The sequence below is a fragment of the Pinus tabuliformis genome, chromosome 7, assembly GCF_031772625.1.
Source record: "Pinus tabuliformis cultivar Carrire ecotype Pingquan chromosome 7, CPIR1, whole genome shotgun sequence".
Classification (NCBI taxonomy): Eukaryota; Viridiplantae; Streptophyta; class Pinopsida; order Pinales; family Pinaceae; genus Pinus; species Pinus tabuliformis.
In genome coordinates, this window is record NC_142293.1 from 1,149,270,419 (window position 1) to 1,149,342,507 (window position 72,089).

A 72,089-nucleotide genomic window follows, 5' to 3' on the forward strand; every position below is an offset into this window, starting at 1 on the left:
GAAAAGGAAAAGGAAGAAACTAAAATAGAAGAGGAAAAGGATGAAGAGACAGAACAGGAAAAGCACAAGAATTCAAACAAGCAGACTAGGAGGAACAATGGAAGTACATGGACAAGAAGGCAAGATTTTATGGCACACATGAGTAGACCACATCAGAAGCTTGGGATGATAAGGAGGCCACTAGGGCCATCAAATATAAAGAGATAGATTAGTTTCTCAGAGGATGAGCAACACTTTCAGTAGGGGGGTGATGATGAGCCCCAGAAATGGGTAATTATATGGGCTCATTCAGCCTCGTAATTCAACTTAATCCACCATTCTCATTAGTTTATTGCATGTTTTTTATTATATTTATGCTAATCGAGTGAATTGGGTTAGTAATTATGCCAACAAGTCTAACGTGTGCTTTATGCAGTCTTTTTGGTCAATTTGGAGACAAAATCAAAGGTTTAAATGAGCACTTGGCAGCCAAATTCGTAGAGAGGATTTGTAGGAAGGTGTCCCCTTCATTTATGAGCCCTTACCTCAAATTCTCCACTAGCAGCTCGGAGTTCAAGGGCCACCACATCGATTATCACAAGGGCAGTCGAGCAAGGGCTAGTAAAGTTGTTGTTAACTGCAAGTTTTGGTAGCCGAGTCCCTAAAGTTTAGGAGGATAGTTGGGGTCCTCAATTTGTATAAATAATAGGGCTTAGGGCCTCATTTGGGTTGGTCAGAAGTTAGCTAGTTTTTAGTTCGATTTTAGGAGGAGTTAGTCAGATGTTAGTTAGATTTTAGTCAGTAGGTTAGCTCTGCATTTCAGCACATTTTCAAGCTTTTTCTTGTGGACAGTTTTTGGGATGTAACTATTATTTCTTGCTCAATAAAGATGAGTCTAGATTTTCACCAGCTCTAATCTCTCTTAGGAGGCTGTAGCTCTTGGGGTTGGGCCCAACCCAAGTGCCCAGTACCTGCTTTGTGTACTTTTATGTGTCTTTGCTGCATTCTTAGAATAAAATTTGTTATTTAGAATAAGATCTTGCTTTGTTACTTAGGTTGTTTTTGATGATTGAAATAGCTTTTCATGCTCCAGGTTGATTTGATAGATTGGTAAAGGAAAATATCTACAAAAAGGCCATCAAGAAATCCTTGATCTCATCTCTCCCTCCTTGGGACCATGAGCTCAGACCAAGGTGTCCTTGTTGCCACAAAAACACTGTTCTTGCTTCTTCATGCAATTGCTAGTGTTAGATTCTTAGTTGAAAAAGTTGATACCAGTTATGATTACATGCTTAGATCTATTCTTGATTGGTTTTCATTGTTGTTTTACATGATTTTCTGCCAATAAACTTCTGTCCATCATGGTTTCTAGTTTCTAGGTCAAAGTTGGTTAAAATAGCTAGATCTTTGGTTTTTCTAGTCTTTTTCGATCAGTCTTGAGAAATAGTGTGCAGAGAATCTATAATATCTCTTTGCCTACCCTTACCCCGTCAATGCAACCTGCTCCATCCCTGAAATTAGATTCTTTCCCTTCATTTGCCTCATTTTCCCACTTTGCCCTAATTTCTACATTCTTGTGCATCATTGCTCCCTCCATCCTCGAGCAAATCCAATCGCTCCTTAGCCTCATTCACCAGGTCCTAGACCCCTTAACATCCTTATCCAACCTCCATTTCCACATTCCCACTGTTTTTCCTCCATCAACCCTCCAAAATCCTCTTTTCGGAACATCCTGTAGAAGCTACAGTACATCCTGTAGAACCCCTGCAGACTTCCTGTAGAAGCTCACGAAAGGGGTTTCTTGAGATCCGATATTGTGAAACTCTCTAGAAGGGTGCTAGGGACCCCTTAGGCCCTCTTCTCACCTTCCCAACCTCCTGCAAGAATTTCTTTTCGCCAATCAACCTCTGCATAGAAAAAATAGTTAAAGCACATGCATAATAATTCTGACAACTTACTCAAAAATACAAAAAGATGTTTTTTCCAGATTTTACTGTAGAAGTAGCTTAGTCACATGCATTTTACCTTTCTATAATCAATGGCATCCACTTCTGTAGCTTTCATCCTTTTTATTGCATCAGTAGGGTTAGTTGGTAAAACTAGGGTTTGCTAGGGTTTGCATTTCCTTTCAGCTTTTAGTTTCTTTCTGCAAGTAGATTAGCCTCCTTTGAGTTAGCTTTCATCCATCATTTAAAAGCTTCTTCTAAGAGCTCATAGAAGTTGGCTTAAGCTCCTAGCGAATTTGTGCTAGCTGATCAAGTGACAGTTGCGGAAAGAGCTAGTACTTGTGCATGTAGCACCGTCGCTTCCAAGTTTGTTATGAACTATCGGGTTGATAAAAGTAAAGAAGGGAGTCCTAGGAGTTGCAACATTATTGTTGCAATACTGGGGCCCACCAGGTGTACCACTTAACCTTACATGGAAGTTATCCTTTCAACCCAATATTCCAAAGGCCATGTTACCCCTGTCTCGTAGTTTCAGACTTATTATATAAAAATATATCTTATATCAAGTCTTCCTAAGAATTTGGTGCCAAATCCTTTATATAATGTGTAACCTATTCCTCTTCCTGATCTAGCATGGAGGACTCATAAAGTTTCTGATTCTCTACATTCACAAGGAAGTAAATGTGTATGCATGGTAGTAGATTGAGTTGATAGGAATTATTACCCACATTTTCTAGTATCTTGAAGGGACCATACCACATATCCTTCATTTCCTTAACATGACCTTGTAGCATCTTCTTATTCAACCGTAGTCATACTTTATCTCTTGCCTTGAATGATTTTTTAGTTTTGTGCTAATCATGCCTAGTATTATAATTTTCTTATGACTTTTGTAGTGTCTCTTGTGCTTGTATATGGATTTACCTGATCTTCTCTACAATTTTCTTAGCCCTCAAGGTGTCCCCTATAAGATTCAACCTCACTCCTCCTTACTAACCATATGCAATATCCAAAGGTGAAGGAGAAAAATATTAAAAACAATTTTCAAATGCGTACTTACTAGTAGAAGTGTGGACGTATCTATTATAAGGGTTATGTATATATACCATATTTTCATTCTGTCTTTGGATGCATTTGATTATAACCCCTTGAAAGAAGCACCAAATCCCTGTTGACTACTTTTTTCCCATCTGTTTGTGAATGGAATGTCGTACATGTATTTAACTTCATGTTCATCTTCTCCGACAATGTAGTCAAGAATGCACCAAGAAATATCATGCCCCTATCTAAAATGATGCTCCTTGGTATCCCAAAGTGAAACCAAACCTATCCAAAGAACAAGTTTGCTGCTTCGTGCCCACTGATGGTCTTTTTACAGGGCATCAAAACATATATCTTGTTGAACCTGTCAACTACCACAAACATGTATTCATGTCCCTTCTTGGTTGTTAGTAAATCTCCCATAAAGTCCATGGATATGCTTTCCCAAGGATGTGTGGTTATAGGTAAGGTATGCATAGAGCCTGTCTCCTAGTTATAGGCCTACGAGTACAACAAAATAATCATGATCTTATGAACCTAACTACATGTTCTTGCATCTTAGGCCAAAAAACATACCTCTACAAGTTGGCCATTGTCTTCGATAAACTAAATTTCCCTACAACCTTGGAGGTGTGAGGTTCTCTAATCATCTGTAATCTATTAAATTTAGGAACACATAGCTTCTCCACACTGTAGAGTAACCCATTCTAGATATGGTGGTTATCAATGATGTCGCCATTGTGGACATGACTCTGACTCTACAACTGCTAAAACACCTCCTTGAAGTCCTCATCCTCTAAATGTACTTTTATGTATGCATCATGGGTGAATGGATCCATGTGTACTGGAGTTCCCAAAGATGTGATCATTGATGTGGGTGACCTTGAAATCATGTCAATCAATTTGTTTGTGCTATCCTTCTTGTACTTAATCACTAAATGAATTTGTTGTAGAAACCCCATTGAATTGTAATTCCTGGTTGGTTGTAGCTCACTCAAGGTTTGCAAGTACTGTAGTGGCTAATATATGTGGATCCCTATCTCCTTTCCCACCAGATAGTGCTTCCACTTATTCACATCTTGCACTAGGGCATAAAGCTCCTTGTTGTAGGTAGGGTAGTTAAGAATTTCCCCATGAAATACTTCAGAATGGTAACATATATGCCTTCTTTGCTACATCAATAGCACTCCCATAACATACATGATCACTTCTATCTCCACTTTGAAGGTTTGCTACAAGTTTTCTAATGTTTTATGCAACCATCTCACAAAAAGATAGATCAACGACTTAAAAAGTATGCTCTTCGAGGGGGAAACCTCATTTACATTACATAAATGAACAATTATTGGATGATACAAATGGAAGGACCTCCTTTATATATATAGGAGTCTAAGGGGCCACACTATAATAAGAGCCTACATAACAATAATAATGTAAGGGCACAATAATAACAATAGTGAGATTATATGAGGCACAACAATAACACTATGGGGGCTACATGGGCACAATAATAACAATAAGGGGGCTACACTAACAATATCAATAAGGGGGCTGCACTAGTATTATAGGGACCTAACATGCACCTCTCCTTCAAAAAAGTGTTGTACTCAATGCTTGAGTAGTCATAGATGCTTCTATATAAAATTCTCATCCTCCCATGTGGAATATTTAGCGGGTAAGTTCTTCCACTTAATGAGATACTCTGAAATTGATTGATTTTGTAGCTATCAAGTTCTTGTTTCCATGACTGCTTAAGACTCAAATATTATTTATCGTTCTTCGTCAAGTTCTGGTAACATTGTTTGAACTGGAAGCTTGTCACTGATAACCTTCTTTAAGCATGAAGCATGGAAAACTGGGTGTATTCGGGAAGATGCAGGGAGCTCCAATTTGTATGCCATAATACCAATCTTTTGCAACACCTTGTAAGGACCGTAGCACTTGGGTGATAATTTATTATCCTTCTTAGCTTGCTTGAGATGCATTTTCTGTATGGTTGTAGCTGTAAAATTACCCCGTCACCTACATCAAAACTTCTTTCACTGCGATGTTGATCTGCATGTTGTTTCATTCGATTTTTTTCCATAGTGAGGTTATCCTTTAAGAGTTAGAGAAATTGTTGTTGATACGCAATGTGATATTCCACTTCTTGAACCTTAGAATTTTATCTTAAAGATGATGTGATGGATGGTGGATGATATCCATTAAGTGCCATACATGGGGTGATTTTTTCTGTAGTATTGAAGGAATTTTTATACCACCATTCAGCTAGAGGTAACCTCTTTACCCATTTTGTTTATTTATAAGATACAAAGAAAAGAATATATCCTTCCAAACATTTGTTCACTATCGAAGTTTTCCCATTAGATTGAGGATGATAAGATGACTTATGAGCTAATTGAGTACCAAGACATGAAAATAGTTCCCTTCAAAAATTTCCAGTTAAAGTGGGATATCTATCACTTACTATAATCTTTGGGTTTCCATGAAGCTTTTGAATTGTTTCCATAAATGCAGTAGAAAATGTAATGGAATTAAAAGGATGAGATAATGAAAAAAAGTGTGCATACTTGGTAAGAATATCAACAACCATCATGATGACACCCTTTCCTTTAGACTTGGGTAAAAATCTGATAGAATACTTTGAGACCTCCTCCCAACAATGAGTTGGAATGGGTAAAGGTTGTAACATACCCTGGGTCTTAATTGTCTCAACTTTATTTTGTTGGTGAACCAAACATTATGCCATAAACATCTGAATATCATCTTTAAGGCCATCCCAAAAAAAATTCTTCTTGACCCTATGGTAATTTTTGAAAACACCTGAGTGCCCTCCTAAGGGAGAGGTGCACAATTTGAAAATAATATTCTATTTTAGCTAGGAATTACTACAAAGATATAAGCGATCTTTGTACCATAATGAATCATTTTTCCAGCTAAATGTATCATATGTACTTGGATCTTTCTTTGAATTTTGAATGAGTGACCACACCTCTTCATCATTCTTCCATTCATCCTTTGGTTATCCACTCAGGTTGGATAATATAAATGGCACAAAGAAATGCTTCCACATCCTCATCGTTTCTTGAGAGTGCATCTGCAACAACATTTTTCTTCCCTTTTTTGTAGATGATTTCAAAGTCATAACCCAACATCTTTGTCACCCATTTTCGCTTCTCTTCTGAAGATAATATTTGTTCCAAAATGTATTTAAGACTATAATGATTTGTTTTTACCTTGAAGTGTCTTCCCATTAAGTAAGGTCGCAATTTCTTTAGTGCATGTAGTATTTCCAACATTTCCTTTTCATAAATAGGTTTATGTAAATACTTTTTTTTGATTAGATGAATTTCGAAAGCAATGGGTCTTCCTTCTTGCATTAAAACAACACCAATTCAATTTCGTGATGCATCACATGCCACAACATTTTTTTGTGTGAAGTATAGCATAGCTAAGACCAGTGCTTGGCACATTGCCTCTTTAACATGTTCAAATAACTTAGCTACTTCTAGAGTCCAAGAATATGCATCTTTCTTTAGTAATTGTGCAATTATGCCCCGTTGTTCTTTCTTCGGAATCTTTGTCATGCCATTAGAGTTGATTATCTTTCATGTTTTCCCTACGATATCCCTTAATTCAACTTCCTTTCCTTCCCAAAAAACTTTCAAGAAAATTTCTTGAAAATTGAACGCTATTGTCCTCAAAGATTGTAACCATTGGAATCCTAGTAAAACATCAAAACCACCCATAGGAATGGAAATCATAAGAATATTAAATACATATTTCCCCATGGTTAGCTTGATATTATGGCACTTTCAAGAGCAATTTATAGTTCCTCCATTTGCAACCATCACTTGAAACTCTCGTATTGGATATAGGAAGCAATTCAATTCTTTGAATATCTTACTGTGAATAAAATTATGGGTACTACCCAAATCAATCAACACTATTACCTTCTTCTTCTTGATATATCCTTGTATATTTTGAGTTTGATGAGTGGTAATTCCTGCATATGCATTACAAGATATGGTCAGATTCATTTCTTCTTTCTCTGGGTTTGGTCCTGGTGTATATCCTCCTCTTTTGATGTTTCTTGTTCCTTTTTTTCCTCTTCTCCACAATCTATGTAGAATAATTTCTTCTCAGCAACCTTATGACCTTTAGTGTATTTTCTATCACCACTGTAAAAAAACCCTTTTTCTATTTTTTTCTGAAATTGTTGTGATGTCAACCTTGTAGGTTTTGGAATACTAGGAGCAACAACACTTCCATCTTTATAGTTATGAGTGGTAGGCTTCCTTGTTGCGATAATTTTTCTTTCAAATTTTCTTGCAACCTTGAATTCCCTCTCCAATGAATCAGGATCCCAAAGGTGAACCTCATGTTGGATGTTATCTTTTAATGTCCTTATGAATAAATCAATCCTATGCTCATATGGAATATCGATTACCCTAATATTCAATTTTTGGAAGTATTCACTGTGCTCTGCCATTGAACCCTTTGTTTGAGATTTGTTAATTGTCTAAAGAAGGTGTTCCTCTTTTTATCTTCATAATGTGCTGTCATTTCATGCATTAAAATTGACCAAGTGAGAAGAGGTTTATGATATAAATTCCATCTATACCATACAAACTATTTGGGTTCTAAATATAAATATGCTAAACATACCTTTTGTGAGAGTTGCACATCTTGTAGATCAAAATATTGCTCCATCTGTAGTATCCATGTTACCGGATCCTTGCCATCAAAATTCCTCATATCTATATTTGGAATGTGGTGGTTCTTAAACCCCATATTGGAGTCTCTAAATCATAATTCATATTACTTTTGTCTACATCATGATTTTCATGGATTACCTTGTCTTCACCAGGAAGCCTTTCTTCCAACAACTTTGTCAACCCTTCCAACTTGACATTCATCGCATCCATGTCTACTTTAAAAACATACATGTTTCCTTTTATATCATCCATGTCCCATTTTAATCAATCCATGTTACATTTTATAACATCCATGTCCCCTTTTAAGCCATCCATTTCATATTTGGTTTCTCTTTGTGAGAGCGAAATTTGATGCACTTTGTCTCATAACTTTCATACATTAGGTTGCATTTCTTCTTCTTCATGTGTCATAGTAGAGATTTATGAGGGATTAATGGGTGTAGAATTATTTTGTTTAGGAGGAATTTTAGAACCAAATACTTATATATATGCTTTAATATGCCCATTAAATCACTTCAAATTGTTTTTTCAAACAAAAGTTATGCAAAATTAAAAAAAACAGACCTTTTTCTTTCTTTTTAGGAGCTCGATCTTGAAACAGTTGTAACTCCATAATTTTGGATCTCCAAGGTTTGAAATTTGGTCATGTGGTAACCCTATGAATTGTATTTCCAATGCTACAAGTCAGAATAATATTGGATTCTTCAATATAGGATTATGCCAAATCTCCCATGATGACCTGATTATGGAATAGTTTTGTAGATCTAAGTTGTATGGGATTCCACATGTCACTGTTTCAGCCTTTGGCCCTGAAATTGCCACGTGAAAAAATGCATTCGGTTTTATTTCAACCACTTTTTACATAATTCAAATCTGATGCCTGAAAGGAATGTTATGACAATTTTCCCTAGGTCACTTGTTTGAGATTGAATTCTGGAGCATGAAAAAACCATAATGTCTTCGGACCATATCTCAAAAAATATAACAAAGAAAGATCTAAAATTTTGGCATGAGTTTCACCAATATTTCGGCTCCACGTGGCCGAAATTTCAACTTTTGAAGCTTCGTAGAAAAAATTTATAGAAAAAATTCCACAATGACATGTTTGAAGCAACGAAACCCTAGAATCCAAAGATCTGATACCAAATGTTATGAAACTAGCTCAGAAAAAGATAGATAAAGGATTGAAAAAGTATCTTCTTTGAGTGGGAAACGTCCTTTAAATTACATAAATGAATAATTATTAGATGATACAAATCAAAAGACCTTATTTGTATATATAGGAGTCTAAGGGGTCACAATATAATCAGAGCCTACATAACAATAATAATGTAAGGATATAATAATAACAATAGTGGGCTTCTATGGGGCGCAACAATAACAATATGGGGGCTAGATGGGCACAACAATAAAATTAAGGGGGCTACACCAACAATAACAATAAGGGGGATACACTAGTATTATAGGGACCTAACATAATTTTAGAACTGGTGCTTGACTAATCTTCTTATTTAACTCCTTAAAGGCCCTCTATTGACCTTTTCCCCTCTAGAAAATATTTCCACTTGTTGTTGTGGCATAGAGTGGTGCTACTACCATTGAAAACGAGGCTACAAACTTCCTTAGGTATTGTGCCTACCCAACGAAACTCCTAACCCCAAAAACATTAGTAGTCACCAGTCATTTCATGATGGCCTCCATCTTGGGAGGATCTATATTTAGCTCTCCTCCACTTATCACATAGCCTAGATACACCAAAAAATATTGTGTAACCCCACACTTCTTGAGATTTGCTGGAAGCTAGTGCGTATTTAATGTCTCCAACACCCACGTCAAATGAAGTGCTCCTCCTAGGTAGCACTATATATATCATCCAAATAGATAATAACAAATGAATCTATAAAAGGGCATAGTATATCATTCATTAAACTCATAAATGTAGATGGTGCATTACATAGGATGAATGGAGTGACCTACCACTCATACAAACCTTCCCTAGTTTTGAAGGCAGATTTTAAGGTATATTCTTCTTTGAATCAAACTTTGTGATATCAAAACTCAAGTCTAGCTTGGTGAAGTACTTCGATAGCTATAACTTATCCAACAAATCATCTCTCCTAGGCAAGGGGTACATGTTCTTAAGAATGATTTCATTTAATGCCTTATAATCAATACACATTCGCTAAGTCCCTTCCTTCTTTGGAAAAATTATGATGGGTGACTCACATGGTGATGTACTTGGTCTAATTACACCCTATTCCAGTAGTTGCTACAACTATTTCTTCAGCTCACTTGCTTTTATAATAGACTACCTGTACAACCCAATATTTAGCAATGAGTATTATGGCAATAGTTGGATCTCACTGATCCAGGTGGATATTGGTGGTCACCTGCCAAGTCCACCTGGACCCCCACCATTGTCTTTCTCAGCATTTTCAGTTTCCTTAATTGTAGCACAACTTACTATTTTTAGCAGTTTTTCGGGTCCTGAACTTCTGGAGCCATTTTGAGGCCCTAAGCGACGTTTTTTGGGGAATCCAAGGGCAACATGGGTCCATGGAATGGACCGATGTTGCCCGTTCCAAAAATGATAGTGCTCGGATAGATCTTTCTAATGAGCTATTGTACGCGTCAAACGGAGATCATATGCCAAAGTTACGACCTCGGGAAGTTGATGTACCAATTTACCCCAAACGGGGCCGACAGTTTGGCGTTTCATCTCCTAGGGTTAGGTTTTGGAATGTTAAGGGTTTTCCACTGTTTCTCAACAATAAACAGGCCTTCGAGCCTCATTGTAACATAGTTCAGAGGCATGTAGCCATCACATCTCTTCTCAGAGATAAGCTACCATCGCCCTAGCTGGTTTATTTCCATTTCTGATTGTAAGCATATTTCAGTATTTTCCATTAATGAAATGAAGTATTATTTCCGCTGCATCTTTGTGTATATGGTTATCTCTGTAATTTGTTGCGTTCCTGTTTAAATCCAGATCAGTGGTATTAGAGCGGTCTGCTTTTTCTCTGTTTTTCTTTGCATGTCCCAAACAAGGTCGGGATATAAGGAGTTAGGGCTTGAATTGGTTGAACCTTTGCAAGACCAGCCTTGCAAATACCGACAGCCTCCCATGGCGGACGAGAAGAAAGACGAGGGGGCAGGAGATCCCATCAAAATCTTGCTCGAAGAAGCCCTCGAGCGACAACGGAACGCGATGATGGACAACTTTGCCCAGATCCTTCAGCGGCTACCCAGAAGCGGCGCACCGGCTTCCAACAGCTACTCTGGAAACGCCACACCCTTTAAGGTACAAGTTAATTTTGAAATCCCCATATTCGAGGGTCAGATAGACGCAGATGCCATAGATAAATGGTTAAATCTGCTAGAGGGTTATTTTTCTGTTCATGAATTTTCGAGTTGGGAAAAGATTGTTTTTGCTCTTCTCAAAGCAGCCCCCCACGTCAAGGACTGGTGGGAAACCTACTGCGAGCAGAAGGATGAAAGTACTCGCTCACTGTTTTCAGCCGCACCCACCTGGGACTTGTTCCGGGATGCCATCAAGGAGCAGTACTATCCTGTCGGAAGCTATGAGGATGAATACATAAAGTGGACCACGCTGCGGCAGGGAAGGGACCAAGACGTGCCGGAGTTCACCAATCTTTTCCATACCCTTCGCACAAAGTTGGGTATCAAGGATTCGGAGCAACATTTGATACTCAAATACCGTCGCTGCCTGCACAAGTACATCCAGGAAGAAATACAATTCCTAAACATCCCCTCGCTCGGCGCAGCATACCGATATGCCGTCAAGGTCGAGCAGAAGTTTAAACAAAAGAAGCGAGACTTTGGATCTGCGAATCCAAAGCAGGGGAAAGGTGCCCCTAAACCACAGAACAAAGGACAAAGCCAAAGCGGGACAACCCAAGACAACCAGCCGAAGCTGCAAGCAAAGAACAGCGCCGTGAAGCCGAGAAAGGACACTGGAAAATGGTGCGAGTTCCATAAGAGCTCCACTCACAACACAAGTGAGTGTCGAGCCAAGCAGCCACTGGTGGCTGAGCTAAAGGTTTCAGAATCAGATGCATGTTCCGACTCTGAGTCAGAACCCGATAAGGGTATGAAAAAGGGAAGCAGATCATTGATGCGGATCCCAGCGCCACTGTTGCTACCGCAAAGATCGAGAAAAATTAACCCGAAGATCCAGAGGAGGAGGAGCGTCTCTTCCACTCCCAGATGTGGGTAAAGGGCTCCCCGATACAGTTCATTGTTGATAGCGGGAGTCAAAAGAACCTCATTTCGGCAGAGGTCGTGAAGCGGTTGGGCTTACCGACCACAACACATCCACAACCATACACCATTGGGTGGCTTCACCAAGGACGAGATCTTCGCGTGAGCCAGCAGTGTCGCCTTCCATACAACATCAAGCCCTTCACGGATGAGGTATTGTGTGACATTGCTCCCCTTAAAGTTTGTGATGTATTACTATGACAACCATACTTGTGGAAGCAACATGTTGTGTATGAATCAAGGCCCCGTGCTGTTATTATTACATTGGGAAATAAGTTGTTCAGGATACCAGAGGTAGCACCACCTGTCGCCATCTCTTTGATTACTACGAAACAATGCAGTAAGATCATTTCCAAAACCAGGAAATTTGTTTTCCTGATGATACGCCCTCAAGGAAAGAAGAAGACAGTGGCCGCGGCCTCCAAACGGGGTCCCTCTGCACGACAACTACAGATGGACAAGGTTGTGGAGGAGTACGAGGACATCATCAAGTCAAGCACTCCATCGATCTGACCCCAGGTGCACCGCTACCCAATGGACCAATTTATCGGCGCTCCGTTCTGGAGAACAATGAAATCAAGAGGCAGATTCAGGAGCTCCTGCAGAAAGGTCACATCCATCCGAGTTCATCACCCTGTGGGAGCCTGATCGTGTTGGTACAGAAGAAGGATGGGACGTGGAGACTCTGTATTGACTATCGGGTGCTGAACAAGATCACTGTCCGTAATAGGTACCCGATCCTACGGATTGATGACCTCCTAGACCAACTAAAGGGGGAAAAATATTTCAGCAAGATCGATCTGAAGTCAGGATATCACCAGGTACCAATCGAACCCTCCGATGTGTGGAAGACTGCCTTCAAATCCAAGGAGGGCCTCTTCGAATGGTTGGTCATGCCTTTCGGATTGACGAATGCTCCTGCAACCTTTATGAGGCTAATGGATGACATCTTGCGGCCATTCACCAACTCCTTTGTAGTAGTATACTTGGATGACATTATGATCTTCAGCCAGAGTTGGGAAGAGCACCTCCACCACATCCGACAGGTTCTCCAAACACTGCAGCAACACAAGCTATGTGCCAATTTGGAGAAATGCACTTTTGGCATGACCCAGGTTCAGTATCTGGGATACATCATTGATGAACAGGGGGTGCATGTCGATCCAGCCAAGATCCAAGTCATTCGGGATTGGCCCTCTCCAACCACTCTAACAGAGCTCCGCAGCTTTCTAGGTCTTGCCAACTTCTACCGTAGGTTTGTGTTGGGGTTTTCTCATATTTCTTGGCCCTTGAGTCAAGTCACCAAGGGCGGGGCGAAAGCAAAATTCTTTTGGTCTGAATATCAACAGAAGGCATTCAGGGAGTTGAAGGATCGCCTCTGCACAGCACCAGTGCTCGCGTTACCAGATTTACAGCAACCATTTGAGGTCGAGACAGATGCCTCTGACTATGCTATTGGGGCAGTCCTTACTCAACATGGACATCCAGTGGCATATCACAGTGAAACACTTTCAGACACAGTCCGGAAGTACCCCACTTATGATAAAGAGATGTATTCCATTGTACAAGCCTGCCGACAATGGAAGCATTACATTTTTGGGAAGGAAACGGTCATCCACACATACCATCGACCTTTGCAGTTCATACAGACCCAAGGGAAATTGCAGAATGATCGCCATCAGAAGTGGTCTACATAACTGCAACAGTTTCACTTGAATATCAAGTATAAAAAGGGCAGCACCAATAATGCTGCAGATTGCCTCAGTCAACCACCGATCATGGCGCTAACCACCGTGCTCAACTCTTGTGGGCACGAGACTTCTGATTGGCCACTTCTCTACAAAAGCGACCCAGAATTCAGCCACACATACCAAACACTCTTGGAGGGTCGGCATGTTGCAGATTTTCACCTCCACGATGCCTTATTATGCCACCTCGGTCACCTGTGTGTTCCTTCAAGCGAGCGTGCCAAGATGATTTGGGAAGCACACTACAGTCGGGCTGCTGGGCATTTCGGGGTCGAGAAAACAATGGCAGTACTGCAAAAATATTTCTATTGGCCGAATCTTCGACAGATGTTGGGAAGTACATCCGATCATGTACTGCCTGTGCCATTGCCAAATCGACCATTAAGAAGCACGGCCTCTATACCCCGTTGCCTACCCCTAGTCGACAGTGGGAATCCATCTCCATGGATTACATGTCAGGCCTTCCTTCCACTAAGCATGGAAATGACTGTGTTTTTGTGGTCGTCGACAGGTTCTCGAAGATGGCCATTATGGTGGCCTGCAAGAAGAATATCACAGCAGAAGCCACTGCTAAACTCTTCTTTGAACGAGTGTGGGTGCACTTTGGGATCCCACAGTCTATCATCTCAGATCGGGATAGTCGGTTTCTCAGCACATTTTGGTCCAGTCTTTGGTCAATGCTGGACACCAAACTCACGAAGTCCACAGCCTTCCATCCTCAAACTGATGGCCAGACAGAGGTTGTCAATAGGATGATTGTGCACATTCTGCGCATGTATAACTCAAAGCATCCACGCACATGGGACGAGAGCCTCCCCTATGTTCAGCACAGCTACAACCGAGCTCTTCACAGCTCCACTGGCCATAGCCCTTTTCAGGTGGGTTTGGGATTCCAGCCACTATGCCCCATTGATGTGGCCATGCCACTTGCAGCTACTCACATGAATTCAGCTCATGTCTAGTCCGAAACAGATAAGGCCACCAGCTTCATTGAGCGCATCCAACATATTCGCCAGCAGGTCCATGACATTCTTGAGAAATCAAATGCCAAGTACAAGCAGCGACATGATCAACATCGGGTGCCACACAAGTTTCAGGTGGCCGACAAAGTCTGGTTGCATTTGCAAAAGGAACACCTTACTGGAGCCCATCGGAAATTGAGACCACTCCGATATGGTCCTTACACCATTACTAAGGCTATGGGAGACAATGCATTTGAGCTCAGCATTCCCCCATTCCTTGGCCTGCACCCAGTGTTCAATGTGGACCACCTTCGGCCATACTTTCCACCATTGCTAGACACATCCGACATTGCAGAACAGCTCAAACCCACAGAATTAAATCCAGATTGCATGGAACAAGCTGCAACTGATCGGATCATGGACACACAGATCAAGAACACTCACCAACAGAATATCCAACTGTATCGAGTTGTCAAAGCAAGCCAACTCCTTCAGTAGGGCAAGTGGCTCACCAGGGAACAAGTTCAGCAGAAGTTTCCTCATCTCATGGAGGAGCTCAACGCAATGGGGACCATTGCTTCCTAAGGGGGGAGGAATGATCCAGGTGGATATTGGTGGCCACCTGCCAAGTCCACCTGGACCCCCACCATTGTCTTTCTCTGCATTTTCAGTTTCCTTAATTGTAGCACAACTTACTATTTTTAGCAGTTTTTCGGGTCCTGAACATCTGGAGCTGTTTTGAGGCCCTAAACGACGTTTTTTGGGGAATTCGAGGGCAACATGGGTCCATGGAATGGACCGATGTTGCCCGTTCCAACAATGATAGTGCTCGGATAGATCTTTCTAATGAGCTATTGTACGTGTCAAACGGAGATCATATGCCAAAGTTACGACCCCGGGAAGTTGATGTACCAATTTACCCCAAACGGGGCCCACAGTTTGGCGTTTCATCTCCTAGGGTTAGGTTTTGTAATGTTAAGGGTTTTCCACTGTTTCTCAACAATAAATAGGCCTTCGAGCCTCATTGTAACACAGTTCAGAGGCATGTAGCCATCACATCTCTTCTCAGAGATAAGCTACCATCGCCCTAGCTGGTTTATTTCCATTTCTGATTGTAAGCATATTTCAGTATTTTCCATTAATGAAATGAAGTATTATTTCCGCTGCATCTTTGTGTATATGGTTATCTCTGTAATTTGTTGCGTTCCTGTTTAAATCCAAATCACTCACACTCCACTTCCCTCTTGGGTGATAACCCTTTAGGCTCCCAGAACAGATCCCTCTACGCTTGTAGCAACACTTCTAATTGTTGTTTATGTTTCTTAGTACACCCATCTAACGATTCCTTTCTTGTTACAGACTCTTCTATAGATTGGTTTTCTCTTAAAAATAGCAAACCATACTTCTTACTAAAACTGATCAATTTCTTGGATTGCATTAGAGGAATTTTGATGTCTAAAAGGGGCCTCCTAAGAAAAATATACAACCAAAACAAGCTTTATAATAAAAAATAGGATTTAAGATGATCATGTCAACCATGGGGGATGGTTCACCATTTTTGGAGTAAAAAAGTAAAAAAGATTAAAAAACAATAAAATAATAAAACTTTTTTTTCAACTCATATTTTCAACTGATCACCCTAATGTTTTACTTAAATTTCAAGCAGTAGTACTCATTGGATGCAAAATTTAATTCCTCATCCAAATAGTACCCATGCTGCATACTTTCGATGGACTTTGCTACATGAAAAGTACATGAAAAAACGTGATTGCAATCATGTTTTTCATGTATTTCTCATTTTTTGTGTAGCAGGGTCCACTGAAAGCATGAAACATGGGTACTCCTTAGATGAGGAATCAAATTCTGCATGCAATGAGTTTTGTTGCTCAAAATTTGAGTAAACCCATATGAAGATAGGTTGAAAATACAAGTTGAAAAAATAGTTTTTTTCTTTTTTCCCTTTAAAATTTGATGATGTAATCTAATCTTATTTTATTATTTCCACTACTATTTTATAATTGCCTTAGGAGGCCTGTTATCACCAAAAAATTGACCATCTAGCCTAATTTACTAGATGGATTGAAGTACACCATGAAAAGCCAATTTTACCATAGTAAAATTGCTTTCATTGTGAGAAATTACTTAATAAACCACCTTTGTTAAATAATTTATCATTAAATCCATGAAGAATAATTAAAAAAATCACTATTTATTTGATTTTCTTCTAGGAATAATTAATTAAACCATTGTTCAATTATTATTCCTTGTCAAATTTGACTAAATCCCTTAGGAATAATTAAATAAACCATTATTTGTTTATTATTCTTTAACCAATTCCTTGAGATGATAAATAAATCATTTGTTTATTTATTATTTCTAAATAAAATTTTAAATAATTTTTCCCTTCTAAGAAAATATAATAAAATATTCCAAGTACTTATTCCAAGAATGGGGTTAATAATATTTTTTTATTGCTCATTATTTGAGGATAACTCAATATTTTGTTTTAAATAAAAGGGTTTTCCATTCATATTATTCACTTTTGATTATTTTTATTGTTGCACTCACTGCCGTAACTTCGATTATTTTCATTGTCCACCACCATTTTTCTGCCATTTAAGTTCCCATTGACCTCAAACATTTCATTTGTTGGGTTTACACATTATAGAGTAGAGAGACTCTATCAAAAAGCTGAAGATGTTTGAGGATAACCAAGAACCCATCCCATAGAGGGGTACTAGTAACATTTATTTGTTCCCTTCACAGGTGTTATAATAAAATCTATTCTTTGTATATTTGGTTTCCATTGGATGATTGCAGTTATTATTGTTTCCTTTTGCTGTTTAACTATGATGGTAGCATAGATTAGGGCTTTGGCAAGTTTTGTGTCTATCAGTTGTTGCAGATATACAATGTTTAGAAGGCATTTATATTATTGAGACTGTTTGTCATCCATGATTTTTAGTGGGTTCTTTTCATACATTTTTGAGAAGAAAACACTACAACAAGGCCCATTTTAGACCTCAAAATTCCCCCAATTCCCTTTTTGCACGTTGATGGTAAAATTTTTTCCATCCTTGACAATCTAGTACTGGTTGGCTCTCCACATGAATATTTAATCTCACATTTATATGTAGGGACTTCCAAACACCACTCCACATACATCAAGGGGAACCACATATAGATACACTTCATCAATAAAATCAACACTAATAGAAAATCTATTTTTCTCGTTGTTCTGTTACCTTTAACTTTGCATCCTTATTTCCCCATCCCAATATATATGGGCTTGGATGATCACAAACTTCGAATCCCAATTTTTTGACCTACTTTGTTGTAATGAGATTTTCCTGTGATCACCACTCAAATAGAGCATCAATACTTGTCTTATTGACCTATACCTTTATGTAGAAGAGTTTGGTCATTTCTTTCTCTTCATCTTGCTAAAGGATACTCAAATTCACCTCCTACAATAATGCATAGAAAATATTCTCATTCATGTCCGTGGTGCTTTCAACTGGGTTGCTTGAATCTATGGCCATGAGGTTCTTCTTCTTATTTTCTTTCCTTTTGTTCTTTGAGTTAAGATCTGGATGAAAATTCCATCACTTATCCTCTATATGGCAATCAATATTGTAGTGGTTGTTGGGATCTTTACACTGGTGAGTTGTGGCTACAATAATTTTTCCCTCCTTTCCACTTCTTCTTCCCCTCCTTAGAAGTGTCTTATTTCTTCTTCTGCTTAGATCCACTTGATTACTGTTTCTTCGTTCCTATGTTCTCCAGGTATTATGCCTATACACAAGCCTTATTCATTGATTTAGGCTTAAAGAACACCGCTTTCTTTCATATATAGCTGTGTATACCCCCCTTGATACTTGAGGAGTACATATGGGTTCTTTGGGGAGATGCCCAAAATTATGACCATCTTTCTGAACTTTGTGGTGTACTCTTGTATGCTCTTCCCTTGTTTTCCCCTAAAGTAATGCCACTAGATCCAATGGTCCTATACATACCCAATAGGGTAATATTGTGACTTTAGGAGGGTTTTTAAGTCCTCCCACTTAGTCATTGGAGGTTATCCATCGAACCTTAGGGTCTCCATATGGCTTTCCCTCTAAGTGAGGGAACGAACCTGTTATGAAACCAGCTCACAAAAAATAGAAAAGAAAGATAAACGCCTTAGAATTCAGCCTCTTCGAGGGGGAAACCTCCTTTACATTACACAAATGAACAATTCTTGGATGATACAAATGACAATACCTCCTTCTATATATAGGAGTCTAAGGGGTCATAATATAATCAGAGACGACATAACAATAATAATGTAAGGGCGCAATACTAACAATAGTGGGCTTTTATGGGGCACAATAATAACAATATGGGGACTACATGGGCACAACAATATAATAAGGGGGCTGTACTAATAACAATAAGGGGTTACCCTAGTAGTATAGGGGCCTAACATGCCCCTCTCCTTCAAAAAGTTCCGTCCTCAACACTTGACTAGTTCTTGATACTTGTTTATAAAATTCTTGTCCTCCCATGTTGAATATTTAGCGAGTAAGTTCTTCCACTTGATGAGATACTCTGAAATTGATCAATTTTGTAGCTGTGGGTTCTTTTTTCTATGATTTCTCTAGGTTCTAATATGATTTTTCCTTCCTCGTTAAGTTCTGGTAATATTGTTTGAACTAGGATATTTTGCAAATTTTGAATGAGTGACCACACTTCTTCATCTTTTTTCCATTCATCCCTTGCTTCATTTATCCAATTTGGTTGGATAATAGAAATAGAACAAAATAATGGTTCCACATCCTCATCCTTTCTTGATAGTGCATTTGCAACAACATTTTTCTTCCCTTTTTTGTAGATTTTTTCAAAGTCATAACCCACATATTTGTGACACATTTTTTCTGTTCTTCTAAAGATAATCTTTGTTCTAAAAAGTATTTAAGATTATCATGATCCATTTTTACCTTGAAGTTCTTCCCATTAGGCAGGGTCACCATTTCTTAAGTGCATGTAGTATTTCCAACATTTCCTTCTCATAAATAGCTTTGTGTAAATATTTTCGTTTGATTGGACGACTTTCGAAAGCAATTTGTCTTTTATCTTGCATTAAAACAACACCAATTCCATTTCCTGAAGCATCACCTTCCACAATAAAGGTTTTTGTGAAGTCTGGCATAACTAAGACTGGTTCTTGGCACATTGCTTCTTTAATATGTTCGAAGGCCAAAAAAACTAGAGATTTAAAAAAAATCTGAAAGTTAGCTTTAGCCGAAAAACTAAATATTTTTCTCAATGTTTCTGATTTTCCGAGATCACACTAAGGTGCAGGGAAAAGAGCATATGCATGAGGGGGGGGGGGGGGGCTTGGTTTGCGTGCTTGCCTTGAGAAAGCTCTTTTTCCCTACAAAACACAAAACACAAAACCCAACACGAATATGCAAAGAAAAACGAACCTTACGGCTCGAAGTTAGCTTTAGCCAAAAAACTAGAGATTTAAAAAAAATCTCAAAGTTAGCTTTAGCCGAAAAACTAAATATTTTTCTCATTGTTTCTGATTTTCCAAGATCACACTAAGGTGCAGGGAAAAGAGCATACGCATGAGAAAAATCCTTCCTTTCTGTTTCTGATTTGCCCAGATCGCACAGAGTCGCAGGGCAAATAGCATACGCAGAAATGAAAGGTATAGATCCGGTTAAAAAAAAGGCTAAATAAACTGAGACCGAAATAAGCAGAGAGAAAATAACAGTAAACTGCAAAAAAAACACTGTATACCTCCCGATCTGAAAAATGACGCAGCTAGGGCTACCGGAAACCTTTTCGCGTGAAACGAAAGGGGTTCCTCACTGGAACAGATGCTCCGAATGCAACAGAGCAGTCCTCTCGGCCCGAAAGCAGTCAGAAACAACAGATCTAGGAAACGACAGCCGCATGCAGTTCTACCGGCCTCAGATTTGGATCACCAACGGACGCGGCCCTCAAATAGTTCTGATACCATGTAGGAATTTACAGGGTAAGTTCCATAGAAAGAATACCAAAAGGACACCGCTCACAACCAGATCTCAAATCAATACACCAGTATTTTTTGACATGGTTAAAACCCTCAGAGTGCAAGGAGGGAAACAGTCCACGGCCTGTCCCAACGTGGGTACTACAGGCAATTTATTAATCAAAGAATGAAAATTTACATAAGCTTCTCTCATGCACGGATTACCCGAACAATGACCCTCCATGCGCTTTAAATAGAACTCATGGACCAATCGGGTGTCAAGCCACGGATCAAGTGTCGGTAATACCGAGGTGAGAGTGAACCGTCGGATCACTACATATCGTGACCGTCGGATTGTAAGTTACAAAATGTACAACGGTAAAGAAACACACTTTACCTAACTCTAACCTAACTCTATACTAGACCAAGTTGAACTTAACTATATCCTATGTGTCGGAATATCCTAACATTTGTTTCTTCTGGAGTCCATGAAAATGCATCTTTCTTCAATAATGTTGTTATAGCTACTGCTATTCTCCCATAATTCTTAACAAACTTGCCATAATACCCTGTCAACCCAAGAAATCCTCGCAAATGCTTTATGGATGTGGGGATTTTCCATTCCTTAATGGCTTTAATTTTGCTAGGGTCTCCATTAACACCTTCATGAGATACAATATGACCCAGATATTCCACCTCTTTTACTCCAAAGAAACATTTGAGTTTTTTTCATATAATTGTTTCTCCTCCAATAGTTTGAGCACCTTGTCAACATCTTGAACATGATCCTTCCAAGACTTGTTGTAGATTAGTATATCATCAAAAAATACTAACACAAATTTTCTAAGGAAGGGTTTAAAAATGGAATTCATCAAACCTTGAAATGTAGAAGGTGCATTGGTAAGGCCAAAGGGCATGACCAAAAATTCATAATGACCCTCATGAGTTCTAAATGTTGTTTTCAAAATGTCTTCAGTCTTCATTCTGATTTAATGGTATCTTGAATGAAGATCCAACTTGGTGAAGTAAATTGATACATGCAATTCATCCAATAATTCATCAATGACAGGAATGGGAAAGTTATCTTTAATAATGAGCTTGTTGAGCTCCCTATAATCCGGACACATGCACCATGATCCATTCTTCTTGTGCACCAATACTACTGGAGTAGAGAAAGAACTTTGACTAGGTTGAATTATACCAGCCTCTAACATTTCTACAACCATATGTTCAATTTCACTCTTTTGGGCATATGGATATCTATACGGCTTGATGTCTAGAGGAACACTTCCTGGAATCAAATGAATAGCATGATCATGATCATGAATAGGTGGGAGGCCTTTGGGAGTCTCAAATACCTTGGAATGATTTTCCAATACTTTTTAGAGATGTTGAGAAATAGATGATTTCGATGTGGGAACCTCTAGCGAACATAATTGTGCAATTACGCCTCATTTTTCCTTCTTTAGAAGATTTTTCATACCATTAGAGTTGATTATCTTTCCTGGTTTCCCTACAATACCCCTTAATTCAACTTCCTTTCCTTCTGCACAAATTTCATGAAAAGTTCTTGAAAATTAAAAGCTATTGTACCCAATGATTATAGCCATTGGACTCCTAGTACAACATCAGCACCACCCATTGGAATGGAAAGCATTGGGCTATTCAATACATATCCTCCCATGGATAACTTGATATTATGGCACTTTCCAGAGAAATTTATGGTTCACTTGCAACCATCACTTGACACTTTGGTGCTGGATATAGGAAGCAATTCAATTCCTTGGCTATCTTACAATGAATAAAATTATGGGTACTTCATGAATCAATCAACACTATTACCTTTTTCTTCTTGATATGTCCTTTTATCTTGATAGTTCCATGAGTGGTAATTTCAGCCAATGCATTACAAGATATGGTCGAATTCATTTCTTCTCTATCTAGGGTTTGTTCATGGAGTATATCCTCTTTTTTGACATTTCGTGTTCCTTTTCTTCCTCCTCTTCACAATCTATGTAGAATAATTTCTTCTCAACACACTTATGACCTTTAGTGTATTTTCTATCACAACTGTAACAAAGCCCTTTTTCTCTTTTTTCTTCCAATTTTTGGGTTGTCAACCTTGTAGGTTGTGGAAGGCTTGGGGCAACAACACTTCCATCTTTATAGTTGTGAGTGGTAGGCTTCCTAGTTGCCATAATTTTTCTTTCTATTTTTCTTATTAACTTGAATGTCTTCTCCAATGAATCAAGTTCCCAAAGGCAAACGTAATGTTGGATATTATCCTTTAAAGTCCCTATGAACATATCAATCCTATGCTCCTTTGGAATATCTTTTACCCTGATGTTCAATTTTTGGAAGTCCTCAATGTGCTCCATCATTGAACCCCTTTGTTTGAGATTTATCAATTGGCTAAAAAAGGTGTTGCTTTTTGTATCTTCATGTTACACTAAAAAATGTCACCATGGCTATTTACAGTTAGTATGGCTCTATCAACAGTCATGCTATCCTCCTGGGCAAGTCTTATGCCTCTGCTCTCCATGTCAAACTCCAAAAACAGAGAAAGTCTTTGTAAATGTGTTTATCTCTGGGTACGCAGATTCTCTCAGCCTTACCTGCGTATACGCACCCAATGTTCACAAAAACTGCGTACTTGTACGCTCTGTATGTAAAGGGGCAGGTGCGTACCCCTGTAAAGGTCAAAAGGCGCAAGTTTCACTCCAAAAAAGTTACTTGTGGTCATTTCTAGAGGCTTCTAGAAGTATGTTTGACGTGTATGAAGCGCCTCCAGATGGTTCATGTACCCCTACCAAAGAGGAACTTATCCCATCAATAAGGGAGCTATCCCATCCAAAGAGGGGATTATCCCATTGATGGTGGACCTGATTAACTTCCTCTTGAGCACTATAAATACAGGCATTAGGCCAGAAGGAGGGGAGGTTGAAAGCTAAACATTTCTAAGGGTAGATGCTGCTGGAATTAGGACTCCCATTTAGAAGCTTGTGAGGAGAGATTGCCATCTTTGCTTGTTCTATTTGGAAGTGGGTGAGCTTTGTCAAAGTAAAGGAGAACTCTTGATGGACCCTGGGAGGGACTTGCACAACACCAAGGCTCAGGTTGTAATTGTTCCTTTTGTTTCCTATTAATGAAAATGAGTCCATTCTTCTCAATAACTTGTTATTTATGAGTTGTTTCATGTACTCCTTGGTCTATGTGTTAAATATGTTTTATTTTATGAGATTATCAAGTGCTATTTAATCGTTTGATTGTTAGTGAATGCAGGTTTCGAAGTGAAGGAGGAGCTCATCCGGATCAGCGAGGCTGGACTGCTACAATAGCGTTGGACTACAGGTAGGATCTAAACACTTGATTTCTTATATAGTAAATGCATGTTTAGAGAAGGATTGCTCTTGTTTATCTTGTTTGTCACTAGAGAGTCTTAGGCTCCTAGGGAGGTTGGTTGTGTCCGCACTATCAACTCTTTCCGCCTGACACTTCATAATGTGCCATTATTTCTTCCTTAAAAATTTCCCAAGTGACAATTTTTTTATGAGAGCAAATCCATTGATACCATACAAATTAATTTGGTTCCAAATATAACGTTTCAATACATACCTTTTGTGTGTTTTGCACATTATGGAGATCAAAAAATTACTCCATCTGTAGTATCCATGTTCCAGGATCCTTGCCATCAAACTTCCTCATATCAATTTTTGGAACATGGTGGGTCTTCAATCCAACATTAGAGTCTATGAAATCATGATTAACATTTCTTTTGTTCTCATCATGAGTTTCCTTTACTACCCTTTCACCATTAGTAACCATTTCTTGTAGCAATGTTTTCAAATTTTATCTTCAATTCTTCCATCTTAGCGTCCATGCCATTCATCTTAGCATCTATGCCATTCATCTTAGCTTCCATGCCATCCATATTAGCTTCCACGCCATCCATATTAACTTGCACGCCATTCATATTAGCTTCCATGCCATTCATCTTTTCTTCAGTTACCTTTTGTGAGAGTGAAATTTGTTGTACTTGGTCTTGTAATTTTGATATATCATGTTGCATCTCTTCCTCTTCTTCACTAGTCATGCTAGAGATTTCAAGTTGCTTACTAGGTGTTTCCATTTTCTTTCTTTGGGGCATCAATTAATGATAATAATTCTTCACTAGTCCCTTTGAATTCCTTCAGACTAATTTTTCAAACCAATCTTATGCAAATTTAAACTAAAACTACACACTTTTTTTTTTTTTACTTTGTAAGAGTTGAATATTCAATATTTATATCTATGTAACTGCAGATCTCGAATATTTGAAATCACATCTTGCAGTAGCCCTTTGAGTCCTCTTTCTAACCCTGCAATTCTGATCAATATTGGATTCTCCAAGGAAGAGTTATGTCAAATCTCCCATGGTGACTTGATTATAGACTAGTTTAGTAGATCGAACTTGTACGAAGTGCCTCATGTCACTATTTCGATCTTAGTACCTGAAACTGATATAAAAAAACTATAGGCCATCCTATTTCTGAAACTTCTTACGAAATTTCAATTTGATTCTCTAAACAAAAGTTATGACGATGTTCCCCAGGTCACCTGTTTGGAATGTAATTCAGGAGTCTGCAAAAACTCTAACTTCCTCATATCATATGTCCAAAAATATAGCGAGACAAGCTCTGAAATTTGGACCCGAAGTTCAGAGCGATTTTGGATCAAATGGGTTTTGTTTATTATCTTTTGAAATTTCACAGAAAAAATTTTATAGCAAAAATTCCACGATGACCTGTTTGGAGCAGCAAAACCCTAGAATCCAAAGCTCTGATACCAAATGTCATGAAACTAGCTCACAAAAATATAGAAAAGAAAGATAAATGCCTTAGAATTCAGCCTCTTCAAGGGGGAAACCACCTTTACATTACACAAATGAACAGTTCTTGGATGATTCAAATGACAATACCTCCTTTCTATATATAGGAGTCTAAGGGGTCATAATATAATTAGAGCCGACATAACAATAATAATGTAAGGGCACAATAATAACAATAGTGGGCTTCCATGGGGCACAATAATAACAATATGGGGACTACATGGACACAAAAATATAATAAGGGGGTTATACTAATAACAATAAAGGGTTACACTAGTAGTATAGGGACCTAACAGACCCTCTAATTTCATTCGCACAAATGAAATCTTCTATTCTTCCTCAACACAATGGACACTAAAATAAACTTCTAATTGCTTCAACCAATGATTTAGCTTTAGAGAATTGATCTGAACTTGGCATAGATTGATATAGACCTTCACTTTGATTTTGAGTAAGGATTGTTAATGATTCATGACACTTGAACTGGGTTGACCTTTATTAGGTCCTTTATTCAGTTGGTTCTCTGTTTCCTTCCGATATGTTGATCTCCCCTCTAATCTATCCTATGCATTAGAACCCCCATATTATCCAAAATATCCTAAGCTTATTCCTCAAGGAAAACATGAGAAGATTCATATTCCAACTTAAATCTTCAACTTTTTCTTCAAACCATGAAAACCTCTCCTCTGTAGGATCATGCGGGTCATTCATAGATTCGCTCACATGATTGGGGTTTTATGACTTTTGGCCTAGTCAATTTAGATCTCTTGAAAATCTCAAGAATATACCCAAAGAATCTTGATATGATATCAATATGATCTATAGACTGCCATGGATATTCCACTGGATAGTTCATCACAATAGATTTGATAAAACTATATTTAAAAATTTGAAATCTACATTATTAGGGTTTGATTTCTGTTTTGATTTCTGGATCTATATACTACTATTAGTTGTGTATGCATGCAAATTAAAATTATGAATAAAATAAAGAAAAATGAAATAAAAGCTCACAAACCATGATTTGACAAAAGATATGACCTGGGAAACCCTTCCGAGAGAAAACTTAGCTGGAAGGTGAGGTCACTCTTCTCTGTTTCTCTTAATAGAAAATGGCTATGAGTACAAAGAAGTGTCATCTGTGGCCCATGGTATATTAAAATAAAAAAATACTCTCTGTGTGCCCCATCTCCTATCCCTCTCAGTTATTTTTTCTCATCCATTGAACAAATGCACTTGAAAGGATGGAATCCCTTTTCCTCACAGTGGCCTAGTTATAACATAGCTTGATAGCCTACTAGTGGTTGGGTTTGAGTACCCCAACTTTTAACCAGAATTATAATATTAACTCTTCTAGAGTCTTCTTCATCATAATCATGTGGCTAGGCTCTTTCCCATGAATAATAGGGGCTAGCATGGCATCCTCTCAAATTATGGTGGTGAAAATAGGAAGGTCAACTTTTGAATGACATAAATTTTCCATATCAACTCTAATTGACACAATTCTTGCAACATTGAAAAGTTCTTTATGTAGAATATGAAAAAAGTGTGTGACAATATGGAGGAAAATTTCTAGCCCCAAAAAGTGTCAGTTGATGCCTCAAAATTCTCTTGGAAGTTTTTAGACCCCAATTTACCAAAATGGTTACTACCAGTAAAAATGGTCTTGTGAGCTGATTCCTCCTCTTTTTCCACTCTGAAAGTATCGATATGGATGAAATACAACATAATGATCCAATCCAAATAAGTGATAATTAGTGACTTTCTAACTTGGATTCCCAGAACTATACATCTTTTATTCTTCATGAGTTATGGATGAGCCTTTAGGAGGTTTACTTAGTGTAATAGATTTTGGATCTTTATTTGGAGGCATGTTAAATAATAATGATAATTCTCATGTTTATCACATTTTTCAGTCACCAAAAGAATTCATATTCCAATCAAACGTTATGTCACTTGTAAGTTACATACATTTAAAACCTTAATTTGGAGGCTATTTGGATGTCTGACCCTTTTCTTGATATATCTATAAGATTTTATCCATCTGGAATCTAAATGTTTGTCATGTAGTATTCTAATATGTCTTCTTTGTAGTTCAATAAGTTTGACCAAAAATTTATGAGTAAGTGAAAGTTATGGTAACCTACGGAAAACTTGGTGATCTTTTACCTCTTGCCAAGAGTGAACTTGTAAGGTGTGACATGTGTCTACTTTTTCAAATTATATTATGAAATTTCTATCAGAGGTATTTCACTATGACTTTTTACATATCTAAAATACTCACATGCAAGAGTGCTCCAAAAAAAAGTTATAATAAAAATGTTAATATCACTGATTTGAAACTGATTTTAAGACCTTTCACAAACCCTAACTTACACAAGGTATAACTATGAAATTATATCAAAAACTGATCTAAAAGTATACGAAATATTCCTCGGTATCCCTTATCAATTTTCTCAAAATTACACCATTTGAAAAATTTGGGAAAAATTTTATAGCGAAAATTCCAAGATCACTTGTTTGAAACTGATTTCAAGATTATTTACAATCCCTAATTTCCATATGATGTATTTGATAAACGTATACTGAGCTTATCTCTACTAACTTGTATCAAAATTCCACGATATCAATATTCCCTCAAAAATATTTATAGTGAAAATGGCACGATGATTCATTTAAAGTAGAAAAACCCTAGGTTGGTATGCTTTGAGACCAATTTTTATGAAACATGCACCTAAAAAATTATAAGAAGTGAATAAGTACAATATATTTGAGGGGGAAACATCCTTTTCAATGAATATGATGTAATTAGGACAAGATTTGATGATCTTAACCCTAACTATCCTTGGTATCTATATAAGAGACAAAGGTATCATTAAAATTAAAGGGTGCAATGAAATGCTATAGCCAACCTCTTGTTATAACAAATAAATTTATAATGAATGCATAAAAAGGTTTTAATATAGGGGCCCACAGACCTTAACACTCTTTTAATAGCTTCAATATTACTTCTACATAGTCTATTGTACATTTTTCAATGATAATTTGTGTTTTTGTTATTTAATAAAATCATTCATTTCAGAGAACAAGCTATAATGGGTACCTTGAAGAAAATATGTAAAGAAGCTAATAATACTATCTTTGAATGGCTTAAACAAATTGTACTATTACAAAAATCATTTATGGCTCATAAAGTAATAACAATTTTTTTTATACAAAGAAATGACCCTATTCTTTTAGATCTATCTAGTCATCTCAATATAATTCATAGGAATTTTAGGAATTAGATTGAAACACTCAATGCAAGCTTTAAGAAGGCATTATAAAAACTAGGGAAAAGATTAGTAGCCTTGAAAAAGAGTTTGATACTAGACCATAGGCTTTGCACACACTTCATAATACTAAGTGAAATTAAAGGAGAAGCAATATAAATATGAGGATGGGATTACATGATTTAATATAAAACTTTGTAAATTGAAATAAAAACCTTGATAAGTAAGTTGAAAAGTTGAGAAGTAATATTTTGGAAAATAATTCTTTAGTGGTGAATTCGTGGGGGATTCCTATGGAAGCAATACGATATCACATGCGTTCATATTGGGGGTATATATTGAGGAAAACATGACATAATATATTGAGCCTATAACAAGGGGTAAAGGGTTTTTATATTGGCAGGTATACAAGATGGAGCTCAAAGTTAAGGGAAAATATGAAGGGGTATAAAAATTGTTAATGAAAAAATGGATTCCTACAATATCTAGTGAAAGTAGGGGTCTTTTAAATTGTGAAGGTGTATTAGGTTCATATTGGTAGGGGGTTATATAGTGTGATGTTTAGAGGTATTTTCCAATATGTAGTCAAATTAAGGGTATTGTTTAGTATGTCATGAACATGCATGATATGTTAGAGGTTCATTAAGTGAAGCCCTCGTAGGTCAATTTTAAAGAAAATTAGAAAGGAAAAATAAGTGCTAGTAAGCAAGGTTGTAAGGGTAAATCTAAGGGTCATACTGCACACGTTATGTCTTTAATTGAATGGAAGAAGCCTTTAGATATTTTAGAAAAGTATATCCTACAAAGTATCTCACTAATAAATTCTAGAGGTGATATTTTTGACTCATCATAGAAATTGGAAGTATTGGAGGAGAATTACGTTGAGAAAGAAACAAAGATTATAGAATGCAACTAAAGCTTTTTGGAGGATAGGAAAGACGAACATTTGGAATGCAATATAGAGATACATAACCTAAAATACCAAATTGTTGTTTTGTAGTTAAAATTATAAGGTCTCAAAGTTGAGATGATATTAAGTATACCTTTAGGGCATAACACCTAGAGAAGGAATTACATAATTTTACCACTTAATTGGCTTAATTTCTACAAGATATAAGAAATAAGAAGCAAGAGATAAAAAACAAGGAGAAATTTCACTTAGTGAAGCATATAGACCATGAGGAAATGATGAATAAATTGAGACAAGAAAGTAACAATTTCTATGCCAACTTACAATAGCATATAAATAAAGTCAAATATTTGGAAAAAAAGTTACAACATGTGCCTTATACATCTCTTGAAGAATAAAAAGCTTCTAGGAAAGGAAAGAGAGACCATACTCAATTTTATTCTTCTCAAGAGGAAGGATTAAAAAAATATATAAAATAGCCCAGAGTTATAAAATAACATTTCTTATATGTATTCATGTAAATACATTTAAAAATGTAGTATATATCATTATTTCAACAATTAATTGGTAATCATAGTTTTTATATAGTTAATTAATTCTAACCCATTTATACTGTTATTTTTCTTTTTCTTAATATGCATTTGTGTTAATTCTAGCTAATTGATATTGTCATGTTTTTCCATTAAAGTATATTTTTGAGTAATAGTTAGTACACTTTAGCTCATTACTAGTTTTCGAAAATATTTTTATTTAATGTACATATGTAATTGTTTGTTAATTGATAAACTTATTGTATTACTAAATTTTACAATTAACAATAATAAATTATCTAATTTTTGTAAGAACTAAGATGTATGATAACAATGATCAATATTAAATTACTTAAATCATACTAGTGTAAAAGAATAGAAATTAGAAAATAATGGGAAATAAACCCTCAAATTAACGATGTTATTATTTTAGATCTACCTAGTCATCTAGGTATAATTCAAACACTCAGTGCAAACTTTAAGAAGACATTATAAAATCTAGGGAAAATATTAGTAGTCTTGAAAAAGAGTTCAAAACTACACTGTAGGTCTTGCATAAACTTCATAATATGAAGTGAAATTAAAGGAGAAGCAATACAAACATGAGGAGGAGATTACAAGATTTAATATAGAACTTTATGCATTAAAATGAAAACCTGGATAAGTAAGTTGAAATGTTGAGAAGTAAGATTTTGGAGAATAACTCTTTAGTGGTCAAGTTTAAAGAAAATTAGAAAGGAAAAATAAGTGTTAGTAAGAAAGGCACTAAGGGTAAATCTATAGGCTATCTTTTACACATTATGCCTTTAATATTATAAATTCAAAAACAAAATCTTAATATTATTTTGTCTTTGAATTAAATTAGGAATACAATTTTAATTCCACATCTCATGACAACTTGTATTAGTTAACTAAGTTAATTTGACTTAGTTGGCTCAGTTAGTTTGATTTGAAAGTCTAACTTGAGTCATGTATAATGTATCCTACTTTATAGGAGCCTTGGTTGAGTTTATTTTGAGTTGTAATTAATTAATTAAGTTTAATCAAGTTAAAGCCAGTTAAACTAGATCCAATTGTTGGAGGAACTAGTGGGAGGTCTAGTAGTGTTGTGCTGCCCGCAGTGATCAACCCGTTAACTCATGATTCACTCATAAATAACTTATGCATGTCGGATCTGAGAGTTACCCAGCTGATATTGGAGTTCAGGGACAATGTACTATCATTTATATAATCATCTTAATTGTACAAGTGGTGCATACAGTCAAAGGAAGGCCTATGATGGATTACACAATTCCTTTGAGTAATTTCCCTAATTAATAAGGGGTAAATTCCCATGGAAACAACACAAGGAAATATGGACTTGTGCAAGATGAAAATTGGTTAAGTATTGGCCTCGGCTTGTCTAGGAAGTAGTGAGACAAACATAGATAATGCAAAGGTTGTTTGTGCTTGAGCAAAACATTGTAATCTTCTCATATTTTCTGACTAATGCAATATACAAATAGAATGGGTTTTTAGCTGCATCTTTCCCCAAAAAATAAATGTGTAATGTGTTTATTGAATTATTTCTCTTGTATGCTTCATGATTTCATGATCATTTAATTGTTTCCGCTTATGAGTAGAGTAGATTCAAGTCTATTGTTTTAGTAAATTACAATTAGGAGTTTGAATCTACAAGAAATTTCTACATTTAATTGGTTGGAAGAAGTCTTTATATATTTGGGAAGAGTATTTCCTACAAAGTATCTCACTAATAAATTTTAGAGTTGATATTTCTCACCCATCATAAAAATTGGAAGCATTGGAGGAGAATGTAATTGAGAAAGTAAAAAATATTATAGAACACAACTAATTTTTTTGGGAGGGTTGGAAAGAAAAATATTTGAGATGAATTATAGATATACAAAACCTAAAATACCAAATTCTTGTATGTAGTTAAAATTATATGGGCTCAAAGTTGAGATGATACTAATTATACTTTTAGGGCATAACACCTAGAATACAGAGTGCATAATTTGTCAACTCTTTTAGGGTACTATAATTTATAGGATCTCAAGGTAATTGAGTATTGTATCTCAGGAATCTTATTTTGTAAATACTTGTCAATTTGCCAATGATTTCCAAATAAAAGAAAAAATAGAATAAAAAATGAAAATGGAGTATAAATGAGAAAGAAAAAGAGAAAGAGGGTATAGATTTCTTCATTATTTTTAGAATAAAAGTTGTGTGCAACTTGTTCAAAATGCCACAATCATTAGTTTTTAGTTTAATCATACAGTATAACCATGATTAAACTCCTTTCAGTTTTTGTAAATTAGGTTAGAGAATAAAGATTTTCCCAACAATTTAATTTGGGTGAATTAGTAGTTAGTTAGAAAATGACATTGATTCAACAGTTTAATCTGGATTAATTGGAGAAATAAGGGATAGGTTAGATAGTTTTTAATTTTGTATAAAAGAAAATAAAGTGAGTTTCTAGTCTAAGTGCACCCTTTTGAAAATTAAAAAATGCTAGTTTAGCTAAGGGTAGGTAGATTAGATGATCTGTAAATATTTGCCTATATCATTTTTATCCAAAGTTTTGATCATAGGATAAAGGGAAAATATGTGAACCATGGATAAAGTATTTTATATATTTCATACTCCCTTTATCCTAAGTTAAGAAAGCAAATTATAAAAAGTGCATGTACACAAATTTTCTTTGTTGTATTTGGTTAAAGTACACTTCAGTCAGCGACAATAGGATATGTTCCTGCTCACAATCAATGGCCCTCATCCGCCTTCAGCCGCCCCTCTCCATCCTTCCTTTACCGCCGCGGGGGGTCTAAAAATTTGTTTCTTTCGTCGGGCCCCATCCCCTATGTATCACCCTCTTGTGATTTCGCACCCCCCTCACCAAAACCATATACCGCACGCTACCCCCTCCGAAAACCACTTTTCTCTGACTCACTCTACCGCGTCCCACCACAACTCCTCCACCACTCTCCTCCCACCACATTACGTAATTGTTGGCCTATTGAATTCCCTCCCAAAAAATAACCGTTCGCCATTAATTTGATTCTCCCAGGTAACCGTTCGATAACTAACAGTCTCGTGACATTTTCAATGGAACCTTCCTAGATTTTAAAACCTTCTGAAACCATCACTCTCCTTTTGTTATTGATATTTTTCCACAGCGACAACTCTAAGATATTTTCGGTGACTAGACCATGATAGAAACCTAATAGTTCCCTGTTTATTTTAACTGACAGTTTGTTACTCAAACACTTTCCCCAGTAAGCTCTTCTGTAAATTCCTTTTATTTTTAGATTCTTACAGTCATGCGTCCAAAGAATAAGACTCAAGATAAGCCACTTAATCCTTTGATTCCCCTTCTATCTATTTAGATCACATACCTTTAGCTGATAGGGATTACAGGATTAATGAAGCCCAATGTGACTGTGATTTTCTTGAGCTATATTGCTAGTTAAAAGAAAAACATGCAGATAGGGCCAATGAAATTGGGCTCTGGGAGTCTAGTATACCCCATTACATTTTCCCCTTGACATTCTGTTGTGGCCAGCAACAACCCCCCTTCTTATTTAGTTTTATCACCAATACAAAATAAGTGGGGACCCTTATTCAAAACTTTAAAAAATCGATTAATGCTTGTATTTCCTTTTTCAATAAAACTTACTATCATAAACTTAGGAGAATACCTTCAAAAAACCTGAAAAGACTTAAGTTTTATGATAAGTTAGAATAAAATCACTCCTTAAAGCATGTCACATCGCAAAAAGGGTAATGGATACCTTCCCACAAGCGGAATTCTAAGATTGCGAAATAGCGATATGAAATCACGCATCGGAAAACCCTCATCGCATCGCATGCCTTAAACATCACCTACGCTGAAATGCCTTAAAATGTCGATATGTGATGGCACATGTTGCGAATTGCATTTTGTAGAAAACACATTGACAGATGATTACCACACACAATGGAATTGCGATATTGCGATCTGCAATATTGCAAAGAAAATCACAAAATCGCCTTATCATAGATCTGCACGGCCCGTTATTCGAGAATTTTTTTTTCATAAAACTAAGGCCCAGTTATGCGCATTTATGTTAATTAATGAGTTAGTTGGCAATCATTAATAAAATATGGTTTTGATCTTATCAAGGAACCAATTCATGTAAGCTGATATATTTTATATGTTTTCCGCATTTAAAGCCTTCCCATCATCTTTTCTTATCATTGTTCTCACCTCATTTGTAAACTGCAGGAGCAAAGAGTAGAGAAGTATACAGAGCAAAATTCAAGATATTATGGGAAAGAAGGGTAAAGCTCCCAGTTCTGAAGATAAAGAGATGACTCACTTGTACACAGGCACCACTTGTAACAAAGCTACCGGTATTACTACTTGGAAAGGCATGTATATTTTACGTGAGGAAGAAGATCCCAAGGTAATGGAGGTAACGGCTACTGTAGGCTCACACGGGTCTTCTGAGGCGTCTATTACAGATCTGGCATGTTCATTCTTTCACAGGATAGCGGCGAGGCCCAAAATTCTCCCGTATACGGACATTGTTAAATGGATACTAGATAGTGCTGATACCACAAACAAACAATTCAAAACTCAAGGTCAAGGACTCATTGGCTCATTCACTCCACAAGATTTGAGGCTCATGTATCATTTACCAGAGCCATAGGCGACTTATAATAAACAGTTCATGGAAAAGTTTGCTAAAGAAAATGAAGATTTAGCAGAATGCACCAAGGACTGGTCAAGAAGGGATGAACCACTAAAAAAGGATAAGCACGGTATGTATAGTACTGGTTCTCTCACTTCCCCATATTGCTTTGCTACTGCTATGCTCTGTAGACTTTTTGGAAGGCCAGACATTAACAAATTTTCATCTGAATGGCTACAATTATTGGATGCCGCCATTAATGCTAATATTATGGATTGGGCTAAGATCTTGTCTGACAATTTAGCCACAACCGTTCTAAATTACCGGTCTAAAAGGACTATTTCTCAGAGAATTTATCCCCCTTTCTACTTATCTGCATATGTGATGGATGCAATCTGTTATATTTCCATGTTTCCTCTAATGGGTTGGAAATGGACTACTCAAGACCCCTTACCCATTCATATTTATCACAAAGAATTGTGGGATTCCAAGTTAACTCCTTATTTCTACAAGATTTGTCATGGAATCATGCTGCCTCTGTAAAAAATGTTGTATGATAAAGACCCTCCAAGATTTTCTCCCAAAGGAGAGGTCGATATGCTCCCTGTCGTGAGATGGTTTGGAGAATAACTTTTCACATATGTCAGGGTATTCGGAAGTCTCACTTCCCCTCATGTTTTACCTTTATATGTTCTGGATAAACTACTGGCACGGGAGATTGCTTATCAGACCTATGGAGAAGGAGGTATGAGTAAAGAATTGAACGACAAGAAAAAGGCCATTTGGCCACAATTTCCTGTGGCCTGTGGGGCCTTTTCACTATTTGATGTAGGCCATGCATTTAAAGAAGTAAACAACATGTCATGTCTACGATTGTTCAAATTTCCAGGAAGACCGTTTGACCCTTCTAATATTGTTAATAATTTCACTACTACAGTCAAAATAAAGGTGTTTCCTAAAGAAGATGATCTTTTTGATGATATGTTTCAAAAGAAAAGTACACTTAAAGAAATTCTGCATTCTGCCCAAATGCAATTCCCTCCAGCAGAATTTCAAGAATTCAATATATAGAGAGAGAGGAGGTTAGCTAATATCCCTTTGGATAAATTACGCTTGGAACCTGTGAGGGAACCAACTCCTAGTATCAATCTCAGTGGAAGTTCAGGAACAAACAGGTCTAAATCTAATTCCAGGAGAGAAACATCAGAACACTCCAAGAGGTCCAAGGGTGACCATAATAAAAGCGCAGGGTCAGTAAGGGATACTGCCCAATCTAAGGAGCTCCCAGAACAACAGGTTTTGACCTCTTCATAGGTATATCCTCCCCCTCTCATCGTCTAGCCACCATCAGTCAGAACTGAGTTGGTTAAAGAATGGGAGAAATTCAATGACTTAATCAATATTGAGGGACAGAGCACAAAAACACCTGAGAGTAATGTACAAACGGTGAATGATATAGTCACATGAAAAATAAGCAATGTCCAAGAAATGGAACATATTCCCATTACCCCATCCTCTGAACTTATGCTCAAAATAGAGGAAATTCCCCCTCTTGATGTATTCTACAGCCCGCAGCATAAGGCTGTGGTCAGAAGACAAAGAAAGAAAAGGAAATTGGAAAGCATTCTTTCTCATGATGCAGAACAATTAGACATCCTTTAGCAAGATCCTACCACTGATCCTACTGAAAATCTCACTAAAATATCTCAGATCGTAGGAGCATATGCTTCTGTGACCATTGATAAAGCATCTGAAGTACAACAAATACTGAAAGAAAAAGAAGGTCAAATACAGGTTTTGCAGCAATAGCTACAACAAGCCAGTGCGAACAACGAAGCATAGAAACAACTTGAAAAACTACAGTAGGACTTTCAATAGATGTAGATAGGATACCAGAACAGTTTGGCTGAAAGAGAAAAACAGTTACAGGTTATGCAAGAGATGCACAAGGATGATCCTAAGCTTAGAAAATTTGTTACAGAATCCATTTCCTTAAATGATCAACTGCTACAGCAACAAGAAACATTGTGCCAAAGAATATCACAGTGGAGCTCTTATTGCAAAACAAGTGACAAAATTACTAATCAAGTCGTGGACTTGTGACATGATTACGATCTAATTGATAGAAGAGTTACTAAATATTTGGCTTGGTAGGAAATAGAGGAAGGGAAAAAGGCAGGCGCACCAATAATAAATGACACCCACAAAGAAATTCTCTTTAATAAATGGGATGCATAGATCAGGAAAGAAGAAGAAGCAGCAGAAGAAGCAGCCACATCAGCAAACAATGTCATTGACTGCATCAATGAAAATTTACACCCGGTAAATCTGATCTCAGAGACCACTCTAGGATATCTACCAAATGTACAACATCTACAAATAAGCTGGAGACAGAAGGTTCAAGAAGAGGCAGAGTAAATCCAAAGGTTAACCAAGTTAAATTGGGATTCTTACTGGGCATACTTGGTAAAACCACACAGCCAGTGCATGACTCTCAAATGTATCATCAATTCTGCCGAGAAGATGGCTCCAGCTCTTGCCGATTCCATTTTCGCAGGATAGCTAAAGTCGGAAGTCGGCCAGCCAACTCTCCTCAAGCAAATGCTGAACGCTTGCAGCTTCAAGGAACAGATACATAGATAGTTAGTTATTAGTTTTAGTTTTAGATTCAGTTTTAGTTTTAATTTTGCTTTATTTTTCCCTAAAATGAGGATGGTCATTTAAACATCCTACATTTTTGTAATAAATTATTTTTAGAATTAGTTAGTAGTATTTAAACCCTTCTCATGCATTTAGAGAAGGTTCCAGAAATTTATCAAAAACTTGTCCTCAGAACATGCACTTTTGCACCCTCCGAGGAGGTTTTGATGAATGAATGGAACAAGAATTTTCGATATCTGCATTTAGTATCTACTAATGATGTTGCACTTTTGTACTCTTAGTGGATGTTGGATTAAGAAGAAATAGATCATTATTGTTGGAGCTCATGAGTAGAACTAGTTATAAATGGTACTTTTATCTCTTAACTGTTTCTGCTTATGTGTTATGGTGATACTCATGTTCAGTTATTTATATATGAATGATTAAATGCTTGAGTTATCATTTGGTACTTTTTTACGGTGATAGCTATTTATTTGTGCTTAGTATATGAGTAGCTTACTATGCAATATGCTTTTCACAACTATTTCATCTAACTTTTTATATGAAATGGTTTATCTTTATTGAATTCTTTTCTCATAGCAGTTGAATGATCTTTATTACCATCTATTATTTGAAATCATTTTAGATCGCATAACGGAAAGATTACATCCCGGGTTAGTTTAAAATAAGATATTTCTGTTTATTAGAATACAATTGCATATTGTTAGATTAGATTTAGAATAAAAAGCATTTTACTTAGGAATCATTAGGAAAGAAATATCAATTATCAACACACACACACATATATTGGGAAACTGGTCCCATATCCCCAGTTGGACCCACTATACCAAACGGAAAAGGAGCTGCTAACCAAGGTCCGGACCGGGTGGGTATCCCCCTTGTTGTAGACCCGATTTTCAGGGCTTCAACATATTTGGTGCTAGAAGGAGGACCCTGAACTGTGAATGGCAAGTAAGTCTAAATCTAAATACCATTCTGAGAGTAAATCGCCCTCACCATCTCCCTCGACTTCTCCATCACATTTAGAATCCTTAAATCTTGAGAAAGAAGTCGAAAGAACAACAATCACTGCCACAAACCCTGACATTTTAGAGAAATCTACTATTGAACCTCCTAAAGTTGAATCTTTGATTCATAAACTTCAGTGATTTTCAATATCTCCTCAAAAATCTGATAAATCTCAAGATAGTGTGACTTCGCAATACAACCCTACTCATCCTCTCACCAGATTAAAGAGTGAAAAGTTTGGTATTGAGCTAACCGAGCTAGCTCTACCTACAAGGAAGAGAGCAAGGAAATCACCTAAAGGGTTTGATAGTGAGACTCTTTCGTCATCATCATCCATCTCAACTTCTCCACCGCGAAGTCAACCGTTCACTCCTCCACTTCAAATCATCATCCACTAAACCACTGGAACTTTAATATCTCCTTCTCAAACATATAGAACTGTAATATTCTCATCTTCCCAATCACAGGGATCATCTTCTATAGTTTCGTCTGTTAGCAGTTCAACGATGGCCCAAATTCCATGGAATAACTCAGGGGCAGTCTTAATGCATGCACCCTTGAGTCAATTACTGGCCTATCCTGAAAAATGGCTGCCTAAGTTTAATCTTCAAGCAGGAATGCTAGCAGAAGAACACATAAATAATTTTATGTTATCCATAAATCTCAATGGGGTCACTAATGAAGACGCTGTCATTCGGATTTTCCCTTACACTTTGCAAGGAGCAGTCGGATCATGGTATTTCTCATTACCATCCAGGTCTATTACTAGTTGGGATATCTTCCAAGAACAATTCTTGACTAAGTTTGGTGATGACAGGTCCACTTCGACATTAATCAATGATCTGCCTAACCTTAGGGATGAGTCAAAGGAACCTATCAAATATTTTAACTCGCATTTTAATAAAGTATTGAACAAAATTCCGACTGCTTCTAAACCTAGCAAAGAAGTGCGAAGTGAATGGTACATCTTTTCTTTACCATCAAACATAGCAATCTTCGTTGATAGAGCTAACAAAACAACTTTAGCTGACAATATGAAGGAAGCAATAGCGGTAGAGAAACGCATCATAGCTCTAGAAAAGAAAAACGTCGTTGAAGAATGTAAATAAAAAAAGGTTCCTTTCAAAGAAGATCCAAAGAAAAAAAAGCCCAAAGACCCATTTGATTTAGAGGGATTGTAGAAAGTTTTGAAAACCATGTCTAACGAAATGGTTGACATAAAGAAACAAGTAGCAGAGACTTCTTCTAAAAATCCTTACAAGCCTTATAGAAGAAATCCTTCGACTGATTCAAAGCCTCCTAACGCTATTACAAATGCTGAATCGGAGGAAGAAGAAGAGGAAATTGCTACCGATGAACCTATTGATGAAGAATAAGTTGTAGAGCTACAAGGTATGTGGGATTTCATCCTCCCCGATGAAGAGGATCAAGAGGCATCGCCGGTTAGTACTCAAAGTAGAAATCAACTCGATCCTCCTCAACCTACCCCTAAGCCAAAGAGTGTAAGCTCAATGCCTAAGGATAAAGTCACAACCAAGAAAACAACATCCAAGGTGACTCAAACAGACCCAGTCCAAACTGATTCACCAACTCCATCTAAAACATTGATTGTTTTGGATGAAATGGAGTATAATATCATAGAAGACATGAAGAATACTAGGGCTAACATCACTTTTTATGAATTGAACAAGTTAAAACATCATCAAAAGCTCCTTTTGAAAGAATTACATGCAGTACCAGTTTCACCTCTACCCGCCACTGTAATCTCGCAAGCTTCCCATGAGATGGGAAGACCTCCAAATACTGTGATTAATAAAGTTGATCCAAATGACATCGCTCTAATTGGAGGAAGGTCTAGATCTCATACTCCACCATTTCTTCTTACTTATGAAATTTTCAATAAAAAATTGCATAATTGTTTAGTTGATTCAAGAGCTTCATCCAATATCTTACCTAAATTATTTTGTACAAAGTTGAACGTTCAACCTCAAAAATCTGTTGTGCGCATAGTGCAGCTGGATCGGTCGCAAGTTGAAGTAATCGGCGAATTAAATCAGGTTACCATAAGGCTATCATCTAACCCAAAGGTATGTCAATTTATCGACATTTCAGTTGCAGACATTCCAAAATTCTATGGCTTAATTCTTAGCAGAGATTGGTCAGAAAAACTTCATGGATACTTTGCAACCAATTGGTCGCACATGTGGCTCCCTTACAATGGTAAGCCAAATCAGATAAAGGCTGAACGAGAAAGACATCAGAAATACATAGTAACATAATTGGAAGGAGAAAATGAACTGGTAGCATACAACAATAATATTATTGGCAACTATTCTGTTGATTCTTTCCTAGGAAATTTTAATGCTCACACTTCACCTTACTTAAAACATTCTGTTTTATCTCAAGTACAAAAATTTTCTCAGATAGATAGTTCTAAATGTATTAATTTTATAGATAATCCTGTAAATAAATCTTTATTTTGGAAGTTATGTTTTGACGGTTCTAAGCCTAACGAAGGAGCAGGAGCAGGATGCATATTAGTTAGCCCAGGGGGAAACAAAACTATGCTAACTTGTAGACTCGAGTTCAATTGCACCAATAATACTTCAGAATACGAGGCTTTAGTCCAAGGATTATACAGAGCAATCGGATTAGACATCAAATATCTACATGTCTTCGGAGATTCTAAAATCGTTATCAGACAGGTACGGAATACTATACATTGTCTATCAGGTCATTTAAAGCATTACTAATCTTTAGTACAAGATTTGACTGAACATTTTATAGCATTTAATATTTCGTCAATTCCTAGACTCCAAAATGCTAGTGCTGATCTCTTGGCAAATGTAGCTTCCAAGCTTATTCCCTCAGAAGACTTTAGCCCCGATAGATTTCCAATCGAATTAATCTTTAGACCCTCGATTCCTGATAACATTACAAATTTGATAATTTTCAACGATGATCCTGATATTGTAAGCTTCCTCACCTCTGAGGGATCTTACACCAATTAGATAATTGATGTGGACCAACATGACAGACAATTGCAAAAAGATAACACTAATAATGCTATGCCAAAATCAATAGTCAAATTAGAAGATCTATATGATTTGAAAGATCAATTCAAAAGATCTACCAATTCAAAGATTCAAAGTTCAACTTTGAAATACGAATTAGTAAATCTAGGAACTGATACCAAGCCATAGAATATCAACCTAGGCCTTGGCCTAGCTCCTGAAGAAAAATTAGCATGTGTTCGCCTCTTGAAGCAATACAAAAGTGTCTTTGCTTAGAAATACGATGAACTTAAGACTTACGACACTTCTATCATCCAACATACTATCCCAATGATAAACGATGAAAAACCTGTCTAGAAGAAGCTGAGAAAGATCCATCCTAATCTAGAAAACCAGATCAAATCTGACCTCAATAAGTTATTGAAAACCAAAATCATTTTTCCCGTGCGACATTCTCAATGGGTTTCCAATATGGTTCCCATTAGAAAGAAGAACAGAGACATTAGAATTTGCATTGACTTTTGAAATTTGAACAAAGCCTGCCAAAAAGATAATTTTCCTTTGCCTCCTATGGAGCAAATATTGCAGGCAGTTGCAAGATCAGAATTAATGTCCTTCTTGGATGGTTTCTCTGGCTATAACTAAGTTTTGGTCCATCCTGATGATAATTAAAAACCACATTTAGAACCAAATGGGGTACTTATGCCTATCAAAAGATGCCTTTTGGTCTGATCAATGCTGGTGCTACATTCCAAAGGGCCACAGACATCGCATTTAAGGGATTAGTAAACAAATCGGTAGTAATTTACCTAGATGATATAACTGTGTATTCCAAGAAGTGAGGCAATCATCTCAGAGATTTAAAACAGATCTTCCAATGGTGTCAAAGGTATGGAATTTCTCTTAACCCAAAAAAGTCCTTTTTTGCATTAAGTGAAGGAAAACTCCTTGGATTCATAGTGTCAAAATCTAGAATCCATATTGATCTTGACAGAATCAAGGAGATTTCCGAAATACCTTTTCCTCACAACAAGAAAGCTATGCAATATTTCCTTGGCCAGATTAACTTTGTAAAGAGATTTGTTCTAGATTGTTCAAGAATCATATCTCCTTTACAAGCAATGATTAAAAAGAACTCAATCTTCATGTGGGGCCAAGACGAATATGAAGCATTCAATTTGATCAAAAAAGCAATTGTTAATGCTCCATCTTTAGCAACTCCAAATTTTTCCGATCATTTTATTTATATACATTTACCTCTGATAGATCATATGCTGTGATACTCACTCAAGCAAATCAAGACAAGGCAGAAGCCTCAATTTCTTTTCTCAGTTCAAATCTACAAGGGGATAAGTTAAATTATTCAGACATAGAGAAAAAAGCATATGCTGTTTTCAAAGCGATAAAATATTTCAGACCCTTTCTGCTCAAAACCCATACAAAGACCATAGTATCGTTTTCAGCGGTAAGAAATCTTTTAGTACAGAAAGATGTGGGTGAGAAAAGAGCCAATTGGGTTACCGTGTTACAAGAATATGACGTTGAGATTAAACCAACAAATATTGTTAAAGATCAAGGCTTTTGCAAAATTTTGGCTGGAGCATCGCTTATTTCCGAAATACCATCTACAGATATACAAATGTACAAGGTAAGCCTAAACGATGTTGATTCATTATACGTTGATATCATATTTTATCTAAAGAACGGATATGCCCCTTCAAACCTCGATTATACAAAGAAAAGAGTTTTAAGGTTGAAGGCTAAGCAATATCAGCTCATGAACGATGTACTTTTTAAGATGAATTATGATTCTGTTCTCCTTAGATGTCTTGATAAATCTGAAGCTGAAAAGGTTTGGCAGGAACTCCACGATGGACCAGCAGGTGGACATTATGCTGGAGATGCTACTGCACATAAAATCCTCTGTGCAGGCTATTACTAGCCCACACTATTCAAAGACGCACATAGCTACATAAGGAAATGTCAAGTTTGTCAAACTTCTACTGGGAGACAAAAGAAGCCATCATTACCTTTGCAGCCAGTCAACATTGAACAGCCTTTTGATCAATGGGGACTAGATATAATAGGTGAGATCATTCCTTACTCTTCTAAATAGCATAGGTATATCCTTAGAGCTACAAATTATTTTACTAAATGGGTAGAAGTAGTTCCTCTCAAGACAGCTAATGCCGAACACATCATTGATTTCATAGATCAGTTCATAATCACCAGGTTTGGTTTATCCTCTGCTTTAATGTTTGATAATGCATCGTATTTTTCTGGCAATACTATGACTGAATTTGCACTCAAAAGAGGTTTTAAGCTTAGATACTCTGCCAATTATTACCCACAGGGGAATGGGTTAGCTGAATCTATGAATAAAAACTTGATCAGGATCATTAAGCGAACCATTGACCAGAATCATAAGAATTGGCACAAGTCTTTAATATATGCTTTATGGGCAGACCAAATAACGCAGAAAGCCTCTATTGGCACTTCTCCCTTTAATTTATTTTATGGGAAAGAGGTCGTTCTCCCAACTCATCTAGAAATTCCCTCTTTGGCCTTAGTTCAATATATTGACGAAACACCAATTTCTTCCTTACAACTAAGGCAACTACAAATCCTTAAACTAGAAGAGCAAAGAGAGCAGGCTAAAATAACTCACGCTCATCACCAAGCATTAGTAAAAGCTTCTTTTGACTTAAACATGATGTCCAGAAAAGACTTTCAGATATGGGATCTAGTTTTAAAATCGGACAAGGCTCATGAGGAAAAGGGCAAACATACGAAGTTTCAAAGAATGTGGCTTGGCCCTTTCCAAATCGCAGAAATCATAGGCCCATCTACCTTTATGTTACAGGATTTAACAGGAAAAAGAGAACCTTTACCTATTAACGGGTAGATCCTCAAAAAATACTTTCCATAGGAGATCGTTCTTCTATTTTTGTAGATTAGTTTTTCCTTTATTTTCATAATAAAACCAGTTGTAAACGGTCACATTTGGAATTCACGAAAAGGACAAGTATTTCTTTTAGATTTTGTTTTTTCGCTTCTATAAATAGAAGTAATTTAGAAAATTAGACATTATTATTTAAAGATATAGTCAAAGAGCTATAAGCCTGAATATGATACTAGTTTCAACCTTGTAAATTTTGATAAAAAGCGACCTTTAGTGGGAATTTGGTTTATATCAGTCAAATGAAAGGTATCAATAACAAAACAAAGATTCTCTGTAGAAAAACTCTTTCCAAAAATTCTACTATTGTCGTCCAGATCTATTCTTAAGGAAACAATGATTTCCTCCCCACCTAAGGAATCACAAGCTTCAAGGAATAATCCATTGATACACTTTAAACTTAAAGAATAAGAGGTCTCATCACGAGCCAACTTATCATGATCATAGATATTATAGTTTGTCGACTTTGCCAAAACTGCATACCACAACAGGGCAATGACTCAAGATTGTTGCAATCAAAAGACAAGGGGTCTCATCATGAGCCAGCTTGTTCAGCAAAGCTATAAATCAAGTGAGTGGCACTGTCATAATTTGGCTATCAAACCAAGACATTGTTCTTTAAGGATTAAAAGAAAATGAAAGAAATAAGTGTAGATATGGATTTCTCTTTGAAAATTGTACATTTCTCCAAGTGGGATACAGGATCATTATTGGGTAACAGGTAACTCTATTGAGGCTATAAACGCCTGCTGGCAGTAGAGGCTCTACCTACAACAAATGAGCATATTTAAAACTGATTTACAAAGAAGCCTTTGTTTTTATCTCTATAAACTAATTAGTGATTGATATAGATACAATGACTAGCTATAGGAAGTAAATAAACAAAGTTGACATAGAAGAAACAAATTATCATTGACGACTGAAAAGCATAACATATTTTATGTTTCTATAATAAAATTTGAATTTCTAGAAAAATTTCTGTTTTGGAAGTTTAGGAAATTCAAAACAAAAGCAGAGATAACTAGTTCTTCCAAGTGAATTGCCAATTGTTATAGCCAGCAACAACCCCCCTTCTTATTTAGTTTTATCACCAATACTAAATAAGTGGGGACCCTTATTCAAAACTTAAAAAAATCGATTAATGCTTGTATTTCCTTTTTCAATAAAACTTACTATCATAAACTTAGGAGAATACCTTCAAAAAACCTAAAAATACTTAAGTTTTATGATAAGTTAGAATAAAATCACTTCTTAAAGCACGTCACATCGCAAAAAGGGTAATGGATACCTTCCCACAAGCGGAATTCTAAGATTGAAAAATCACGATGTGAAATCACACATTAGAAAACCCTCATCGCATCGCATGCCTTAAACATCACCTACACTGAAATGCCGATATGCGATGGCACATCTCACGAATCGCATTTCGCAAAAAACACATTGATGGATGATTAACACACACAACGGAATTGCGATATTGCAATCTGCGATACTGCGATCTGCTATATTACAAAGCAAATCGCAAAATCGCCTTATCGTAGATCTGTACGGCCCGTTATTCGAGAAAGTTTTTTTCATAAAACCGAGGCCAAATTATGTGCATTTATGTTAATTAATGAGTCAGTTGGTAATCACTAATACAATATGGTTTTGATCTTATCAAGGAGCCACTTCATGTAAGGTGATATATCTTATATGTTTTCTGCATTTAAAGCTTTCCCGTCACCTTTTCTTATCATTGTTCTCACCTCATTTGTAAACTGTAGGAGCGAAGAGCAGAGAAGTATACAGAGCAAAATTCATGATATTATGGGAAAGAAGGGTAAAGCTCCCAGTTCTGAAGATAAAGAGATGACTCCCTTGTACACAGACACCACCTGTAACAAAGACGCTAGTATTACTACTTGGGAAGGCATGTATAGTTTACTTGAGGAAGAAGATCCCAAGGTAATGGAGGTAATGGCTACTGCAGGCTCACATGCGTCTTCTGAGGTGTCTATTATAGATCTAGCATGTTCATTCTTGTACAGGATAGCGGCGAGGCTCAAAATTCTCTCGTATACGGACATGGTTAAATGGATACTAGATAGTGTTGATATCATAAACAGACAATTCAAGACTCAGGGTAAACGACTCATTGGCTCATTCACTCCAGAAGATTTGAGGCTCATGTATCATTTACCAGAGCCACACGCGACTTATAACAAACAGTTCATGGAAAATTTTGTTAAAGAAAATGAAGATTTAGCATAATGCACCAAGGACTGGTCAAGAAGGGATAAACCACTAAAAAAGGATAAGCACGGTATGTATAGTATTGGTTCTCTCACTTCCCCATATTGCTTTGCTGCTGCTATGCTCTGTAGACTTTTTGGAAGGCCAGACATTAACAAATTTTCATCTGAATGGCTACCATTATTGGATGCCGCCATTAATGCTACTATTATGGATTGGGCTAAGATCTTGTCTGACAATTTAGGCATAGCCATTCTAAATTACCGGTCTATAAGGACTATTTCTCAGAGAATTTATCCCCCTTTGTACTTATCTACATATGTGATGGATGTATTCTATTATATTTCCAAGTTTTGTCTAATGGGTTGGAAATGGAATACTCAAGATCCCTTACCCATTCATATTTATCACAAAGAATTGTGGGATTCCAAGTTCACTCCTTATTTCTACAAGATTTGTCATGGAATCATGCTGCCTCTGTACAAAATGTTGTATGATAAAGACCCTCCAAGATTTTATCTCGAAGCAGAGGTCGATATGCTCCTTGTCGCGACATGGTTCAAAGAAGAACTTTTCACATATGTCAAGGTATTTGGAAGTCTCGCTTCCCCTCATGTTTTACCTTTATATGTTCCTAATAAACTACTGGCACGAGAGATTGCTTATCAGACCTACGGAGAAGGAGGTATGAGTAAGGAATTGAAGGACAAGAAAAAGGCCATCTGGCCACAATTTCCTATGGCCTGTGGGGCCTTTTCACTATTTGATGTAGGCCATGCATTTAAAGAAGTAAACAACATGTCATTTCTACGATTTTTCAAATTTCCAAGAAGACCATTCGACCCTTCTGATATTGTTAAGAATTTCACTACTACAGTCAAAATAAAGGTTTTTTCTAAGGAAGATGATCATTTTGATGATATGTTCCAACAGAAAAATACACTTAAAGAAATTCTGCATTCTACCCAAATGTGATTCCCTCCGGCAGAATTTCAAGAATTCAAAATATAGAGAGAGAGGAGGTTAGCTAATATCCCTTTGGATAAATTACGCTTGGAAACCGTGAGGTAACCAACTCCCAGTATTAGTCTCAGTGGAAGTTCAGGAACAAACAGGTCTAAATCTAAGTTCGGGAGAGAAACGTCAGAACACTCCTAGAGGTCCGAGAGTGACCACGATAAAAGCGAAGGGTCAGTAAGGGATATTGCCTAGTCTAAGGAGCTCCCAGAACAATAGGTTTTGACCTGTCCATAGGTATATCCTCCCCCTCTCATCGTCCAGCCACCATCATTCAGAACTGATTTGGATAAAGAATGGGAGACATTCAATGACAATCAATATTGAGGGACAAAGCACAAAAACACCTAAGAGTAATGTACAGACGTTGAATGATATAATCATAGGAACAATCAGCAATGTCCCAAAAATGGAACATATTCCCATTACCCCATCCTCTCAACTTATGCTCAAAATAGAGGAAATTCCCCCTCTTGATGTATTTTACAGCCCGCAGCATAAGGCTGTGGTGAGAAGACAAAGAAAGAAGAGGAAATTGGAAAGCATTCTTTCTCATGATGCAAAACAATTAGACATCCTTTGGCAAGATCCTACCGCTGATCCTACTAAAAATCTCACTAAATTATCTCAAATCGTAGGAGCATATGCTTCTGCGACCATTGATAAAGCATCTGAAGTACAACAAATACTGAAAGAAAAATAAGATCAAATACAAGTTTTGCAGCAACAGCTACAACAAGCCATTGTGAACAGCGAAGCATAGAAACAGCTTGAAAAACTACGACAAGACTTTCAACAGATGCAAATAGGATACCAGAACAGTTTGGCCGAAAGAGAAAAACAGTTGCAGGTTATGCAAGAGATGCACAAGGATGATCCTAAGCTTACAGAATTCGTTACAGAGTCCATTTCCTTAATCCTTGACCCTTGATATTGGAACCAGTATAAATTGAACAAAACTCCTTACTTCATTATAGCTGACACCATACACAATACACTAATGGTAACCTAATCGAGCAAAATACTTACGCTAAGCTATGTACCCAGCTTGGGGGGTGTAAAGTTGCCGTCAACTGCTACAGCAACAAAAAAAATTGTGCCAAAGAATATCACAGTGGAGCTCTTATTGCAAAACAAGTGACAAAATTACTAATCAAGTCGTGGAATTGTGACGTGATTATGATCTAATTGATAGAAGAGTTACTAAATATTTGGCTTGGTAGGAAACAGAGGAAGGGAAAAAGGCAGGCACACCAATAATAAATGACACCCACAAAGAAATTCTCTTTAATAAATGGGATGCACAGATCAAGAAAGCAGAAGAAGCAGCAGAAGAGGCAGCCACATCATCAAACAATGTCATTGACTGCATCAATGAAAATTTACACATGGCAAATCTGATCTCAGAGACCACTCTAGGATATCTACCAAATGTACAGCATCTACAAATAAGCTAGAGACAGAAGGCTCAAGAAGAGGCAGAGTCAATCCAAAGGTTAACCAAGTTAAATTGGGATTCTTACTGGGCATACTTGGTAAAACGACACAGCCAGTGCATGACTCTCAAATGTATCATCAATTTTGCCGAGAAGATGGCACCAGCTCTTGTTGATTCCGTTTTCGCAGGATAGCTAAAGTCGGAAGTCGGCCAGTCAACTCTCCTCAAGCAAATGCTGAACGCTTGCAACTTCAAGGAACAGATACATAGATAGTTAGTTATTAGTTTTAGTTTTAGATTCAGTTTTAGTTTTAATTTTGCTTTATGTTTTCCTAAAATGAGGATGGTCATTTAAACCGTATCCTACATTTTTGTAATAAATTATTTTTAGAATTAATTAGTAGTATTTAAACCCTTCTCATGCATTTAGAGAAGGGTCCAGAAATTTATCAAAAACTTGTCCTCAGAACATGCACTTTTGCACCCTCTGAGGAGGTTTTGATGAATGAATGGAACATGATTTATTGATATCTGCATTTAATATCTACTACTGATGTTGCACTTTTGTACTCTTAGTGGATGTTGGATTAAGAAGAAATAGATTATTATTGCTGGAGGTCATGAGTAGAACTAGTTATAAATGGTATTTTTATCTCTTAATTGTTTCTACTTATGTGTTATGGTGATATTCATGTTCAGTTATTTATATATGAATGCTTAAATGTTTGAGTTATCATTTGGCACTTTTGTACGGTGATAGCTATTTATTTATGCTTAGTATATGAGTAGCTTACTATGCAATATGTTTTTCACAACTATTTCATCTAACTTTTTATATGAAATGGTTTATATTTATTGAATTCTTTTCTCATAGCAGTTGAATGATCTTTATTACCATCTGTTATTTGAAATCATTTTAGATCGCATAACGGAAAGATTACATCCCGAGTTAGTTTAGAATTAGATATTTCTGTTTATTAGAATATAATTGCATGTTGTTAGATTAGATTTAGAATAAAAAGCATTTTACTTAGAAATCATTAGGAAAGAAATATCAATTCTCAACACACACACAAATATATTGGGGAACTGGTCCCATATCCCCAGTCGGACCCACTATACCAAATGGAAAAGGAGCTGCTAACCAAGGTCCGGACCGGGTGGGTATCCCCCTTGTTGTAGACTCAATTTTCAAGGCTTCAACACATTCCAAGCCCCAGAGTTTACCAGAAGGTGTCAAGAATGCTATGTCCTTGCCCAAAGAGATATCATTGCCCCTACCATTGGCATTCTCTTCACAATTACTGCGCAGTCCATTGACCAAATGATGTTGGCTCCCATTGTGGAAAATAATACCCCTTTCTCCTTAGAATCCCTCACCTGACTTTATCAGAAGCTATATTTCACCACCAGAGCCAGAGCCTTTGAGATCTTATTGCCCGAGAATGCCCAATTGCCTAAAAAGAATCCTCCATATCCTTCCTCCATCTTCCCTGATCAAGCCAAGAAAATTATATCCATGATTTCCTACATTTTAGGTTATTATTCTGGTCAGTGGGTAGATGAGCCCATTTTAGGATTCCTCTCCATATTTTCCACAGACAGGAATCCCTCCTTCATGTTCAACTTTAGTCAATTATTGGTTGATACTATTCATGAACAATTCATAAAGTTTCCCACAAAACAGGGGTTAAATTACACCTCCATTTTGATTTATATGTTCCTCTAATATCAGGCAGACAAATTCAAATTTTCATTACAGAAGCTTGATGATGCTGGAAACCAGCATCCAATGATCTTTTGGACCTCATTGGTCATGAAAGAACAACAAGAGTTTTCTTATAATCAGTTCATTGAAGATTTTGTTCACCCAGCCATGAACATTCTGAACAGTGCAATACAACCCAGGATCAGTGAAGAAATCAAGATAATTTTTCACCTGACAGATCAAGCAAAAACTGGGGATTGGTATTTATACCAAAATTACACAGAAACTAGGGTGTATGGTTGTGAATTTGCACCCTATAAACTCCCCAAATACCTCCCAATGAGGAATTTTTCCCTGGAGTATATTAGACAGATGTTGAATTCGGATGACATCCACTTTTTAGTGGCCAAGAAGAAATCACAGTTCAAAATAAAGACACAGGTGGGCCCGTTTTTGTGAAACAAAAGAACAACAGGTGAAGAAGTAGACAAGATACTTAAAGAAATGAAATTTAGTCTAAGCTTTACATGGTCTTATGACCCTTATGGCATCATTTCAAAGCTCAAAGTGGAGAATAAAAGCACTCCTTACATTCACACTTCAAGACTTGAAATATAGTAGTATCCCAATAAGTTAGAATGGACAGAAAAGACTTTGCAGGAAGCTGAAGAAAAACTTTTTTCCACTTCCAGTTTGCAAACACCCACTCCTTAGGAAAAATCAAGAAAAAAATAGAGGGAGGAAGCATCATCATCCACGATTGGGAGTGAAGCCAAAGAGTTCATGATCAGCTATAGGAAGATGACAAAGTTGACTCCTAAAGTATATTTGGAAAAAGAAACTGAGGAGCGAGTTGCCATCATAATCACAGATTCACCACCTGCAACGAGCAAATTCACAACATCTCCTAATGAACCTTCATCTTCATAGGGTCTCAAGGAAACTGAGCTAGAATCATAGAATGTCCAAACAGAAAATTAGAAGACAGTTTTTGAGAGGTACAGGGAGATTAAGCTTAGAAATGAGATTTTAAAAAATATTACCTACAACCAATTCTGGAAGAAAACCTCCAGCTCACAGAGTAGGTTGTTGTCAGTCTTTAACACAGAGCATGGGAAAATGCGGATGGTGTTTCTTGAAGCCCAAATTCCATAGCCAAAATCAACAGCAAAATACAAGAGCACTACTTTTGAATTCATCACTAAATACATACATTGCACTGATCAAATGGAGATGCACAAGAAAAATTGTGAAATGATATCCTCCACTTTGACTATCACTGCTATGTCACTATCTAAATTGTAAGTTTCCTTTGCAAATGTTCAATCACAGTTGAAAATGGAGAAAGTGTCCTCCTTGACAAAGGATAATAGGGTCAAGTCTTTGGAAGACTTGGTGATTAATATACGATAAGATCCCAAAGATGTTAATGCTGTCGAGGAGATTATTAAAAAGAAGAACCTAGACATTACATCCTTGAGAAATCAGCTCAAGCTGATGGCCACAGGGGATCAATTGACCAAGGACATTGAAGAAAGTGAAGCACAGAAAGCAGACACAATGAAGCTGATCATAGAGAAGAATATACAGATAAGGGAGATGGAGGCAGAGATGGAGAAAATAATAAAGGAGAAAGAAGAAAGCCAGAACATGGCCATTATCCCCCTGGATGCCATACCCATTTCTCAGCTTCCGAAAAAAGAACAACCACTGCAACCACTTCTTCCACTCAGACTGTGAGTGATGAACACATAACAAAGACACTAGAGAACATGTTACTCTAATCAAAGGAGATTGAGACTTTGCAGTGCCAACTAAAAGCTTTAGAAGTGAAAAAGGCCAAAGTTGAAGGTACTCGGGTTACTGTTGGAGAAGTTGGAGAAGGTAGAGAGAGACACTTCAATTGGTCAGACCTTGGCCCAAGCCAAGGAAACCATTTGGATGAATATACTAGACTCTATGGATAAGATTTGGCCTTCTATCCAAATTATATTTGAGCAGAAAGAGCTAATAGAAAAGGCTACAGAAACTATAGTGCAGGGAAGAGAGAAGTTGGGAGAGATGCCCACAGAAGCCTCCAACATTATCAAGTTTTTGAACTCAAAGTCCAAGTATGAGCTTGAAGAAGTAGGGATCAGTGATAGAACTGCCACCATTCTAGAAGTTAAGAAGGTCTTGACAAAGAGGAACCTTATTAATCAGTTGGAAGAAATATGTGAAACCTTGGAGTTGCAAGTAAATAGGTTCACTAACAGAATTGAAGCATTGATCCGAAAGGGATTGCCCATCATTTATGTAATAAATAAAAAAGTAATCACTTAGGAAGGCTTATCCTAAAGATGAAAGAAATGGCTAGACGCAGGATCAATTTTAGTGGGATTAAGGACAACATGACAACAAAGGCATTTTGGAAACCATGTCAAATGATTTCCATGTATAGAATGAAGTAAAACACATTTTTACTGTGAAGCCAACTTTTTCCAAATACACAGAGGTAGATGAAATTTACCGCAGGGTAACAAAATTAACAATACCAGATGAAAAGATATGGGAAGAATCGGTCAATTTACTAGATGGAAGGATAATTCAGAAACTGTAAAACAATTTCCAGTGTAGTAGCCAACACAACGGTCAGTTCAACAACGTAGCATAGTTTGGGGTTGACTCAGCAACCGAAACCATCAAAACAAGCCCACCTTTCCTTTCAGTTGCCAACGTGGCCTATTTGTCTGCCAATATTAGATCATGATATTTGTAATTAGGCTAATAATACATTGTCAGTTTGACAACAACTTTGTAAAGGATTTTTGTAATTTTCATTATAAATACTTCAATGTTTGAAGTATTAAGGGTTGATTTAAGAATGCAATTTCTTCTGCATATTGTAATTTTTCAAAGTACCAGAGCATCAATAATACAAGGACCTTTCACAGGATTCATGTGGTGTACCAAATGGTGATGTGTTCTCTTCTGCTTATGTGTTTGAACCTTGTTTTTCTCTCTTTGTTTTTCTAAAAAATCTGAATTACTTAATAGAAACTGTGATAAATAGGATTTGTTAATTAGAGCACCCTATTTTGGCTGTTGGTAATTTTAATGTTTTCCAGTAAAGTCAAATCAAGGAATTCTTAATTTCTCCTTGATTTCTACTGAACCTTACACTTCTGCTATTTCACAATCCATTTAATTTCTTAAAAGATCCAAATTGTGCAGCCTAGCTTACCCTGTGAGAACTCCTCTAAAAATTGATGCAAAATCCAGTTTAATTTATAGACTCCATAGCCCAATGGAATTATAACACTCAAATCAACCAAACCAATCAAATTAAAACAAACAAGTACAATCATAACTAGCCTAAAATTCCCATAAAACAAAGCTAAATTTTATAGAGAGATCCCTCTCTGAAGATGGTAGGGCTATATCCCAGCTTCCAAAGTGATTTTGATGTTGTCCTATTTGGTTACTCTCTCAACCTAAATAACACAAAATAACAACAAACTCAATTGGCTTAACTTCTACAAAAACTAAGCAATAAGAACTCAAAGCTAAAAAACAAGGAGAAATGTCACTTAGTGAAGTATAAGAACAATGTGGAAATGTTGAATAAATTGAGAGAAGAAAATAAAAATTTGTATTCCAATTTAAAAAAACATATAAAGAAAATCAAATATTTGGACAAAAATTAACAACAAACTCAATGGGCTTAACTTCTACAAAAACTAAGCAATAAGAAGTCAAAGCTAAAAAACAAGGAGAAATGTCACTTAGTGAAGTATAAGAACAATGTGGAAATGTTGAATAAATTGAGAGAAGAAAATAACAATTTGTATTCCAATTTAAAAAAACATATAAAGAAAATCAAATATTTGGACAAAAATTATAGCATGTGCCTACTGTATCTCTTGAATAATAAAAAGGTTATTGGAAAGGAAAGAGAGACCATATTCAATTTTATTCTTCCCAATAGGAAGGCTTGTAGAAACCTATAAAATAGATTGCTTATATGCATTCATGTGGATACATTTAAAAGCATATTACATATCATTATTTCAATATTTAATTGATAATGTATAGTTTTTTATATAGCTAATGTATTTTAGCCCATTTAGAATGCTACTTTTTCCCTCTTAATATGCTTTTGTGTTAATTTTAGCTAATTGATATTTTTATGTTTTTTTTTATTAAAGTACATTTTTTAATAATAGTTAGTATAGTTTAGCCCATTAGTAGGTTTCATACATTTTTTTCTTTTATAGTACATATGTAATTGATTACTAATTGATAAAATTGTTGTATTATTAAATTTTACAATTAAGAATAATAAATTCGTTAATTTTTTCTAAGGACTAAGTTGTATGATAACAATGTTTAATATTAAATTTCTTAAAACATAATAATGTAAGAACAATAATTGAAATTAGAAAATGATGCAAATTCAAGGCCTTCAGATTAATGATTCTATTTTTTACATCTATTTAGTCATCTAAATAGATGTCATATGGATTTTAGGAATAAGATTGAAACACTCAATGAAGGTTTTAAGAAGGAATTATAAGAGTTAGGGAAAAGATTAGTAGTCTTGAAAATGAGTTAGATACTATTCCATAAGTTTTTGCATACATTTGATAATATCAAGTGAAATTAAAGGAGAAGCAATATAAATATAAATATGAGGAAGAGATTAATGGATTTAATATAGAATTTTTTAAATTGAAATAAAACTTTCATATATAAGTTGAAATGTTGGGAAGTAAGATTTTGGAAAATAACTTTTTTAATGGTCAATTTAGAAGAAAATTAGAAAGGGAAAAAAAGTGCTAGTAAGCAAGGTGATAAGTGTAAATATAAAGGTCATTTTTCCCCATTATGTCCTTAATTTATTAGAAAAAATCTTTAAATATTTGAGAAGAGTATTCCCTAGAAAGTATCTCACTTATAAATTCTAGAGGTGATATTTTTTACTCATCATAGAAATTGGAAGTATGGGAGGAGAAGGTAGTTCACAAAGAAACAAAGATTATAGAACCCAACTAAAAATTTTCAAAGTACTGGAAAGAAAAACATTTGAGATGCAATATAGAGATACATAACCTAAAATACCAAATTATTGGTTTGTAGTTAAAATTATTTGGGCTCAAAGTCAAGATAATAATAATTATAATTTTACGAGATAATACCTAGAGAAGGAAGTGCATAATTTGACCACTTGATTGACTTAAGTTCTACAAGAACTAAGAAATAAGAAGCAAGAGCTAAAAAATTAGGAGAAATTTTGAAATATGAAAACAATATGGAAATGTGAAATAAGCTGAGAGAAGAAAATAACAATTTGTAAGCTAATTTACAAGAGCATATAAAGAAAGTCAAAGATTTGGAAAAACAATATAGGATGTGCCTTTTGCATCTCTTGAAAGGTAAATTTTTTTGGGGAAAGGAAAGAGAGATCATAGTCAATTTTATTCTTCTCAAGAGGAAGGCTTGTGGAAACCTATAAAATAACTTAAAGTTATAAATTAGCATTGCTTATATGTATTCATTTAAATACATTTAAAAGTTTAGTATATATCATTACTTCAATAGTTAATTGATAATGTATAGCTTTTTATATAGTTAATGAATTCTAGCCCATTTATAGTGTTATTTTTCCTTATCAATATGCTTTTGTGTTAATTCTAGCTAATTGACATTCTCATGCTTTTTCCATTAAAGTGCATTTTTGAATAATAGTTAGTACACTTTAGCTAATTAGTAGTTTTCATTATGTTTTTTCTTTTAATTTACTTATATAATTGGTTGTTAATAGATAAAATTGTTGTATTATTAAAATTTACAATTAATAATAATAAATTTTCTAATTCTTTCTAAATACTAAACTATATGATAATAATGCTCAATATTAAATTACTTAAATCATACTAGTGTGGGCGAAATAACTGAAATTAGAAAACTGTGCAAACTCAAAAACCTCAAATTAAAACAAAGTAAAAATTATAATCATAACATAATTATTCAATAAAATTATATAACAACAAATTTTTTATTAAAGATTAAATTTTTTTGTTCACTATAATTAGTGATTAATTGTTTACCAAATATAAAAACAATTTCAAAACCTCCACCGGCATTATTTTACAAAACAATTCTACCTTACACTTTTTAAATCTTCATCAAGAAAATACACACATTTTCTAAAGAAAAATGCACATTATGATTGCTAAATATATTCCCAAGGTTGATGTAGTATGGGTGAGGAGTCTTGATGCATTTCACATCCTTCCATTATCTTCAAATGTATGCAAAAAATAGCTCATTTTTACTTGTAATTAAAACTTGGTTATAAGAATAGAGTATGAGTAAGGTAAAAATGTTGTTTAGCTGTGTTTACTTCTCTACCAACATAAACATTGCCTGAAGTTGAGTTTGATATCATTCCGAAAAGACGAAGAGAGAGGTAAGATTTGCGGTGCTTGGGAGCTCGACAGGGTTTAGGCGATTGCAGCTCAAATGGATGCAGAACAATTGACACAGCTTGTTATTTCTCCTATAATTCGCGTAGATTGCTCATGATACTCATGTATATGCACTAGATTCAATAACAACTTCCAAATGTGTTATTAATATCTTCTTTCAATTAAGCCCAGGTATGTCACACTGGTCCATGCCCTGAATTGCTCCTTCTAATATCAATAGGATTTTCTGAAGACCAATATAGGGGGGTTTATGGGCATATAGACACAGTGTTTTTGGGTTTTTTTTCACCATTCCATGCTTGCACATCTCTGTTTAGGCAGATACTTCTATGGTCTTACAGGGGTATTAGCATGATAATTCTCAAACTTGTGCTGTCGGAATTGTGCCACATTCTATTGATATTTTCTCTCACTATTTACATCTTATATTGCATATTCATCACCCACTTTCAACCACCTTTCTTTCGACCATATGCCGCCCAGTTTTGTTCCTATTTGGGAATTTTTAGCTGCAAATTATTCTGGGTTGTGCTCCTTCTTGAATTTAAACACTTTCATCCCACATTGGCACCAATGGACCAACTCCATCATTATTTCTAGACCCTGTAAGAATTTTGGTTTTCACATTTGTAACTATTGGATGACATGTGTTGGGTGTTATTGTTGTTGCTGCTGTGAGGGACTATAGGTCTTCCATTTACTATTATTTTCTTGCCATCTCTCTGGTTTTGCCATTGGATTCATCGATCCATTGGTGTTCGACTCTCCTTGGTTAATTTATGATTGTTGGGTTTCTGCTTTTACTGGCATCTGTCTTAATTCACGGTGTTGTGGGGGACTGTGGGCTCTCCATTTACTATTTTTACCTTGCTTCCTCTTTGGTATTTCTAGTTTCGACAGGCCATCGGTGTTGGGCTCTCTCTAGTTTTTTTTGGACTGCTGGAACACTCCTTCTTCTGGTAGTTGTCAAAATTCTCGGTGGGTTGGTGGCATGTACCACCTTACAACACATCACATTTATGGCCACACGTCATCCGGATGCCTTCCCATGTGATCTCACACCTGCTCATCACTCCAAATCTAGCATATTATTCCTTGTGTCAGTATCCTTCGCATTTTCTTGTTTTGGATGACCTTCTAGCATCGTCTTGAACCTTTGCGAGCTAGATGATTTAATCCGCCCATGATCTCTCTCCCTCATGAATGATTCTTCCCTGACCCTGATGTACTATCATTGTACTTTCTCTTTACAACTTGGATTATGGAGGGTCTGGCATCTGACGTGTCTACGAATGAGCCTCTCATCCGAGCCACCTTGGATGATGATTCTCTACGAATAAAAACATCTGGCCTTGAACATCATAGTGGCCCACACTCCCTTAATGCATGACACACTATCCTAGAGGATGACTGGGTGCCAGATGGTACTTATGCGCTTCCTATTCCGCAAGGTGGCACACATGAAATTCATGGTCGAAATTCCAAGCATTGATCTATCAAAGCAATCACTCCACCTCCAAAACTGGCTTTAGATAATGCTGCTATGTTTGATTGTATTACCAACCTCCAGAAACGGACTCTTGTCGGCAGGTAGTACTTTTCTAAAATGGGTCACTCTAAGATGCGTAATTGGGTCTAAAATAAATGGAAATCGATGATTGGGTACTTGCCGACTGTTGTTCGCTTATTGAAACGTTGGTATTCATTTTCTCAGTATGGAGGACTCGGAGATCAAAGCTATCTAGTGGATTAATGGAAAGAGATTCCTAGCTCTCCATTCATGGTATATCGGTTATAATCCACTTCATAACACGCCGCAAAACAAGTTGATTTGGGTAAAATTTCTTGGCTTTCCAATTGAGTTATGGACTAAGTAGGCTTTAATGGATATTGGCAATGCAATTGGAAAATTTGTATATGTTGACCTGCGTTGTCTGGGGGCACCAGACAAAAGAGTTGCCTGGATACTTATTGAGAAAGAGTATCGGGGGGGTTTCGGACCACATTGAACTACACTAGGGTGACACCCAATTATCTCAGAGGCTGGACTACTAGGGGGTACCCTTCAGGTGCTCATTCTGCCACCATACTGGACATCTGATGGCACAGTGCCCTCATTGACCAGGAGGTCATTTGCATGGTCGAAAATGTTATGACGGTTTATCGATGTCCCAGTCTAGCAAGGGTCATCCTGGTTCAAAAGGGCAACATGGTGCTCCACATTGGAAACAGACAGGTATACTACATAGCCCTAATTCTAGTCAACCTCATGCTTTTGGCTCTTCTATATATGGTCCTTCTCCCATTTCATTTTCGTCTTCCTTGATAACCTCTGTCAAATCTAATTCTCTGGTTCGTGTTAGTCCTGTCCCACACATTCGTAAACCTTCTCCGAGACCTTACCCCTGTCAGGAAATACCTTCTCCATTTTCGACACCCCATCCATACCATGACATTCCATCCACCTCACATATCTCATACGTTCCCTCACCGTCACCCTCCCGCTTCCATAATAAGGATAAGGGTCCTAGAAATAGTGTCACGCCACCTAATTCGCCACTAGCCTCTCCCACTAACTCTGTTGGTAGTGACCTGGACTTCCTTTTACAAAGGAAGATGCTGGATTTATGCACTCTCACCATTCATAAACCGTCAGGTTCCACTTCACCTCACATCGGCCCATCCTCATCTGGAAAAATTACAGTCCCACGAAAACAAAATCATGGTAGACGTCATTTTCAAGGACAACCCAAGCCTAACCCACTTTCCTCCCGCATGGATCTCTTTCTGGTAGATGTACCTATTGCTGACATCCCACCCTCACGTGCCCTTATAGCACGGATGCCCAAAAATGAGCTCTCATGACTTTTATCATTTCACTTAACATCAGGGGTCTGGGGGCTACCCCGAAATATTTGGTTCTCAAATGTCTCGTCTCCTCTTTGCATCCTTACATCATCCTTATACAAGAAACCATGCATTTTGTTCCACAAGCGGTTCTTTATTTTCGGAAAATGTTTCCAAACTGGTATATTTCTGCTATTGCTACTACAGGTCTCTTTGGCAATCTGGTGGCCATATGGGACCCCAGATGGGTGAATATTAAAGCCTACAAGTGCTTTGCAGGCATTTTTCTTGAGGGAAACATTCATGACCTGGGTGGTCGTGTTCATATTCTGAACATTTATGCTCCATACAAAGACAGGTCTATTTTTTGGGATAGGTTGATAACTTCTAGTATGATGGAGTTGGCCTCGCTCATTGCTGGGGACCTCAACTGCACTATCAGACTAGATGAAGTGTGGGGACGCACCAAGAATATCGATCCCCTAACTGGGATGATTTGAGATGCCATTCTGATGCACAACTTTGTGGATATCTGCCCTGTGAAAATGGCTCCCACATGGGACAATGGTCGCATTGGCGAGGCATATGTTTCTAAGAGACTAGATCGTTTTTTGGTTCATGAACAACTTCTGGGCCAACTTGGTGATGTCCACGCTGATATCATCAGCAATTTTATCTCTAACCATAGACCCATCACATTGCAATGGAGGTGAAAGGATATTCGCATCGGCATACCATACAAATTCAATAGGACCTTGCTGGAGGATTCAGACTTTAATATGCTAGTGCTAGATACATGGGGTCACGATTATGTAAACAACCCTTCCCCTATTGTTAAAATACTTGACAAATTGGACATCCTTCACAGGGAAGTCAAATCATGGTAGAAATAGAAATATAGGGATCTACAAAAGGATCTTCTTGACATTCAACGGGAAATAGATTCTATACTTCCTATGATGTCTTCCAACTATCTTTCTGCTTCTACTCAGTCCCGTATACAAGCCGGTGAGCTAAGGAAGAAACAACTCCTCTCTATAGAGGAATCCACATGGCGGTTGAAAAGTCGGGCATTATGGACAAAGTAGGGTCATCGTAACACCAAATTATTCCACCGTTATGCAAATCACGGACGCAACATCAACACTATATGGGAGATAAAAAGAGTTGATGTACAATATATCGAGACACAGGAGGAGATTAGTAATGTCACCATCGCACATTTTCAAAGTGAATATGGCCATAATGAAGATATTGTTGTGGAGGACCTCATATGGGGGATTGAACCATACCCGATTATGTATGATGAGGAGTCAAATGATGAATTTTTTAAGGAGGTCACAGAAGGGGAATTACTTCATGTTCTAAAATCATTCAAGGGTGATAAAAGTCTAGGTCTAGATGGATGGATGATAGAACTCTTCACCCATTTCTTTGATCTGTTCAAAGAAGACTTACTGGGCATGGTGGAGGAGTCGAGGATCACTGGTAATATTCATAACCATATCACCTCCACATATATTGCACTCATCCCAAAGCACTGTCCATCTAATAGCTTTATAGACTTCAGACCTATATCACTCTGCAATCTCATATACAAAATCATTTCAAAGACCATTGTTGGCCGTATGCATTGCACCTTGTCTCACCATATTTCACCTAAACAACATGGTTTCCTCCAGGGCAACCTTATTCATGACGCTATTGCAAGTGCTCGGGAATGAATGCGTACAATTCATTCCAAACAATTAAATGCTGCAATTATGCAGGTTGACTTACAAAAGGCCTATGACTGTCTGGATTGGGGTTTCCTTAGACTTGTTCTCATAAAAATTGGATTACAGCCCAGATGTGTAGATTGGATCATGGCGTGTGTAGATAATGTCAATTATGTTATTATCATAAATGGATATCCATCTAAATTCTTTCGGGTTGGCTAGGGTCTTCGCAAGAGATGCTCCCTTTCACATCTACTTTTCATTTTGGCGATGGATGTATTGAGTTTGCCCATAAAAAGGGTAGTCGCACAAGAACAATTCTAGGCTCTGAATATGGGAAACAACATCAACATATCGCATGGATTCTTCGTCGACGATGTACTCATCATGGGTATGTTATGTCGACTTTCATGGTTATGTTTTTTTCATATTTTTAGAAGATTTGCAAATGCAACTGGCTTACATATGAATTTTCAGAAATCTATTTTATATCATGGACAATGTGACATGGATTCTATTAAATATATCAAAAACATTTTTGGCATCAAGGTAGTGAGGATCCAAAATGGTATGAAATACCTTAGATATCGTATTAAACCTTGTAGTTATATAATTTCTGATTGGCAATGGCTTGTAGATCATTTTTTCAAAAGGATTTCTGGGTGGGAATTTATGTGCCTATCTCTGGGGGGTCGGGTCATACTCATCCAAGCTGTCCTTTCTCAATTATGGGTTTATTGGGCACATATTTTTTATATCCCTGCCTTTATTATCAACTGTCTAAATCACATAATGGCTAATTTCATCTGGGGGGAACCATGGCCAAAAAAAATACCACCTGGTCAAACTATCCAACATCACTTTCCCAAAGGGAATGGGAGGATGGGGAGTCATGGACCTGTGTCGTTTTGAAGGGTCACTATTGATCAAATCCCTTTGGAGGGGTATATTTAGGTCTGGCACTTGGAGTAGGGTCATCTGACACAAATACCTTAAGGACCAAGATTTCTTGTTTTGGTATCACAAAGGCACCATTGCAACCAGACAAGGATAGACTATCCAGCTTAGTTTTCTTAAAATTGGAAAAATCTTTATCCAACATCTTGCATGGAATATGCAATCTGGCAACAAAATCCTTATTGGTATTGATCTAATTATGCGTGCTGGCACTGAATGTAACATTTCTAAGAGACTTATTCATTTCTTAAATGGACGTAGCATATACTTTTGGTGCCAAGTCATTGAACATTGGTAGGGCCCATGCCCCATATGGAAAAGCACACAGGAGATAGGAATGTTTGGGCAAAAGGGAATGGAGTGGAACCAGATCATTGCTGGCATGAAGCAACTTGGTATTTTCCATACAGGAGCACAAGATAAAATCATACGGACTGGGAAGATGGCATTAGATAATATTATTGTTGCTGACACATACTTAACACTGTGCAACATGGATGCTAGATAGGGAGAGAACCAAGTCTTATATTCCTTTTGGAAAACCAAAATCCCAAATAAAATTATCATCTTCACGTGGCTAGTCTACCACAACAAAAATTTTATATCTGAGAATTTGCAAGAAGAGGAAATGGCATGGACCTTGCATATGCTTCATATGCAAAAGGGATGTCGAGAACAATAACCATATTTTTCTCCAATGCCCATATACTGTACAGGTATGGAAAAAACTTTCAACTCTCATTGGTTTTCCTTATATTCAAAGAGAATGCATTGTGGAATCTCTGAAATGGTGGAGTACTCAGAAATATACATGGAGAATCATCCTTCTTTTCCTTTTCTTAGCGATTTGGAATTGGATAAATAAGTATATTTTCCAAAATTCCTTAGAATAATTCTACATGGTTTTTGAAAGAACCATAACAAATCATTCCATACACTCCACACAAACCACATGCTCCAAAATCAGACAACACAAGCAAATCGACATGCAGTTGGAATATCCAATGGGTTTCTTTGATGGGGTTGTACAAAGGAACACCTGTGGCTGTGGTTTTTGGATAGCAATAACAACTAATTTGTCCTACAGGGTTTACTGGAATGGAGGTAGCGGCACCAACACCAGGGCAGAAGCCATGGCACTATGGGGCCTCCTTTGGTTCCATAATTTCCTTGGTATTCCTCACATTCATCTATATGGAGATTCCAAGATCATCATAGATCAGGTCATGGGAAAAGCATCCATAAACAATCCCATGTTACTTGGCTGGCTGGGGAGAATTGATCTACTATGGAAACAACACAACGACTCCACAATATATCATATTGGTAGAGAAAAGAACAAGGAAGCTGATAGACTATCGAAAAAGGGACTGCACGGTAAGATCGACAATATGCATATGGAGGTAACATGGGAACAAAATGTTTTTGAAGTTGGTGAATTTCCATTACAAGGGTAACTTCTTTTCTACTCCAACTATTTTTTTGTAAAATTTTGTATGATGTATTTGCTTATCCACATCAGCTTTCTAACCAAAATAGATGATAGGAATACTGGAACTCAATTGCCTGGACAGAAGGTATGGATCCATTTTTGGACCCTGTTCTGATAAATATATCCTTGCATACTTTATATTTTTTGATGGACTATATTGGGCTTATGGCCTGTGTATTTTGTATAGAATTTTAGACCTAATAATGTCTGGTGAGGATGCATGATATGCTCACCTACATTCCATGAATGATGTAATGATGTGGATGACTATGAACTTTTCATGTATATTTTTGAACATATGATATAATATTATGCTTTTCTCTTTCTGAAAAAAAAAAGAAGAAGAGTAGAGTATGAATCGACTTGGGGAGAGCTTGGGAAAATGCAAGCCCTTGTATAAATAATAAAGCCACTTGTGGAGAGCTTGGGAAAATTCACACCCGTGTATAAATAATAACTCTACATGTAACAAAAATGCTACCTTAATAGAATGAATTTTGGTATGGTAAAATATTGTGAAATTCTTAGTGGACTGTAATATTGTTTCACCATTTTGTATGCAATATTGCTTTTTGTTTTTCTTATATCGTGTTGTCTTTTTGTTTTTCTTATGTCTTGTTATAATAAGATTAAGTTTTATATGATTTGTCATTTATGTATCAACTACTACCCCTTGATTTTGTTTGTTTGTTGACTACTTTTCCATGCCTCATTTAAGAATGAATCATAACTTTCATTCATTGGCATTTCACCAACAATACCAACAACTACTTGATGCACTGCTCATGTTTCACCAATTTGCATTGTTTTGTTTTTTGAGGAATGCCCCATTTACTAATGCTGAAACACTCATTTTATTATGAATCACATATCATCAATAATACCAACTACTTGATGCACTGCTCGTCTTTCACCGATTTGCATTGTCTCGTTGTTTAAGGATGAAACAACAATTTCACTGTGAGTTTCAATTTCCATCATAGGTATGGAAAAATTAGCCATCATTTGCATTTATTATGCTTTATTCACCTACATTGCTTTTTTTCTTGTCGATGAAACACCCAAATTTGTGTTGTTATTGTCATCCAATACCGTTAGGGGATTAACAACAACTATCGTTTTCATTTATTGTGTTTGATCACTATGGCATAACTCATTTCGTAAATATCACAATATTGACAAAATAAAAGGTTAGGAAAAAGTTCTACTTTGCATAGATCAACTTGTTTGACAAAGTCATAATAATATGCAACAAATGTAATGAAAACAACCAGCATAATGGAAGGGAAGAGATATTGTTCCTTTCTTTTCTAACAATTTTTTTTCCTTGCACTTTCCAAAGTGATGTGATTCATTATAAGCCGCTTCACCCAGTTTTCATATTGACCTTGATCTTGAAAGATAGTTATTAAACTATGAGGACATATTAATTGTTAAATGTATATTAAGAGACATTTTATTCCATAAAATGAAATAGAATGAAATATCATTAAAATGAAGTACATAGTAACTATGCATGGTGTAATCAACAATCTCTTAGGTTATCTTACCCATAAAAAAAGTGTCATTTTACTTGTTGAGAAGTGATTTGAATTGATTTCAGTGAAACGTTATTCAAACTATGTTGTGTTTCCTCATTTAATGGACTTATGGACTTATCATAGTCAACAAGAAGCTCATTGCAAATATTGGAAGGGATTTTCTTTATCTAAACTTTTATAAAGTACATTTTAACTTCGTGTTGACAGTGCTGGAAATTCATCAACCAAGGGGTCTCCCCGATGTGAAGTCCCAATTAGAACTCATTCCGTTTGGAGTAGAAGACCCATTCAGAGTATCAGCCCAGTTGCAATGTATTCTTATAGATTTTCCTTGGCTTCAGTTATTTGCAAGAGAGAGAAGTGTGTATTTTCCTTTGTGAAAATAAAGTAAGCGTGCCTAGTGAATGTTCAATTTCAGGTGTATCAAGGTTCTTCTACTGTAGATGGAGGAGAAGTGAGCCTCTTAAAATATAGGAAATAGTACCACCCTAGTAGCACATAGAAGCGAAAAAATAGAATCGCCTAACATCAAGAAAAATAGTCCACATAGATGTGATGATCGTTACAACCACTACACCACATTTTCAATAAGATAAGCACTAAAATAACCAAAATAGTTCAACTAATTTAGTACAGGTGGAAACAAATATGAATCATAAACATTCATAGGACAATCTTACAAATATTCACAATCCATGCATGAAAACATGTTGGCCATCAGGCTTCAAGTATTAAGTAAAATTCCCAAGATAAATGTATACAATAAACATCACTAGCTCCAGTAATGCAGTGTTGGAACCATGACTTGGTACCCAAAAGTATTGTCTCCATATCTGTGGTGCCTTATGGGATAAACCAAGGTGAAAAGTCGTTTTCATGTACAATAAGGGTGTATATATAACAAATGGGGTGATCCTTCACCTCTCTTATGACTCTAGGACTATCCTCATGACTGTTTGACTTCTCATGACTTTTCGACTTCCTACATGACTCTTCACATTACATAGATGACTCTTGGACTTCCAATTCACATTACATTTTCCAATACAGAATTACATAATCCACGAATGATGTGGCACATGATGGCTCATGACACAACATGACATGGACTGCATGATGACATGGAAATGTCAAGTCACATTTTGTTGTTTATTTCTTTGTGTCTTCTTGAAAATATGGTGCATGTTCTTATTCTTCCTCCTCCTTATGACTTGGTGTTAAGGAGTCTTCAATGTGGTCTTAATCTTCCATCTTCTGTTATAATCCAATGTTTATTCATCTTCTTGCATGATGATCATCTTATCTCCTCATCTCCTTAGGTGTCTTCTAGCATGTCCTCCTTCTACATACCCCTCTTCATCATCTTGCCATAGCATGATAAAGTACCTACATCTACAATACACTCATGATAAGATGACATCATTCCTATAAACCCCTAGTATAAGATGTTACATGATTATCCACTGACTGAGCTAGAACCGAGTGGCATGCTGAGGGAGAGGCACAGTGACTGCGCAATTATGTAGCTGAGGAAGTCAAGGGTCATGCTTGAGCCTTGATATTGCACAATGCGTAATTTAAGCTTGGAATAACACTACAAGAAAAAAGGACATTGGTGAGGGGTGAAAAATGTTACCATAAGCTCATTGGTGACGGTTAAAAGAGCATTCGTCACCAAAATTTGAACATCACCAAAGGTGGCATCGCCAAACGTATATGTGTTGTAGTGACATACAAAGTTCATCACCAATAATGATTTATAATGACGGATAGCAACCATCACCATTTCATATAGGCAATGGTGACGGACCATAGCCTCCGTCACCAAAAACTGAATGTCACCATAGGTGGCATCGCCAAAAGTATAGGTGTTGTAATGACATTCAAAGTCCGTCATCAATAATGATTTATAATGAAGGATAGTGACCGTCACCATTACATATGATAAATGGTGATAGACCATAGCCTCAGTCACCAAAAACTGAATGTCGCCAAAAGTATAGGTGTTATGGTGACATTCAAGGTCCGTCACAAATATTGATTATAATGATGGATAGTGACCGTCACCATTTCATATGAACAACAATAATTTATTGTGATGGAGCTTTAATGGCTGTCACTATTGGTGCATATATATTGTGATATTCGTTGACCATCACGAAAACCTGCATTGCTAGAAGTATAGGCGTTGTGGTAACATTCAAGGTCTGTCACGAATAATGAATATAATGACGGACAACGACTATCACCATTTCATATCAAAAACAACGATTTATGGTTATGGACCTTTGAGAGTCATCACTATTGATGCGTATATATGATGGTGTTCGTTGATCGTCAGCATTTCATATTTTTAGTGAGGGTTAAAAAATGTCACCAAAGCTCATTGGTGATGGTGAAAAGAGCCTCTGTCATGAAAAATTGATTGTCACCATTCCATATGGATGTCAGGGCATGATGGAATCAAACCACCAACCTCCTGCTTCTAAAGTAGGTGCCCTTCCATTGAGCTAGCACCCTTTAAAGAATTATACTTTTAAAAATTAAACCTTGAAACTTCATAAATTGTAAATTCTACAACTTTTAATAAACTAAAGTCTCAGCAATATTTTACTAAAAAAGCAAAGCAACATCAATACTGCAGGTCCCTACCTAATGGTTATTGAAGTTATGAAAAGTGGGTGGAGGGAAAAATAGTTTTGTGTAAGATAAATAATATGTTTAGTTGAATACTTAATTATTTGAAGACATTTATAACCTATAAATGAACTGTAACTAGAAAATTCACCAAATATTGCAAAGGAAATGTCATAAGTGGATAGAATATGGAAGAAGAGGAGGAAGGGACTTGGAACCCTTGTACATTTTGGCATGCCTTAGCACTCGGCACATATTATCGTGTTTGACATGTCTCCGTACTATCTGACACATGTTAGCATGCCCTAGCATTCCCTAACACACTTTGGCAGTCATGACCTCACAACTAGCATTACATTTTTCCATGACTTGGGAACCTTACATTCACTAGAACACCTTGGCACTCCCTAGTTGTCATTCCCTCTGTTATCCTCCATAATGTCACAAGGTGATGAGGGGATCGATGGAGGTAACCATTGACCAAGATTTTAGTTTGGTAGCTATCCCTACCAAACTAGAGAGGGCTTTCTCTATGAAACCACAACCAAGAGATGACTGGAATGTAAAGGATTTTAGGCTAAATAGCTAGGCTTAGGTGGGTTTTTGGAAAATTTAGGGACTTGGAACTCTGTCCGCTGGTGTCTCGTTTGGCAGGGACTTTTTCAAGGAGGCAGGGACTTGTAACTCTATCTAGGATAAAGCACCCAAAATGTGTGACATAACCTCCCTAGAATAGAGTACCTCCTACCTAGAAGAGTGTCCCCTACTCAAAATATAGAACCCTTCTCTACTATGCATTTTTCTTAAAGATAAATCTATGCATAAAGTAGTACTAAGAAAAACACCTAAATTAAGAAAAGTGAGCATCTGAGTCAAACTATAAAAGTATACTAAATATGGATCTACATAAGTTTTGGAAACACTAGACAAGAATGCTTGCATACAACAACCATAAGATGCCTAAAATTGATGAGATTATTTCATTGTTGCTATACCGTCACAACGAAATTGGAATCTATAGCATGTACCCCAAGGCTGTATGCATCTGCTGAAGGTGTAGATAGAAAGGATCTACTGAGATGAAGTATTATTGAAGGAGAAACACCTTCAAGAAAACATATAAAGTCTATTCTAAATTCAACCCATTTGCACACAAACCAAGGCTGCTACTGGGTACACTTCTCCACTGAATGGAAACTACAATGTATTGTAGTGCTTCTAAAGAAAAAATACCTTTAGTGCAACATGGATAAAAATCTAACAGATATTGTCACTATGACCACGGTTGTAGATGATCTCATCAATATAGGTAATAACTTTGATAATTGAAAAACCAAAAGGTGAGATGCATAGATCATTTGAAATGACAGATTTGGGCATACTTTACTATTGTTTAGGAGTGTTAGTATAGAAAATGCAAAGTAGCATGTTGCGTCTTTATGTCACAGGCCAAGGATGCGAAGAAATACATAAAATATTAAATAGCATGGTATAAGTTGATTGCAGGTTATTTTGAAATGCGAATGGAATTCTCGTTGTGTGGGCCCTAATCTAGTAGTAATAACTTTAAATAAGAAATTGATAGTTGTGGGGTTCGAATTGTCTCACAATTCATGAAAAGTCCCAAATTTGTTCACTAGAAAGAAGCAGAGCGAGTTGTCAGGTTTATGGAAGGGAACACCCTATTTGCAGGAAGATAAATTGAAATTAGTCAGGCATATTATTTCTCGTCTTCTTGTACATGTGTTCTTTGAAAATATAACCACATCCAAAGACTCAATAACAACTCTGGCAAAGTTTATAGATGTGAACCACTTTTGAGAAAACCCATCGCTTAATGACAATTGAGCGAGGAATATGTCGAAGGATTAAATCTTGCACTCAATCATAAAAAGGAAGTTGGGGCATCCAACATCTTGCCAACAAACAGACTCCAACCATAATGTGAAAGGCAAGTTAACTGTGAAACCTCTTTCCCACTTTGTAGTATTGTTGCCTCTTGAATTCCAAAAGGTGTCTAGCTACTTAGATCCATGAAACTTGTGCCAGGTAAACTCTGCATGATACAATTGTGACGTGCAAGCTTGACACACGCTCTAGTTGCCATCTAAGAGAGTGTAAGTCAAAATGTTATGACAATCTTAACTATAATTTGATCAGACACTATTGAGGTATTACATGGAATAAAAAATATACTATCAATGCACAAATGAAGAACTCAAAATAAAAAAATTTATTATTGCTACAATAGCGCCACTCTTGGGATTCTCGGATAAAGCACCTAACCTGTCACGACGCTGAAGCCTTGGTAGTCTTTCAACCACGCTTCGTGAGGTGCGGCACCACCGAACACTTTATTTTCACCAATACTTATGTTCGTGGACTACGCCTAACCACTTATCCTACTTAGTTTGTGTTTCGCAACCAAGTATTATTAATGTTTCCTTTATATCAATGAACACCCATACTCATTCATTATCAACAACAATTATACGAGAGAACACAATTGCACAGTATAAAGGGAGGGGAAACTCCATGAACAATGAGTCTGCCCGAATAATATATTATACAATCTTCAATATTACAAAGCTTTACAAGTATACTTGGAAACACCAAGTTTCATACTTAGCCAAATTTACAACCTTATCACACCACCGTGTGACAACCAAGATTTCCTTGCCCAAGTAGGGCGGGCATGCCCTCACATGAGTTGCCTTCCGCACTTCACAACCGAACCTTGCCTTCGTGCACAACGGGCGGGTGACTCCACCAAGTCACCAAGACACCCTTCATTTACCTCTGCACTGTGGGCGAGTGACCTCACCCAAGTCCCCTTCTCCACCTCCGCGTTTTCCTTCACATGACGGATGGGCACTCACCCGAGATGCCCAAGAACCTGTGCCAAGTCTTTGCACAATCGGGCACCCACGCCTTCACCCATGCATGCCCTTGCACAACTGTGCGCCCACGCCTTCACCCGTGCACACCCTTGTTCGACCGGCGGGCGCTCCTCGCCCTACGCCTTCGTTCAGACTTGTGCTTCTAAGTGACCTGCCCAAGACTTGCGCGCATAACAATCTGTGCCTTCCTCCTTGCTGTGGCCCTTTATCCACACACTTCTTCCTTGAAGACTTCACTTGTAAAATGATGAACTTTTGCTCCAACACATCGTTGTATATATAAGAATGGTTGGGCAAGTTGGTTGCCCAAGCCGACTCGTCCACCATGTAATCACACGCCCCTACACTTCACAAATACATGTCGGCCTTTGCACTAATTGTGGGTCGGTCGTGGGTTGAGTGTTCATTCTCCCCACGCTATAAAAACCTTCACTCTACCCTTCTACGCACATCATAACATATCTCCTCGCACGTTGGGCGTAGAGCTACCTTAACTCATTCGTTCAAGTTGCACTTCATGTCGGGAGTTCGTGCCAAGGACTGCAGGTACTTACAGCCT